The following is a 68,050-nucleotide window of genomic DNA, read 5'->3' as shown; positions in this document are numbered from 1 at the left end:
GCTACTCCGCGAGCAACCAGATCAGCCAGGGTAATATACTTTACTGTGATGGTATTGTATTTAATATTTACCTTTCTTTCCTCCTCTGTTTGCTAAAACACTGATCTATTTTTAATGATTACTGTTACTTTTATAGAAAAGGGTTCCATTTAGAAAGAGATTCGAAGACAACCAAATAAGTGCATTTGACCTTCTGGCCACTGTAGCTGGAAATTTGTTACTAGGTAAAGAAAGTACCCCTACTTCCAGTAATACATCAAGTGGTGAAGATCAGTCTGCAGTTGTGAAAAATGCTGTAAAGGAGGAAAGGCGGGATGGAGATCAGTCATTGAAGGTAGAAACTTGCAATCAAGACAGGACTGATAGGAAATTCTTTGTTTCTGAACTCGTTCCACAAACCAATGATCCAAACTATAGTTCTAAGGAATCACCAAGCCTTCTAAATGATGCCCATTTTGGATTTGCCTCTGTAATCACAACTTCTGATTGCTCAGAGAGATATGATGCTCAGAAGTTGATGAATGGCAAAACTGAGAGTGAAATGGGAAGTTTGCCTTGTAAGGTAGAGACAGGTCCCTTTGTGTGTGGGACAACTGGTGATTGTTTTAAACCAGAGTCTCAAAATAAAGGGCTAACGTATGAGGAGCTGGATAGAACTGATAAGATTTCGATTGGAGAAGTCGCTGATACATGCCCCTTAGAAGATCCAGTGCTCTTGGATGGTAAACCTCCTGCCCTAGTTAGTTCAGACAGTAGTGGTAAGGCACGTTCATGCAGGGACTGCAATCCTTGTAGTTCTTTTCCTGCAAAACAGGATGATGTAAATGTAGTTAGTAGAGATGATGACGAAAACTCTTCAGGGTGTACTCACCCTAGCCCCATAAAAAAGCCATTTAGGCCAACGCCTCGTATTGGAGACAGAAGAATAAGGAAGATACTGGCTTCTAAATACTGGAAAGTAGCTCCAAGATTGAAGGATGTGACATTTTCCAATTCTGGTATGTGGCTCTTTATAGTTCTAATCAGCTCAACTTTGAGTTAATTGTCTGTTATCGTTAAACAGGATATTGAGAACTGTGGAATTTTTTAATTAAATGGATATCTTGATCCTTCAGATGAGAATGTGAAGCCTGCTTGCTGCGGTAGGAATAGCGCTTACAAACGCATAAGATCTGAAAGGAATTACCCTTTCAAAAAAAGGAAGTTTTTGCATTGTAGCTCAGTTTCAAGTTCAGATGGAGGAATCAGCAATGAGGGTATTTCTGATTCATCTGAGAAGAGCATCAATGGAAATGCTTCTGGTGTATATTCAAAGATGCATGGAGGTGATTTGCATGCTTTTCATCTCTAATCATTATAGTCTTTTGTTTTGGTGTTTATAGCTAACAGCAGTATTTTGCTAACTGATTCTAAATCTTTATGCAGGCGCTGGAGAATCATCTTCACTAGCAGACCAACGCAAATCATTCCACTCTATGGATTCTCACGGTATGAGAGCCTTTGATGGAGTGATTCATATGCACTCTTTTCACTTGATTGGTGTCTCACATTCAAAGAGGTTCTTACATCAAGATGTCTTTCCTTTTACTCAGTGAAGCTTAGGATCAAGTCTTTCAGGGTGCCAGAATTGTTTATTGAAATTCCAGAATCTGCAACTGTTGGTTCATTGAAGGTATAATGATCTACGGTTCTGATCATTGTGGTAAAAGTGTTTGGCTGCTGTTCATTCTAGTTCAATTTTGGTATTAGACAGCAGAATGCTTAGAGATATGGGAGCACCATCTTGCCTTGCCCCACGATGGATGCTTGGATAGTTTTTCTTGTAAATTGTAATTCCAGTCACTGGTCTCATCTACTGGCTGCTTGCTCATTAGCATTCCTTCTAATGATGTGTAATTGATCTGTAGAGGACTGTTATGGAGGCAGTGACGGCGATACTTGGAGGTGGATTGCGTGTTGGTGTACTTCTTCAAGGAAAGAAGGTTAGAGATGACAATAAAACTCTTCTGCAGACGGGAATTTCTCGTGATAACCAGATGGATGCTCTGGGTTTTAGCCTGGAGCCTAACCCTTCACAAACTTCCCCATTGTTATGTCCTGGAGGTTCTCCCTTAACGCTTCCCTGTGACTCACCTCTACCTCTAGCGAGGTAATAAAAATAGTTTTATAAGTTTACAAGATATCTACATTTATGTGATGGTTTAAATATGGTTTCATTTTGTTGTTTTCTAGAGTTAAAACATGAAAAAAAGAAGAAGAATAATTTCTCACTAGGTAGTGTATCTGTTTTGGAAAAAAGGGAAAAAATGTTGGAATTGCTAGCAATTATCGGCACCATGCTCGTATAGGATCTACTTTGTTATCCTAAATGCAGCCTTGAAGAAGGGGCTGACTTTTTGTTTGGTTTAAGTATTCTCTTTCATGAGGCTGCATGAAGCTTGTGGAAAATTGTTGCATGATGATGTCATGGTCCATGTTATTAGCCTTTACCTTTGTTCTGCATTTTGGGATAGATATGTAGGTTTTACATGTTAGAATTCAAGATTCTTACTCGATATCTCTCAAACATTCTTGCCCGTCCGAACAAATAAGAGTTGTTTGGTTATTCTGCTGATTCAGTTTATGATTTAATACTGTTTGTTGTCAGGTATCCAACAACTCCTGGTTTAGCTAATCAGGTTGTTTGTGATCCCTCCCCTGAGCCTCACATGCCTAATTTGGGAAACTTTGTTGAAAGCGATCATGATTCTGCACCCTCACCAACTGACATGTCACTTGAAAAAAGCACAACTGATTCTAAAGCCCTGGTAGCTGTACCAGCAATCAGTGTGGAGGCACTAGCTGTGGTTCCTGCTCATAGGAAATCCAAGCGATCTGAAGTTGTGCAGCGTAGAATTCGTCGACCTTTCTCTGTCGCTGAAGTTGAAGCCCTGGTTCAGGCTGTTGAGAAACTTGGAACTGGAAGGTATCTCTGAACCTACTGAAGGAATTATAAGGAGCTGTTGAGACCGAGTCTTTGAAATTTGCTACTTTGCTAAGTATTGAATTGATTCAGCATGATACCCAATCAGAATTTTGCATGAATGCGTACCTCAGTAGCCACTCTAGGGAAATGTATGTGCTCAGAAGATATTTAGAACGCTGTTTTCTTCACCACTCACTCCTGTCTTTACATACGGGAGTGTAATTTCGAAACGGTTGGCCTAATTGTGTGGTTATACTAGACATCCCTTATGCTGTGATGGCGAGGATTTTAATAGCTTTATTAATTTGCAGGTGGCGCGATGTTAAATTAAGAGCTTTTGATAACGCAAAGCATCGCACCTATGTGGATTTGAAGGTTAGTAAAAGAATCTCCCGCTTTTATGTTTATTTATTTATTTTAACACCTCTCTCTCCCTCTCTATCATATTTTAGTTCTTAGGCTAATCTCTAAAAGTTCTACTTAACCTGCTGGTAAATCCGCCTCTCTCTTTTTCAAATCGAAGTCTTTTATATCATATTTTCGTTCCTTTTATAAGGTTATTGGATTGCTTTCTAACTGTTAAGTTTAAACCCCATGTCTTAAAATTCAAAAAGGTCCACTTTATGTCTTGGACGCACCAGGGATCATAGTTTAATCTGTTTCAGGCACTTAGTTGCTTGTACAACAGGTAAATGATTAGATAGTCTTTACAAGCTTTTATCAATTTTTTGTAGCTTTATCTGTAAAATAACAACAACCACACAAGGAATCTCTGGAATCCTTATCTCACACGGCTTCTCCCAATATATTTATGACACAATGTTCACCGTTTTGCCTTTAGGTTTTAGCTTAATACATTTGTTTTATTATTACGGCTAGTTGGATATTTCTGCTGCTTTTGGTATTTCCATTGGAAAAGGGAAACAAACGGCCTGAGGTGGTTTTTTTAAGTCTTGTTGATAGGTAGCTCAAAAGCATTATCACACGGTTGTGATGGTATGTACTTTGGGATTATGTAGGATAAGTGGAAAACATTAGTGCACACGGCAAGAATATCCCCACAGCAAAGGCGGGGAGAGCCGGTGCCCCAGGAGCTCTTGGACAGGGTCCTAACCGCGCATGCTTACTGGTCGCAGCAGCAAGCGAAGCAGCAACTAAAGCCGCAGCAGCCGGAGACCTGCCTTCTCCTTTATAACTCTACCATGAGAGGTAGTAGCACATGTGATGTTGTCGAAAAGACCTTAGGTTGAATGATGGGTTTAGGGAAGGATTGTCTAATTAATTTTTTTTCCTCATTTCTGTAATTGTTATTGTGATTATGTAAAAAGGTATGACAAGGAAGAAATAGAAGTACCCGAGAAATCTATGTAATATTTTATCCTGCTCTTTGCCTGGATTCTTCTCCTGCAATGGAGAGGTTTGGCCCCTTCTGTAAATGGTTGTTGTTGGAATAAGAGCTTGCTAACTGAATTCAATTCACATAAAATTTCTTTTTTCGATCTATTACTTATGAAGATTAATTAAATTGGGTTTAGCCAAATCACATGGCGTTAATTTCTGAAATATGTAGTAATGTTGCCTAACTGCTTTAATAAGACTTTCCCCTTTTAGCCCAATTTTGGAATCTGGATTCCTATCACATCAATGGTTTTTACATATTTATATATAAAGAAGGAATCATTTTTATATTTTTAAAATCATCTTAAAGCATGGGTACTTCTCTGATCAGGTAAAGGAAAAAAAAATACAAGAATTATTGATTCCTTGGCATCTAAGGAGATATACTATTTGTTAGGCATAGGTCATTAATGTTCCTTTCTGGCAATTCTCATGCATTTCTTTCCTTTGGGTGGCTTATACTAACGCTTACCATGTCGCTCTCAAGTCTCTTTCACAAAAAGTTGTCTATGCATTATTTAAGTATAAAAAAGAAGGAAAAAAAAATAAGAATTTTTGTGCAGCAGATAAATAAATAATGAGGATTCCTAGTCTTATGGCTGAAATAAAATGGGTTGTGTTTCTTTTCTTGACATTTTGTTTCTGATCATGAAAAAGAGAGGAATGTAAACCTAGAAAATATGTAAGGATTTGTTTTGGGCAACAAAATTTGTGGACTAGATGGATGGAAATAAGGACTAGTTCTCACTTCACTTCTGCTTTATAAAGAAAGAAAGAAAGAGAGGTGAGTTCTTAAATGGAAATTGCTTTTTATTGAATATATATGTGGTCTTGTTTAGAATTTTAACACTTTTAAATAATCATATTGTGTTCATATTTATCTATATAATTTATTTTTATATACTTATATAATATTATTTAAGACACGTAAATACGAAAAGTTAGATCTAATCTAGACTCTCTTGTAGGACAATGGAGGATCTCTCAACAGCCCGAGCCTAATCTTCCAGGTTGCCGAAGGGCTGGCTAGATGTTAGTCCAGTTACTTAAAGCCCATTATCATTATAAAAATGCCCCGTATTACAACCTTAGTGAAGCCCAAAATGGGTAAAACTCAAACAAAACTCTCATGGACATATGGGCCAATAAACCCATTCAACATGGTTTTCCAAAGCCCAAGAATCGACACTTCAGGCCCAAAACATTTCAGGACAGCGAGTGAATGAAGGTGCTTAACTGCAGTAGAACAGTACTACATATGGTTCTTCACTTCCTTTTATTCAATAAATAGAAAAATGTGAACAAGTGCTCTAACCCTTGACGCCTTGAAGAGCACTTGCTACATGGTTACATGCAGAAGCTTTTTTATATTTTTACTTTTAAAAGTTAGTGATTGTTTGTTAACATAATAAAATTTCTTATATTTTAATGCAATAATCATAAACAAATGCTCTTAATACCTTTATAAACAAAATCATATATAAAATATCTCACAAATAGATTGAATTTTAGAACAATTTATTGTAATTAAAATTTAGAATTATAATTTGAATCAAAACTAATTTTAATTACAATGTCAAATGAACTTTAAATGGCATATCTATGGATGGTAATGGGTGTTTAATTTTTGAGTACTTGAACCTAAATCATGGATTACCATATGTTCGAGTTTTGGACAGGTTCAAATAGAAAGTTTGCTAATCGTATCAGATTTAGGTAGAGTATAAGTGTCATTTTAAACACTCAATACTCGATTTATTAGTGAACTTGAATTATAATTTTAATATTTATTTGATTTTATATCTTTAATTATTAGTAAATTGCATTTATTAGATGTGAGATTTTTTTTTGTTTGGATTTGGTTTAGGATAAATTCATTGAATATTCATAAATTGAAGAGATTCGAAAAACCGGAGTTTAGATATTTAGCAAGTAATATTTATCTAATTCGATTAAAACACAGAATATTAATAAAATATTTATGGAATTTGAATATTTTAACAAATAATAATATAAAATCAAACAAATATTAAAATTGAAATTCAAGTTCACTTAAAATGGAATTCAGATATTCTGAATATAAAATATCCAAGTGTATGTATTCGGGTTGAATACGCTAGGGTTTTACCAACCATTGCCATTTCTAGACATAAATTCTGTGTGTGTTGTTGGCGCATGTTTGGCTTTGACAGCGTGTGTTCAGGAGGGGACTGGGGGCGGGTGTCGAAGGGTCTGCTCTGCTGTGTCTTTTTGTGTGGGAGAGAGAGAGCACCACACGTGTTCTGAAAATCAGGGCCGCGGTCCAAAAGAGAGAAATTGTCAAAAAGAGCAACCACCTCTTGTCTGTCAGCACCCTAAATTCTCTTGTTTGAAACGACTTGCCCCAGGAGAATACCTTCTTCAACTAATTTGAACATCAAAACTTCCTATGGTTTCATGCGTGCGGCAAAGAAACATAAATGATTGGAGAAAAGACATTAGAGAAATATATTAATATGCACAGAAATGTCAAATGGTTGCTGGTTTAGCTTCATTTTTCCAATGTCTTCAGCTTCAAAGCATTGAAACAAACATAAAACGCCTTTAATATTGCCATTGAGCAAAAGAGTCGAACTCTCTTCATTAAAAATAGTCAGCTTCTACCTGTAAATGTGAACACAAAGTGGATACCAGAAGAATTCAATTCAAACCAGCAGATTTGAAAGGAAGAAAAAGGGGCTGGCAATTTAATTTGGTGAGATACAGTTCCGAGGAATTAAGCAGACTGACTGTGACACCCCTTTACAAAGAAATGTGTGGTACTTTCATTGTATGTATATGTAAGAACCAGGGGAAATTGTTTTTTTCTTTTGTTTCTACCATCTTTCAACGGCTTGCAAGCTCTACTTGCAGAAAAATCAATGGTGAAGCAAAGAAAACAAAAGGGAAAGGTTTGACATGAGGGACTACCTTTTGAAGAGAGCGTGTGGAACAGAGAAGGGTCTAAGTTTCTCCTGGGTTCAATGAAGGCAGGTTTCAGTCTCAGTCAAGCACAAAAACAAAATAAAAAGGATGAATAGTTTGGAGTTGGAGGTTGAACCATGACCCAAACCAAGACATTGTAAGTTCCTGGAATATGTCAATACATCTCAATGTATCTGTATTTTGAAAACTCCATCTTTTGTGCTTGAATTCCCCTAATCTTTCTCTGACAAAGCATGTCTGGCCAACATATTAAACTGTCAGCTGATACAAATTTCTTGGTTTTATCATATAACTACATGCATGTATGAACTCTGGTCAATGAACAATTTTTTCTTCTGCTGGTGCTATCAAAACTGTGTTTTCCTTGGTCATTTTTTGTTTGTTTTTTTGTTTAAGAATGCTCTTGTTTCCTGTTCTGATAAGGCAAGAAAAGACCAACTCAATATTCAAATATGTCTGTTTTCAGGAGAGGCCTAAGAAAGGTAATAATTAAACACAAATTGATGGTTATGTTAATGCATATATATATATATATATATATATTACAATATTGGGTCAAAAGCAAAGCATGCCAAGGGAAAACTGGGTGTGCTTACATAGAGTAATGAGCTCACCAACATCAATCAAATTGGTCTATTGGATTTGTTTATCTGTTTATTTTATTCTTTTTTTCAAGTGATCATTTTCAGTTTGCAAGTTGGTCATGGATTATATTTATTAACTAATTTTCACCTGTTGACTTCTTGAGAAATGCTATGTATTTTAGATCTAAAAAGAGTTGGAAATTAAAAAGCAGTGAAAAGGAGCCCTGCTAGCTACCCCTACTATTTTCAAGGTACAAAGAAAGAAGCAACCCAAATCATGTGGACAATTACCTAAAGTCAAATAAACAAATGAAAAAAAAACAAAGAATTCTTTTTGGATAATTAATATAAAAAAGAATTGCATTTAGACTAAGATTATGATTATGATAATATGCTACAACATCACTACTTGCTCCCCAAGACAAAGAATTAGATTAAAGGGTTAATTATATCTCCTAATTACCATTTGCACACTTCTACCTCGTCAAAAACTTAAAAAGACTGAAAATTAAGAGAACTGTAATTGGCTTTCCTCTATATGAGATAATCCATACTTTGAAGGCAAACCAAGATAACTAAATTAAAAGTTTGATTTTTTGATAAAAATTTTGGTTGAAAGAAATTGTTTTTATATAATGAAACCCCTTATAATTATATAATCTTCAGTATTAATATGTTAGATGTGACAAAATACACTATGTATATAATTCTAGTTGCTATGCTTGCAAACATAATAAGTTGCTGCTTGCTGCCTCCAACCTCAAACATATTGACCAATGGATTTTATTATTGAATAAAATAGTGAATAGAGACCAGACTTTATTATCGAGTTGGATTAGGACATTTAAATCTTGAACTCGAGTGAAAACAATAGTTGAGGCTTATTAGTTAAGACATAACTCGAGACCGGATGGATGGAGTTGTGAGTGTTCTCCACGTCGAGTAACTTTAAGATTGGGTTAACTTTGTTTAACTCCACCTGCATGGAAGACTTTGACCCAGATCATCAGGTTCAGCCGTGTAAAACTATGTCCCACGATGTTGACTTTGGCGGAGAAGGAAACAGTGCTGATTGGTGGGTATGACATTCACGACACCCCTCCATCGGATAACACGAAATTACGGACAGACCAATCACAATCAGGGAAAGAGAAGGGCACCCAACGCCAAGGTTGTGGCCGGTGCGGTGACATTTCCACTTGCAGCCTTAGATTTGCGGACACACATAACTGATTTATTTAATATACAGGGAAAAAAAAAGCTTTGGTTTTTTATGCTGGGGAACTTTCAAGATGCTATGACCTGTACTGATAAAGACCCTTTCTTCACTTCATTACTTCTTTAAAGTTAAAAAAACGCGTTCGTTTTCTTCTTCTGCTTTATTCCACCGGCTCTAGATCCTAGGTTCTTCTTCTGTGTTGTCTCAGGTATGAATTAACTTGGTTTTCTGTTAGAATTTTAGCTGGTTTTTTTTTTTTGTTTTTTCTCTCTAATGGGTTCTTGCTATTAAGTTTCTTTGTATGGTTTTAGTTATGTTGGTTTGGGAAAAGTTTGATTCTTGACTGTCAGCCTCCAAATTTGACAGCTTTTCCTGTATGTGTTTTTCCATGTTAGTCAATTCTTTGAAGGGATTAGAGGAAAAACTGGTTTTTTTCTGTTGAATTATGGTCTGCAATTAGGTTGTAAGTTTATCCTGTAAAATAATTAAGTTAATTATGGGTTCACAGTTCAATGGATTCCCTAATTCAGTTAATGGTTCCAACTTTGATAATGGCTTTATTTTGCCTAATTCAAATGGATACCCAAAATTTGAAATTTCTAATGGGGTTAAACCAATTGACGTAGATTTCAGCTCTTTAGGTGCACCGTTTTTACCTTCTCTAGGATTGGGTAATTCTAGCGCTTCTACTTCATTGTTGACCATGGAGAAAGAGGGAGATTCTTCTTCTCCTTCTGATGACAGTGATTTCTCCGACACTGTTCTCAAGTACATAAGCCAGGTGCTTTTGGAAGAGGACATGGACGAGAAGCCCTGTATGTTTCATGATTCATTGGCTCTTCAAGCTGCGGAGAAATCTCTTTATGAAGTTCTTGGTGAGAGCTATCCTCGTTCCAATCAGGCCCCTCTTTGTAGTGACCTTAGTGTTGAGAGCCCAGATGACTGTTCTTTTGGTACTTACAGCGATCATAGCACTTTTAGTGGTTCTAGTTACTGTACTAGCAATTCCATTGATTCTCGGTGGAGTGGTGATTTTTGGGAAAAGAACAACAAACCATCTTTTTTACAAATAAGTATTCCTGAAAACTTTGTTTTTCAGTCTACTGTGAATTCTGGTTCACAGCCTTCAGGTCGATTGCAAAATGATAATGTTAAAAATGGGAATGCATTGGTGGGTTCTTCTGTGAGTGAGCTTGCAATTCCAAATTGTTTTGGTGAAAGTGAATTGGCATTGCACTTCAAGAGAGGGGTAGAGGAAGCTAGTAAGTTCCTACCCAAAGGTAATCAGCTGACTATTGATTTTGATAGCAATGCATGGACTTCAGAGTTGAAGCAGAAGGCTCCAAGGACAGTAGTCAAAGCGGAGAGGGATGAGGAGTACTCACCACCTAGGTTGACAGGAAAGAAGAATCATGAACGAGAAGATGAAGATTTAGAAGAGGGCAGGAATAACAAACAGTCGGCAGTTTTTGGTGATGAGAGTGAGCTATCGGACATGTTTGATAAGGTGTTGATTTGTGCTGGGAGAAGAGGGCAGTCTTCCACTTGCGATGCTGATAAGATTTTGCAGAATGCACCTCGCAAGATGTTGCAGCAGAATGATCAAACAAATGGATCTGGTAGTGGGAAGGCTCGCAGCAAGAAACAGGGTAAGAAGAAAGAAGTAGTGGATTTGAGGACTCTCTTGATTTTATGTGCACAAGCTATCTCGTCTGATGACAGTGGGACTGCTAAGGAACTGCTGAAGCAAATTAGGCAGCATGCTTCACCCTTTGGTGATGGATCTCAGAGATTAGCCCACTGCTTCGCTGATGCCCTTGATGCACGCTTGGCTGGCACTGGAACTCAGATTTATACCTCTCTGGCTGCTAATAGAATATCAGCTGCTGAAATGTTGAAAGCTTACCAAGTTTATATTTCAGCCTGTCCATTCATGAAGATGGCTATTATCTTTGCAAACATCAATATTTTGAAGGTAGCAGAGAAAGCAACAACTCTCCATATTATAGACTTTGGTATCTTTTATGGTTTTCAGTGGCCTGCTTTAATTCATCACCTTGCAAACAGACCTGGTGGTCCTCCAAAATTACGCATTACAGGAATAGAATTTCCTCGACGTGGCTTCCGGCCTGCTGAAGGAGTTCAGGAGACTGGGCATCGCTTGGCAAGGTATTGTGAGCGTTACCATGTTCCATTTGAGTACAATGCTATTGCACAGAAATGGGAGACTATCCGAACTGAGGACCTCAAGATTGATTCCAATGAAGTTATTGCTGTGAATTGTCTGATTCGGTTTAGGAACCTACTTGATGAGACAGTAGCGCTGAACAGTCCAAGGGATACTGTTCTAAACCTCATTCGGAAGATAAATCCAGATATTTTTGTTCATAGCATTGTTAATGGGTCCTACAATGCCCCCTTTTTTGTCACACGGTTCCGGGAGGCACTCTTCCATTTCTCTGCACTGTTTGACATGTGTGAGACGAATGTTCCTCGTGACAACCCTATGAGGTTGATGCTTGAGCAAAAGTTTTATGGGCGGGAAATTATGAATATTGTAGCATGCGAAGGCACAGAAAGAGTAGAGAGACCTGAGTCATACAAGCAGTGGCAGGTTCGTAACATGAGGGCTGGGTTTAGGCAGCTTCCTTTAGACCCTGAAATCATGAAGAAAGTGAGAGAGAAGCTGAAGGCGTGCTACCACAGTGATTTCATGGTGGATGTTGATGGCCGGTGGATGTTGCAGGGATGGAAGGGTCGAATCATCTATGCATCTTCTGCATGGATTTCTGCGTAGGACTCGGAACTGCTAGAAGAGGACAACTAATGGAAGTCTCTTAAGTTTAAGGCAAGCTTAGTGAGATCATTCTTCCAGGAATTGACATCAATCTTCTTGGATGGGTGTTCTGCAAAAGCCTGGCAGAATTTACTTCAATGAATGAAGGTTAAGGAGATGTGGTTGCATTGGTTACCACTTGTGACATGGATTAATTCATGACCTCAATTAGCTGGAGTTTCACGATGACCTGGTAGTGGCTTAAATTTGTTGCGTCTTTTTCGGTAGTCTTCTACGAACTGAGTTGAAGTAATACTGTGCACAATGATAATTCCTTCAATCACACCTTATGTAAGCGTAGATTTATGGAGTCATATGCCACATAGCTCGCAACATGGGCCTTTGGCATCTTTGACCTGCTCTTGTACCCTAATTTAGTTAGTGTGACTTCATAGATGATGTAGTCTCATTTATCCACAATCCATGGTTTTGGTTCTTACAACATAGAATCAGTGGCTGTGTCTGCTCTTGCTATCTTTTTTCTTTCTGTGCTGCCCATATTTTATACACTTTGCATTTCCGTATGTTGGAGACTTTATTTGTAGAACAGAGATAAAAGCCAGTTGGGGCCTTAATCTTAGTGACAAAAGTTTAAGGTTAAGATGTTTTGATGTCTCAAAATCAAATCTCCACACATTCATGATAATCCAAAATAAGAAAACCAAGGACCAATACAGCTTTGACAAACTGCATAGCTGGTGTTATCTTCTCAATCTATTTTCTGACAAAGGCCAATTTAAGTTATGGTTTAGCTGATGTTTTCCTCAAACAAAAGGCTTTCTGCCTAGCACTACCGTCCAAACTTTTCACTGCTGTGCAACCACCAGTCCCCCATAATGGAAAATCAGGTCACAGTTTCTGCTGGAGTCAGCTGTAACCAAAGAGATGGAGCTGACACTGAAACATTTACTTTCCTAGTGAGAGCACAAGTCAAGGCAATAAATGATGGATAACGTTCAATGTATCAGCGGAAATGTGGGGTAAATGGCACATATTTCAGTGCAATATTTTATTAACTAATCAATCAGAGCATCTTTTGAAACTTATTAGAAGCTAAAGGGAAACAGTTGAATATAAAATAATGTACATTGTTACTTGAGGAATCAGGATCTTGTGGTGGGCGGAGTTATCTAGAAGGACATGTATATTATATACTTGTTATTTTCTTTTTTGTTTTAAAGCTTGGCTGCTTTTTGTCTCTGTCATAGAATTATAAACGAGATGGAATATTAGACTTGGAAAAGGAGGTCGAATCAGGACCGAGCAAATTGGTTTTTCTTTTGTTCTTCAAACCCATTAAGCAGGATATTCCTCCATTGATTTAAATATTATTACAAAATAATATTTAGATTGGGAGATTGACCACACAAATTATTCCATGCCCAATAAGGACCAACCATATTCTCCAATGTCAATTGCCATAACTACTTTTTTGTTTTTGAAAATAATTGCCATGACTGCTCATGAGCCTTTAAACACACACACATAAAAAAAAGTCTGGACTTTAATTCAAGCAATATTTATGTCCTAGCTACAAAAAAAAAAAGTCTGAAAATCATGGAAACATGATCATGTGCTTTAAATGGGTTTAAACCATTATGGCATTAAGTTGATGACAAAAGGTGGACAGTATCAGATTCCATTTGTTGATGCATCAACAAGAAAGCTTTTAGGTTTAATTAATATTCCTGCATACTATATAGGATAATAATAGGCATTGATGCAGCCCCTCCAACTCTCCTAGTTTCAATGGGATTTTCCATTTTTATTCAGTCTTGTTTCTTAATTTATGACAACCCTTCTTTTAGCTTTTTGTTCACATATTTTTCTCATAAAAAGAAATTCATAACCTTTTATATAGCTTAATTGGTCACTTGTTACTTGCAAAGTATTCCTACTAACTATTTTATTTTGCCTTTGGGTACAAATATACTATTGGCATCGGAGCATAAGCATTGGGAATGATTAGATCTATTTATAGACATGCAAGCACGTGTAAATGATTAGATTTGTACAGTGGAAATCTTTCTTCAGATTTTATGGTCCCCTGTTGCACTTTTTTCATTATTAAAACTGCAAAATCAGGCACAAAGATAATACAAAACAAGGGAATAATGATAAAGTACAAGTAATATATTTGGTGCTTAGTCTAATTTATTTATTAAGAAGATGATAATATTTGATTCAGAATAATGTACATGGTACTACGTATATAAAGGTTTTAGCTTATACATGGCTGGCAATAGCTAGACAAAAAGCAATAATTTTATGATAAAAGGTAGAATATTTGTTTTGCTTCAGTCAATCTGGGTTTGGTAGATTTGTGACTTCCCAGAGGTTAAATACTTGGGAAAGTACTGTAATAGTACAACAAAAACTTTCGAGACCAATCCACAGGATTCACATGAAACCGCAGCAGCGTTCACACTTGAAAACACAATCTCTAACATTAATTATTTTGTCTTGTCCCTCCTCCAAGTTGGAGATTCTTGTTTCCCAAGTTTTACCAAGGCTTTGACTTCTGAAACAGAAGGAGAAAAACGAAAGAAAGCCTTGATCTCCAAGCTACCCATTGTGAAAACCAGTGGGCTTTCTGCTGTTAGACTATTCTGACTTGAGTTCTCTTTATTATAATTAAAACCTCACTTACTTCTCTAATATAATAAATCTCTTTCTAAGTTGAATGACTATTTTTCATTAATGTGATGGAATATGATAAAAATATTTTTGAACAAGCTTCAAGTCAACACGATTGACTTTCATGTAATTGCTTAAAGTATGAGTAGTTTGTTTACTACAAGCTAAAAAATAAGAGCATATTTGAGAGGAAAATCGCTGGTCATTTCATGTGTACAATGAACAATTTAATTTGGATTACAAACTTCACATCTGCTGAGCATGGTGGCAAAAAAAAGGGAAAAAGAAACCCAATTTGCATAGTTTTGGCCCTGATTGCAGCTTGACATCTGTTGGTTCTTGTTCAGATGTTGGTTCGAATTCAACGCCAGACATAAAGGGAGGGGGCCCAGATTATATATAGGCATCAAAGTAGAACTCGTATACCTAATACACTGCCAGTGCTTGTCAGTCAACTTCTGCATGAAAAAAGAAAACCCCAAAGAACACTAATTGTCTTGATATCATTATTTGTGGTGTTGGTGGTTAACGTAGAAAAATTTCTATGGTGAAGTTGGAAAGTAATCTTATTAATATCAATGAAAGCAAGAACTCTTTGATGATTGAAATTTGTTGTATTTCTTCTGAAGAAATTAGCATATTACAATTCTTTAAATTTTACTTTGAAATTTTCAATACCATAACCATGAAAAAGACAATTCTAGTCAAGTACGTTGAGGTTACATTGCTGAGTAAACATATCTTGGGAAGAAGTAAAATGGGTAGCATGAGCGTAGAGGGGGCTGGAAAGGTTTTAGTTGGCAATTTGGTAGCAAAACTTTCCAAAGAAACTTGTCTCAAATTTGAAAATCTTGAAATGGTTGATAGAGGATATGACATATACTGGTTTGTTTTGTAGGAAGAATAACTAGGATTTACACTGAAGAGGTATAGATACGATGTACCAAAACCAGAAAAGAGCAAAACAGACATGTTGACTAGCCAATAGCCGCTGCAATAACGGGCGAACACTTTTCCAAAGATATGTTGAAAGTCTTCATCACTCTCTGATACATGAGAGTTTCTCTCCCTTCCAAGAAAGTTCCTGTCTTTCTTCTCTTCAGTCTTCAAGGCTCTTACTATTCTCCTATTTAACAGACCAGCTCTGCATCTTTCTCAAAAGGCTTCCCTCCTCTGCCCTTCTTTCCTTTTATTTCCTCTTAAGGTCTATCTCTTTGAGTTACGTTAAGTCTTGTTTCCTGGTGCTTCTCTTCTTCATTTCGACTATTCTATCCCTCAAGTTTTCACTTTTGGTTGAATTGGTTCATTCTCTGGTATTTGCTTCTCTTTTGTTTCTTTAAACTTTCCTTTTGTAATCTGTGTGATGCGTTTGTTTATGTTTCTTTTTAATATGTTCCCTTTTCTATGGTGATTTTGTGATCTTATTTTAGATACCAGAAGTTTGAATCTTGAAAGGTCTAGTCTAGAGATCACCATAAGGTTGCTCCTTTGATGCATAGCTTATCTGTTATTTTATCAAATTCCAAGGCTTTCTAGTCTGTAGTGTATCTTTTCTTAGTGAGATAGATAAATTCACCTTCCTTTTATCTTGGAATAGATAAATTAGAGATAGGTGTTTTCAGGGTTTGACTTTTTTCCTGTTCTGGGTTGTAGGTTTGGGTTTTTTTGATGGTCATGGATCCAAAATTCACTGAATTCACTGATTATATAAACGGTTTTAGAGTTGAAGATGATACACATCTATTCACTTCTGGTCAGTACCCGAATTTCACAAATGGACTAGAATTTAATGTCCCTTCTCCAGATCTTGGCTTTATGAGTGTGAATGTTCCTGTTATACCTCCTACTCCTGACCCTGGTATTTCCGTTCCACCTATTTCTGTAAGTTCGGATGGGAGCTCGTTTTCTGCGTCCACGGGCTGGAGCCCAGATGGGGAGTCTTCCTCACCTTCTGATGACAGTGACTCCACGGATCCAGTTCTCAAGTACATAAGGCAGATGCTTATGGAAGAGAACATGGAGGATAAGCCTTACATGTTTAATGATTATTTGGCTCTTGAAGACACTGAGAAATCATTATATGAAGTCCTTGGCGAGCAATATCCTCCGACTAATCAACCCCAACCTTTTCTCAATGTGAATGTGGAGAGTCCCGATAGTAATCTTTCTGGTAATAGCCGTGATTATGGTAGTAACAGCAATTCTAGTACAAGTATTGGCACCAGTAATGGGACTAGTAATTATGTTGATCACTGGGGGGTTGGTGAAGCCGTAGAGCATGCTCCTTCGTTGTTACAAGCTCCTCTTTCTGGTGATTACCATTTCCAGTCCACTTTGCAACAGCCCAGTTCACAATTTTCTGTCAATTCAACTAATAGCTTGAGTAACATGGGTAATGGGTTGATGGAATCTTCTGTTAGTGAGCTTCTAGCTCAGAACATCTTCAGTGATAAGGAATCTGTCTTGCAGTTCCAGAGAGGGTTTGAAGAAGCCAGTAAATTCCTCCCTAGTAGTAATCAACTAATTATTGACCTAGAGAGCAACACATTCCCTATGGGGCAAAAGGGGAGGGTTCCAAACCTTGTAGTCAAGGTGGAGAAGGATGAGAGGGAGAACTCACCGGATGGATTGAGGGGTAGGAAGAATCATGAACGAGATGATGGAGATTTGGAAGAAGAGAGGAGTAACAAGCAATCAGCCGTTTATACAGAAGAGAGTGATTTGTCAGATATTTTTGATAAGGTGTTACTCTGTACTGATGGAAAAGCTATGTGTGGTTTCAATAAAACTGTGCAGCAGGGAGAAACCAAAACCTTGCTGCAAAAAGAACAATCAAATGGATCCAGTGTTGGGAAAACTCGTTCCAGAAAACAGGAGAAGAAGAAAGAAACAGTGGATTTGAGAACTCTTCTAATTCTCTGTGCGCAAGCTGTTTCTGCTGATGATCGTAGGACTGCTGGTGAACTGCTAAAGCAGATTAAAGAGCACTCGTCCCCTCTTGGTGATGGAACTCAGAGGTTGGCCCATTTCTTTGCAAATGGCCTTGAGGCACGCTTGGATGGCAGTGGTACTGCAATTCAAAATTTATATTCTTCCCTAGCTTCCAAGAAGACTACAGCTGCTGATATGTTGAAAGCTTACCAAGGGTATCTTTGTGCTTGTCCATTTAAGAAGCTACCAATTTTCTTTGCAAACAAAACGATTTGCCACATGGCTGAGAAAGCAAGCACCCTTCATATTGTAGACTTCGGTATCCTGTATGGTTTCCAATGGCCCATTCTTATCCAGCATCTCTCGAAGAGACCTGGTGGGCCTCCTAAGCTACGCATAACTGGAATAGAGATTCCTCAACGTGGTTTCCGCCCAGCAGAAAGAATTGAGGAGACAGGTCGTCGCTTGGAAAGGTATTGCAAGCGCTTTGATGTTCCATTTGAATACAATCCAATAGCAGCTCAAAACTGGGAAACCATCCAAGTAGAGGACATCAAGATTAATAGCAATGAGATGCTTGCTGTAAATTGTCTTTTTCGGTTTAAGAATCTACTGGATGAGACAGCTGGGGTGGACTGCCCAAGGAATGCTGTTCTAAAATTGATCAGGAAAATGAACCCTGATATTTTTGTTCACTCTATAAGCAATGGATCTTATAATGCTCCCTTTTTTCTTACAAGGTTCAGGGAGGCTCTATTCTCTCTCTCTGCAATATTTGATATGTTTGAAAATACATTACCTCGTGAAGAGCCAGCAAGGTTGTTATTTGAGAGGGAGTTTTATGGGCGGGAAGCCATGAATGTTGTAGCATGTGAGGGCTCGGCGAGGGTTGAGAGGCCAGAGACGTACAAGCAATGGCAGGTTCGGACAATAAGGGCAGGGTTCAAGCCACTTCCATTGAACCAGGAACTGATGGAGACAGTTAGAGCTAAGTTGAAGTCTTGGTACCACAAAGATTTTGTAATTGATGAAGACAACCACTGGATGCTGCAGGGATGGAAGGGGAGGATTCTTTATGCTTCTAGCTGTTGGATACCTGCACAGGAATCTTGACCCGAAAAACTGAGAACATGACTAAGATAATCTTTCAGAAAACGACCGGCGATGATAACTTCAACATATGGGCAAAGGTAACACTTCGTCACAGTTTATATTTCATCGCCCTTTTCTGTTTTTCTCTCGTTCTTAACATGTGCATGCACAGACACACTCGTGTGTACATGTGCATGGGTTCACAAGCATATCATTTAGATAAATACATTTTTGCCTGAGAAATTTAGAGTAGGGGTATTAATGCTGTGTGTTAGGCAGTCCTTTTTGTTAATTAGCCCAGCACATGAATTAAAGAGCTGATTTTGCTACATTCACTTGCTCAGATTACATAGCAGCATTTGCCTTCTTCCTGAAGAATCTTATGGAGTTAAGAGGTTTCTAGTTGTATGGTCTGAGGTTTACTAGATATTCTGTACATTAACTTCAGCTTGGCTCATCTAGTGATTGAGAGTTACTGATCCTGTTGTGAAGTGTCACCATCTTAGTGCTTTTCAAGGTGGAACAATGGGGCATATGATCTACTGAATAAAGCTTTGGAGAAATCTATGATCCTGTTGTTTTGTAGAGGCTGTACTAACTAAATGCCTATGAGCTTTCATACTGGGATGTTATATAATCAAATCATGTTCTTCCTTTCCTGGTCACTTCCCCCTGTCAGTGGTGGTGATCAGGGGAAGTTGCTTCTTAGCATGTTGTCTGTAAATATTTCCATGAGTTTGATGAACTGCATTTGTTCAATCTTAGTCTATGAAAGTCAAGTTTTGCAGAAACCTGTTTTGGTACTTTGTTTACATGTTCATTGATTGCTTAATTGTCTTGTGATTCTGTCGTTTCTACCATTATCGCCATGATCAGACACAAAGCATTGTTTTATGATTCAGCAGGAGATTGTTGTTTGTAGAACAGTACATAGTGATTCTGTTACTTTGTGATTCGATGGTCTGTGAGAAGATTGTGAAGGGGGAAGGCAGGGATCCAACTTCTTTTCTTTTCGGTGTACTATGAATGAAGCATTGAAGATTCATTGCCAAAGGACAAAAGCAGAGGATGGCCTCCAAATACAAACACATTGGGTTAGGAACTCGATTCCTTTGCATAACTCACATTTGTCATTGTTGGATGTCAATACGGTCGGTTTTTTTTTTTATATATGATTGAGGGAGGGAATCCAATCCTGCTCTTTTGGTACAAATGTTCGGATGCACCCATACGATCGATTTAGTCGGTTTAATGTTAAAAATTTGTAAATCAAAACAATCAAATTTATTCATTCGAAAAATTAAATTGAATCGAATATCTAAAAATGATCAAATCCATCGAGATATTTCAATTGAACTTCAATTCATATTAATTTTTTCTTTGGGAGAAAGATGAATATTTCATCACTTCATCAACATCAATATATTGTGAGAGCGACTTTACATAATATATTGCAACTATCACCCATAATATTACTTAAAGCATGAAAGATGAGTCTCATTAAAAACATTACCATGAAAAAATCCAGTGAGATAAAAATCCTGGTAAGGAAAAAAAAGTATCCAAGCTAATCATGTATTACAAATAACCAAATTTAAGCCCACACACCCTTTAACTAATTGATCAATAAGGCACCTTTAGTCACACAATCTTTAACTGAGTGTGGTATAAGAGAAGCATCCCTCCATATAGATTTGATTTGTTTGCATATCCTTAACAAACTTTGCTACCATATGAGCCACCACCTTGCTTTTCCTATGCACCTGCTTCACAATCTGTGTTGCTATGCATTCCAATAAAACAACACAATCCTTTACTAAAATACCCGAAGCCCGTACGAAATTTTTACTTGAAATCCATCCAGCCACCAAAAAGTTGTTGACTTCTATCTTATCAAGTATGATATTACTTTCGAAACACATCATCCTCACCCATGTAACAACTTTAAATTCTACATCATAAACACGAGTTGTGTAACATTCTTTTTGCACCCATGAGTACCACGCCACCAGTAGAGTTTCTAACCACAAAACCAGCAGCCACCGTGGCTTCACCATCCCTTACAAATAAACCAACATCTGAGTTCAACTTTAGACTTTTGGTCTACTCCAAGGTGTCCACAACTCAGCATTTATATGTTACGTATTATGGGCGGAACAATTGATACTGCCAGCACATAGTCAAGTCCATATTCATGACCTGGTTTGGTTCCATCTTTTTGTCCTTAAAGATCCGCAAGTTTCGAGCTTTTCATATTGTCTATAAAACACACAGAATTTCTCCAATATTCTCCTTATCGATTTAATCGCATAGAAAAAAAATTTATTAAAATAAATTCTAAAATTTAATTTTAATATTTCTAAATTTTCGTTTTGAAACGAATAACATTGTTCGAGCGTATTAACGATTGCATAGATGGTAAAAATTAATTTTTCAATCATCATCACAAAAATTACAAAGCATATCCACTTTCACATGCCGTTTACATAGAGCAACCCTAGTATGAAGAATTCCTCTCATAGCTCTCTCAGCAAACAAGAGTATTTTTCTAGAAATATTTAAATTCCAAAACTTTTTTCAAATTACTGAAAAATTGTTTTAGGAGTTTACCCCATCATTACTGCTTGTTATAGAATAAAGTAGTCTATAGCCAGATTTAATAGTATACTCACCTTGCTTATTATCAAACCATATTTGCTTATCATTTGGAAGCCTTTTACTAGTTGGAATGGATAGAACCAGATTGCATTCAAGCGATGGAAAATATTTACTAATTTTTTTTACCTATCACAATATTGTACGTGAATCAAACGAGTTGCGTACTCGTATTACCTCCATTATATCACCATGACACATTAATAATGATCTCAATATCTTATACAGAATCCAACTATCTTTCTCGACAAATATATTAGCTCCATCCCCAACTCTCCAAAACAACCCTTTCTTGATTACCATCTAATTTGCTTTAATACTTCGCCAATTCATATTAATAAAAAGTAATATCTCAAGATATTATATATATAAAAATATAAATTTTACACCTAACATATTGTATATAAATCTCAAAATAATTAATTATTTCAAACAATTAATGAAGATTTTTAAAAATAACATATATAATAATTTTAAAATATTTTATTTCAAATTCAACATTGGAATTGATTCAATTGAAAAATTTACTTATCGAAAATTGAATCAAATAAACAAATGAATTTAATTTTTGAAATTAAAATAATCATTAATTATTGTAATCGAATCAAATTAATCAAACTCAATTCCATTCTATCGGTTTTTCCGTTTTGAAATCTTTTTGGTACCACCCAGTGACACTGCTTGCTGAGCTGCCACTGCCAGCGAAAGGTAACTCCTTCATTTGCAGCAATTTTTTTAAAAATAGATAATAATATACGTAATCATATGAAAATGAGATTCCACATTACTTTTCTTCTTTACAGAACAAATGTGATAATCATTAATTAATGCTAGGTTTTTGTAAAAATAAATAAATAACTATTTCCTTATCAAGTTCATGTGTATGAAACCATCATTTGCACGTCTTGCCAAACAGCAATCTTCTTGAGAGGTCAAAATGAACTTGCTTGATTGGTTTGGAAAAAAAAAAAAACACATGAAAAACACAATATCCTTTGGCCAACAAAACAAAAAAAAAAACAATGCAGAATTAATGAGCTGTTTCTCTCTTTAGTCTCTTCTTCTCGTTTATATAATAAAATAAACGATACTAAATATGTAATTAATGAATACTAATTTAATTTAATTTATATAATTAGTATAATTATATGAAAAATAAAATCAGAATTAACTGATTTACTCCATCTCTTTTGTTTTCCTTTTCATCCATGCCTGGCTCTCTCCCTAAAATATCAACAAATCTCCGAACGACACTCCGGTTTCTTTCCTTTGGAAATTGTCGGCAATTTATGTACGGTATTGATGGTGTATTGGACCCAGTCATGGTGATGAGTAAGATTCTGGAAGTTGTTGAACCCAATTATTATTTTTTTCTCAGTTTCTCCAATTTCACACTCTCCCTAGAACCCATTTTTCTCTCACACGACAATCACCAAATCCTTCTAAATGTGTTCAATTTCATTCCTTTTTCTTTTGAAATATTGTGATAATTTATGCAAGTTGATGGCGTGCTGTATCCGGTGGTGCAGAGATCGTGAATCTTAATAAAATTGATTTTCGACTTTCGGTGTGAACAAATATTATAGATTTCACTTCAATAAAAAATGTGATAGATTTTAAGTGTATAAATAAGGGTCTTTCATATATTTTGTGTTGAAAACGTGAATTTATAATTTATAAATTTTTAAGGTCACATAAAATTAAACTTAACTCTTAATATAAATAGGTTAATTTTAAATTAAATTTTTTTAATAATTTTATTAGATAAAATTAACAACATAATTTCTAAAAGATTAAAATTTTCTACCGACAATTAATTGAGAAAAAAATGATAATCATAAAGCATATAAATGGAATTTATCCGAATTAATATTTTAACAGTAAAAATGTAGAGGCAATGAAAGTTTATTTTTAAAATATAAATTTATTTTGCTTGTAATCATAGAATGCATCTTTTTTTTTATAATTTATCCAAAAAAATAGTGTCTGTCTCTCTTTACATAAACTTTCCCATTCAACTGGTGACAAATAGATTTGGTTTCAGATTCCTGTTTACAATCTCAAAGAAATTCTATTAGTTGAGCTGCCTGAAATATTCTAATTTATTGTTCCAAGAACAAGAAAATTTCAAATAAAGAATCAACCAAGGAATTAATTAATGGGGTGGGAACATGTTTAAGATGAGGGATCATGATGAGAAGATCCCATAATTCAGTAAAATCAAATCATCATTAATCAATGCAAAGAAAAAGTCTTTGTTATCAGATTCTTAGTTCCTGTTATTTTAAGTACAATTCATTTAATACTTATTAATCTTAGGTCGTGATTTAAGACAAGACATCCTTTTGGTAGTGTTATAAAAACAAATGCCTTGACTAAGAGTTGCCCTGTTCTTTCTCCTGCTTGACTGAGTTGTTAAAACTCTTTGTGTTTCAACTTTTAGTCAGTGATGGCAGGCATGTTGGTAATCTGGCATTGGTTGTCCCTGTTAGAAAAAACATGGGAGGAATTCAGATTTTTGAACTGCAAATCATAATAACCATTTTAGACTAAGCAGGAATTAATTAACGGTATATGCTACTTTTAAAGGTAAGTTTTCCCTTTAAAGGAACTACCACTTGTGAATACTAATTACCCTATTCAAAAGAAGAAGAGTGAAAAAAAAAAAAAACTTCAATTTTTCTCTTATAAAAGGAAATAAGTACACCAAATTATTTACTAAGGAAGATGTATTTTATAATTTTTTTTATTTATATAAATTTTATCACATATAAGATGAAGGGAAATAAATTACGAATTTATATTTAAAAAATGAATGAAACTTTAATCAAATTTAAAATTATTATAATTTTTTCATCAAATTATTTACAGCGTGATACACAACTTAAGTGGTACAGATGATTCTAGTTTTATAACATGGTAATGAAATTAGTACCCAAAGGAATAGAGTCAAGTTCCGTACCACCTTAGCTTACAACATTTTCCAAAGGAGGAGCAAGACTCTCTTGCCTCCATTGTTGCCTTTTATTTTCTTTCTTTCAGACAAACCGAACCCAAAGTCCTTGATACTTTGGCTCATCATGACCACCCAAACCCTCTCAATAATTTCATTAACATCCTCAATTTTCTCTGTAGGTTTCATTGCTTGTCTTGTCGTTGCATTACTTGGAAGCAATTCTCAGATATCTAACCCTCTGCTCTGCTTTTTTGACTACTTGGTTAGACGAAGAAAAAGTTATAAGAACAAAAAAAGTATGCACATACGCGTAAAGATGGATGCTTTTCTGGGAACGTAATCATCCCATTATCTGTACTTTTCTATTGTTAGTCTTGCAAGCCTGTTGACAATAACACAGACGACTCTGATATCAGGATAATGACTGTTTTCCTATATTGTACGTTTAGATTGCTATATTAATCATTATATCTTATTTTAAATTTAGTCAAATAACGTATATTTTGAATTTAAAAATAACATATATTTTGTTAAAATATTTCTGAATGAAATATTTTAAATTATGTTTAATGAAATCTCGAATTCGACATGGAGCATGCTATTCCCCTTAAGATTTCGTGTTATGTACAAATGAGTGTTTAGGGCCATTTGAAGGCGAAAAAAGTAATTTCTCACGTCACAGGGGAAGTTCCACTACTGTTATATGTGATGATTTAATTGAGATACACACAAACACCGGTAAGCAAGATTAAGAGTTTATAAGACAGAGGCAGCACTCGGCCACCAAGGCTGTCAGTGATTTTTGTCCTTTGCCATATTTCTCCTTTGCCTGTTTGAATTTTCGGCCCTAATTATTAATTAGTGGAATCAATTATGGTTGAAAAAATAATTGTAAGCATTCACCAAAAATAATGAAATAAGTGACAGAGTTAAAAATTTATGTTCGAGAGGATAAAAATAAAAAATTTAATATTTGTAAGGATGAAATAATAAATTTTTTAAAAAAATGAAGTAAAATTATAAAATTTGAAAAAAAATTTATTAAATTTTAAAATTTGAGAGAGGTAGGCCCTTACTAGCCCCCCTATCTCCGGCTTTGAATGGAATGGTGCAAGCGAAAAAAGGACAAAAGAGCAGCTAAAAGAACAATTTTTTTCCTCTTTTTACTTAGTACAGAGGAAACACGTGGAAAAAATGGACTTTAGTAAGTATAATAAATAGTAATATGAGATTTTTTTAAACAATTTTCACCTCTTCTATCACTTATTTGAAAAAAAAAATTGAAGGCGTAGCTCATTTTTTGGAACTTATCTTAAAATTTAAGATCCTGCACTAGTAACCTCTTATGTATTATTGGAGTCTAACTCATTTTTTTAGATTATACTAAGAACAAAATTATCTTTTTATCAAAACTAAATTAATTTAATTAATCTTTGATAAAATATAAAAATAATTGACGTTGATTTTACAAAAAAAAAATCTAACATTAAATATTTTTCTGCTTTGAATAAAATACAAAACATGTACCGTTCAGAGATTACATATAATAAAATTAAAATTTCAAAACCATGAATACAGAAAACTCAAAATTTAAAATACTAAAAGTGTGAGATTATTGGCTAATAATCATAGAAAGTTTATGAAATGCTTCAACGGTGTTAGTAAAATATCAAGAACAGTCAATAAACGGTCGATGACATAAGATCAACCACATGATCTGACTCTTACACGTTCTAATGATTGTTTCCTTCCTCTACAGGGGTAGCAATGAAATACGGCCTGAAAACCACTGGAATTGGAAACCAAGGCATAACACACAAAAAGAGACAACAAAAAGGTGGGAAAAGTTTGAATTTTCATGGCTTCGCATGGCGAATCACAATGATTAATGAATCACGTTTTTTTTTTTTTGAATTGGGAAAGAAAATTGAATTTATTTTTTATAGAAAGAGAGATTATATATTGATTAATGAGTTAAATATTTATATATTAATTATGTTTAATTTTACTTGTAATAAGAAATTTGAGCAAAGAGCAGTGATGGCCTGATGAGGACATTGACTTGATGGTCAATCAGGACAAATTTAAAACTTTTTAAAAATAGTGTTATAATTAAAATAATAATAATAATAATAATTAAAAAAATATTAATATTTAAATTTTATAATTTTTTTTATAAACTTATTGTAAAATTAATATATAAATTATTTTTTAATAAATTCATTTTAATTTACAATTTTAACCCTACTCTTTATAGAATTAGAAAAAACTTAATGAGCTCATTAGCAATTTAGAGAGGAGGGAAAGGAGGGCGCCTAAATAAGGCCCCCAGTCCCAATTTTAAAATCTTTTAATTTTTTTTTTTTAAAAGAATTTTATAATTTCACTTTTATAAATATTAAACTTTTTGTTTCATCCCTAAAAATGAAATCTTAACTTACTCATCGAGTAATATCATTAATTATATAAAATTTTAATAAAAATAATATAATTAATAAAATTTTAAATATTTTAATAAATAAATAATGTCGTGTAACACTTCTTATCTTGATATAGCTCGACCTTGTGGTCAATACGATTAATTGAATCAGTACTAAGTTTTCTCCAATGTGTATCCTGTACGGTGTGACCGAAGGTGGAAACGCACATGCGACGCCCGAATAAAGTTACTTTCCGGTTTTCCGAGTCTTATCCCTGCTGTTCGGACCCTAACTAGAAAGTTTCAACCATCAGCCCGCCATCTACTGTAGTGTACTGCTGAAAATGACTGCTCACTGAAACATATGAAAATCAATTTATTTATAAATTACTTATTTTAGTATTGCGAAAATAAAATTGTAGACAGGTTAGAGAATATTTATGTTCTTATAAAGTCATTCATTAATCGTGGTTATATATGTTTTCTATTTGTAATAAAATTATTGTATTTGCAAATCCTATTTACAATAATAATATCAAGTCACTTATGATTTTGATTAAATTGGAATATTACATGTAAGTCACATTAAATACAGTTGGATTTTGATTGGTCAACCAATTTTTTAATTACAATTTATTCGTTCTTTTAATTTTGCACACGATTTAAATTACTTATATAGAAAGTCAAAGTTTCATTTTTGAGGGTAAAATATTTTGAAATAATTTTATTTTCAGAAGCCCAACAAAAAATAAAAATAAAAAATAAAAAGGTGGTAAGACTTAATATTGCTGTGAAGACATGAGGTTAATAGTATATAGTTTGATAAAATGTACTCTAGAAAGAAAAGCACAGTGGTACGGACGCCCCTGACAAAGATGGCTACTCACTATAAAACAAAGTTATGTTGCTCGCAAGGGTGCACTGTCAGCGACTATCACTTCTGAAATTCCTCCAAGCAGAGAAGCTCATCTCTCTTCACTAAACTTCACTGTAATTTAGAGCAAGTTTTTTTGATTTTTAACTTGAGTGTTCATCGTATAGGTTTGCTAACATATAGTTCTAAACTATATGTATTGCTTTGATCTCTCCGTTCTGTAATATTTCTTCTTCTTCTTCTTCTTCTTCTTCGGTTTTACTTTATTTTTGGAGCTGGTGACAAGGAGATGCAGGAAGAAGAATAAAACGCAAGCTGCTGCTCTATAAACTTGGATTAGTTCTTCAAGCTGTATCTTTCTTGTTTTTCTAATAAAGGTAATAATATTACACATATGATATATATTTTGTTTAGTTCTTTCATTTATTTGCTTGAATGAATCCTTGTAAACTAAAGGTTTGACTTAGATATATAGTCTAGCTGTGTGATATTTTTTCTTGCAAAGCTTTTAAGATTTGGGCTTGCTTCTTTTGACGCTATCAAGTTCCAGAAAAGTCAGTAGAAATGAAAAGTATTTCCCATTGTTTTTATCGTTTTGTTTTATGAGGTTATACATGAGAAAACCTGGATGTAGTGACCCTTTTTTTGATCTGATTTCCTCCAAGTTTGAGTGCAGGATTTGCACGAAGCTATCAGTTTTTCTGTTTTCGGGCAATCTGTGGGGGGGTCCTATTGTCTAGTCAAATTGGAGATTGTTTTTTGAACCATGAAAGTATTTTTATTTACTGATAATCTTTCCCTTCCTCTCAACTGATCCAGCCCGCCAGGTTCTACTCCAGTAAATGAATCCATCTTCATACTCAACTGTAGGAGATCCTGCAGACGAAAGTAACTTCCCCAATGCTTGTTACATCATGACTCCGATTTTTACAGAGGATGCAAATGTCAAAACGTTCGCGTTACAAGATTCCACATTTGGGGAGGCTGAAAGTTCTTTCGCTGATATTCTTGATGAAAAATATCCAGTTTCAACAACTCTTCCATTTCCTATCTGTTCCGATCTCGACTGCATCACTGCTGCTAACAACTTGGTCCAATCCGACTTTATTTGTGATCTTGCCAGGTTCGAATTTAGCAGCATGCTATCTCCACAAGTTGAACATGCCTTTCAGGACTACCCACAGCCTGTTTCACAATCATTCTTCCCTGATAGCAGCTTTGGTGAGGCGGTTGATGTGCCGGTAATTTATCCAGTAAATAAATCATTAGTTCCGGATTTGGTTAATCGGGATTTGTGTTGTGAGAGCCTATCTGATGCCCAATTCTTAGAGGGTGGGGTAAAGGAAACTCAGAAATTGATTGCATATGGTGATCATATGAGTGCTGAGGAAGAATCTCCGGTGGCAACTGAGAGGGAGACAAGTGAGGAGATGGATCACTTATTTTGTGAAACAAGGAAGGTTGAAACTCGTCTCCAAATTTGTGGTGCGGGAGAAATTGGTCGTGAACATGGGAGAGTTGTTTGTCCTGAACAGTTTGAGCAACCTGACATGTTTAAAAATGATGTTTCTGCTGCTGCAGCTGCTGATATAGCCTGGCGAAATGAAGCAAGAAGGATAATGAATGCCTGTGGAGAACCAAAAAGAAACAGTGCTGGAACAAAAAAAAGGAGAAGAAGTGTTAATAAAAGAAATCTGGTCGATTTGAGAACTCTATTGATTCAGTGTGCTGAAGCTGTAGGAAGCAATGATTTCAGGAATGCAAATGATTTCCTGATGCAGATTAGGAATCACTCTTCCCCTTTTGGCAATGCATCACAAAGAAAAGCTCATCACTTTGCCAAAGCCCTTGAAGCACGTTTGGCTGGCACCGGAAGTGAGGAATATGCAGCTCTTGTATCTAAACGAATTCCCAGTGCTAGTATTGAAGCCTGCAAATTGCTAATTTCAGCTTGTCCTTTCATGAAGGTATCGAATTTCTTCACAACCGAGATGATTATGAAATTAGCTAAAAAACCAACTAGGATCCACATCATTCATTTTGGCGTTCCCTACGGTTTGGAATGGTCATCCCTTATCCAGCGTCTGTCAACAAGGCCTGGTAACCCTCCTAGGCTTCGCATCACAGGGATAGACCTTCCTCAACCAGGAGTGGAGTCAGCAGGAAGAGTTGAGGAAATCGGACATTTCTTGGCAAATTGCTGTAAGCAATTCAATATCCCGTTTGAGTACAATGGCATAACACAGAAATGGGAGAGTATCCAATTGGAGGACTTAAAGATTGCCAAAGATGAGGTGGTTGTGGTTAACTGCTTATACAGGTTGAGGCATCTAGTGGATGAGATGGCCGATTTGAGCAGTCCAAGAGACACTGTTCTGAACTTGGTTAGGAAAATTAATCCTAACATTTTCATTCATGGGATTGTTAATGGGGCCTATAACGCCCCCTTCTTTGTTTCACGTTTCCGAGAGGCACTCTACTACTTCTCTACAATGTTTGACATGCTTGAAGAGATAGCACCCTCTGGAGATCAGGAGAGAATGGTTTTGGAGAAAAATATTTATGGAAAGGAAATCTTGAATGTGGTTGCATGCGAAGGTTCTGAAAGGATCGAGAGGCCGGAGACATACAAGCAGTGGCAGGTTCGTAATCTGAGAGCGGGGTTGAGGCAGCTTCCCTTGAAGCAGGAGATACTGAACAGTGCAAAGGCGCATGTGAAGTTGCACTACCACAAGGACTTTTTGGTGGATGAAGACAAGAATTGGATGCTACAGGGATGGAAGGGCCGAATTCTCTACGCTCTTTCCTTTTGGAGGCCCTCCAAGGAGCCTTAATTAAGGGGAAAACCTGTGTGCTCCTTATTTTCTATTTCCTGTTTAATTAGTTACTGCATAAAATTTTGGATGTCTGTAGCCTGACAAATCTATCAATAGCACCGTTGTGATAAATTCTTGCTCTTTCTGGTGGTTTACTCACTGGAAAAGTAAGAATAAACTGTGATAAACCTTGTAATTGTAAAGTTAATTAAAACGATAAATACAGTATTAATTTTCTCTTCTCTTTATTATCAGTAATTATCACAGAATCATATTCTGAAGAAATTTTTTCATGGCTCTGTACGTATATCTTCTTGATGAGTTATGATGAAGAGAAAAGAAACAAATTAACCCCGTTGAATTCTTGTTGGAAAATATAGAGCACGAAGAGAATCTCATATACCCGCATGTGTTTTCTTCACCTTCTTCTCTTCTTCTTCTACATGCATGTCCCATGGAAGCTGTCAGCATTTGCATAGATTTGATTCCTTGGTTCTTTTTTTTCTGGTCATTGCTGGCCGCTATGATCTGTCCCCCTCCCCTCAGACTCAGAATCCTGACATCAACCGCCCATGCGTTAAATTCCAATGGTTTCGGCTAAATCATCATGAATAAGTATAGTGTAACGTTTAATTTACCCTAACTATTGATCACCTGATGAAGAAGACAGAAGGTTGTTTGAACCAGTCATTACTTTGATACAATATAAATTTCCAAAGAAAATGAGTCATTGATTTGCACTTCCATTATAACATATCTGAATGATTTTCAAAAAAGAATTATAACATCTTAATGGTAATTATTATCTCATTGCATAGGACAGTGAATCTATACCTAAAACTCTTCTTCTGCCATATAGGTTGTGTGGAAACTTATATCTCGAAACAGAAGCAATAAGAATTCGAGCTAACCCAATTTGCCATAATTAAGTTAAAAGACTTCCATATTATTTTCAAAGAAAACAATAAACTTCCATATCATAGTTAAGGTGATCATAGGAGAGAGAGTTGAAGAGATAATTACACTTCATTCTTCATTGCCTGAGCATGGTTAGGTTCAACATCAAAACCCTTCTACCTTACTAGCAAGGAGAGAGTTTGGATTTGTACTGCTTAATTTCGTTTCCTCGTGCATGGAATCAGAAACAAGAATTTTTTTTGTTTGGGTAGACAGAAACATGTATAATTTTCTTGGAGTGTGTTCACATTTGATTAGACTAATTCAATTAATTTGTCATTTTTCTAGAACAAATTTTCATGTATTACTGACTTTCTATTTTATTGACATTGGCATGGTCGGTCCTTTTTGTTTTTCTCATGTGTACTGGAAGACTTGAAAGAACTGAACGTCAACGTGCAAACAGCATTTTTAAGGTCCAAATATGATGCAATGCAGAAGGATTAATGTCTAAGGTGGGATGAATCTGCTGGCTTTGCTGCATAATGATGACAGCAACACTCACGTTTCAACATATTTGCTAATACTAATAAAGCTTGATTTTCAATTATTTATGTGCTTTCAAATAGTGGAATGCCCTTTTGAATGATGAAAGCAGCAAACCCCACCTTTTTTCAAAACCATAATCTTGTTGGCACTAATTTTCCATTTTGGTGGCTATAAACAATAAACTTTGAGAAACTGATATGCCATCCACATCTTTTCTTCATTTAATCCATCTATTATTTACCAGCAAAAAAACAAAAGAAAACCATGTCCAATCAAGCAACAAAAACCACTATGATTAAATTATTAATTAAGAACACTGTTTTTGTTGAATTAAGGCTTGCATTGAAGACCCTGCAAAAAGCTATGTCATCTGTCAAATGCCCATGCTTCTTTGTTTTTGTATTGTGACAGTTGCTGACTGTCATGGTTAATGTCGGTCATGCACCTAATGCATGTTTTGAATTAATGTTTAAACTCTGATAGAGCATTGCAGTGTAGAAGCCCTTGCTTCAACTTTTGTTTAGAAGCTTTCCATTGAACATATACTTCTGTTCAGGTATATCAGGCTTGGTTGCCTTAGTTTTCTGCTCTTCCCTGTTTTCTGTTTTCCTTTCATTTATGGCTGCATGCTCTCATTAAGCTGCTATGGTTCTGTTTTCACCTAGGCTATAAATTCCAATGTACAAAAGGGGGAAAAGAAGAAGCTGAGCAGTGCTGTGGGTCCTCCTCAAGTTAGAAGCACAATAAAAAAGACTTTTGTCCTTTTTGGATGACCAGCGAATTTTTTTTTTTGAGGAAAAAGTGTTGACAAAGAAGAGTAGGAAAAAATATTTAGCACGCATCAATGGGAAAGGCTATTTGTGATCCTATTTTGATGAAATTTTATCATGTTGTTTTTGATATTGTGAGTTTCAATTTGAATAGTTAAATTAGCTTTTTTATTTGTTAGGTTGTGATATCTTTTATTTAATATTAATGTATTGTTATTTGATGATTTCTATTTTGTTAATTACTGAATGATTCTATATGTGGTATTTAATATCTTATATTTGATATGAATATGATTGTTAAAATTTATATAACATCACTACTAGCAACTTGAGTTTTAGTTTTTGAGAATCATGTGATTTAGGTTTAAAAAGCTACTAGGTTGGACTTGGATCAGTTGGATGTGGACATCTTAGACCTGTGAATATGATGTGTGACATTGATAAATACATCAAAGGATTGGAATATGTGACATTATGATACCTTACATCCCACATCAAATATGAATATAATTGTTAAAACCATTATAATAATTTAAGTCCACCATTACTAGTAATTTGAGTTTAAATTTTTAAAAGTCACATAGTTTATGCTCAAAAAGCTATTAAGTTAGTGGTTAAACTTGAGTAGTCACAAATGATATCAGAGTCTACTCTAATGAGATCTACAGCCCATGGATGTAATGTGTGGCAGACATCAAGTATTTGAATGGATATCACAATCCAAGTTTACCACTACTAACCACTTAAATTTAAACTTTGTCAGGTTTAAAAACTTTTGTGAGTCATATGGTTTCATGTGGTTTAAGCTTAAAAATTTATTAAGCTAGCGATTAGATTTGGATCGTTACATTATGTAAGCTCACAGCTCACATCGGACTGGTGTAGGTTTTGATACCATTTGTACCGATCTAAGTCCAACTACTGGCTCAACAACTTTTTAGGCCTAAACCACTTTACCCTCAAAAGCTTAATCTCAAGTTCTTAGTAGTAGTAGACTTGGATTGTTATATAGGTCTTAACAATCACATTCACATCAGACGTGAGATGCTGGATATAGACTTAAAAAGCTATTGGGCCAATGATTGGATTTGGAACGTTACATTATGCTATGCTCATTGATTTTTTTAATGAATTACTTTTTTAAATTATGTGATGTGGTTTTTTACCTCAATAAAAATCATATATTTTCTTATATTTTTTTTCTATTTATGATTGCATGCAGTGATTGGATTTGAATCGTTACATTATGTTATACACATTGATTTTTTTAATAATTTTTTTTTGAATTAGGTGATATGGTTTTTACCTCTCCTATTGGAGGGGTCTTTCAAGGTAAAAATCATATGTTTTCTTATATTTTTTTCCTGTTTTTTGTTTTCTTTTCATTTATGACTGCATGCTTACTGTCATTAAGCTGCTATAGTTATGTTTTCACTTAGACTATAAATTCCCCACGTACGAAAAGGGCAAAAACAGAAGCTGAGGAGTTTTGTGGGTCCTCCTCAAGTGAAAAAACCAAAACAAAGACTTTTGTCCTTATTGGATGACCACAGATTTTTGTTTTTTAAGTGAGGAAAAAGTGTTGATAACGAAGAATAGGGAAAAAGCTTTTAGCTTGGATCAATGGGAAAGGTGACTTGTGATTCGGTTATGATGAAATTTTAACATGTTGCTTTTGATATTGTGAGTTTTAATTTATATGGTCAGATTTTTTTTTATTTGTTGAATTGTAATATTTTTTATTTAATTTTAATATATTGTTATTTGGTGATTTTTATATTGTTGATAAGAAGTAGGACTTTTTTTGTGAAATCTAGAATTATTGAATAACTCTACGCTGTATTCATTGATTTTCTTAGTAGATTATTTTTTGAATTAGGTTTTGTGGTTATTTTTCCTCTCACATAGAAGGGTCTTTCACGATAAAAATCATATGTTTTCTTATGATTTTATTTCGTGCATTAACTATTTCTGTTGTTGGAGGTATTTTTATTGATTGGATATTTGTTCCTCATAAATTCTTTCAAATGGAAAAAGCTTTATTTTGTATGGTTGCTTCCATTATATAAATATCCTTTCCCACCAAAGAGAACTCTGCTCTACTCTTCCTGACCTCGGCCTGGTTACAAAAACTACCAGAAGCCATCAATCTGACACATCTAAATAGACACAAGATGTATCCAACATACACAATTATCTTGCAAATCAACCTAAGTCTATCCTGCCCAGAAAAGCCACATTCAGTCATCAGTAAGAGAGGGAAACAGGAACCTGTAGCTCTGTTTCCTGGTGTCACCAATGATAAAGACTATTTAATTCAACACCCAGCAACTCTTATGGACATGCAATTGGTGTGGTTTTATTATTATCATTCACTTCATTGATGCAAAAAATCAACCATGGAGTACAACTCTAGAATTACACTATCCTCAGTTATCGAGGAAATATTTCCACCATGAGATGAGTGACACATTTTTAACGAAATTGATAATTTAAGTAAAATCATTGGAGATGTTTCTATTGTTCATGCATACCGTGAAACAAACTTTTACTAAATTTGAAGTAGATAGAACCGAAATATTTTTTGCATGGTAGTATGGGTGGTGGTACTAGAAGCTCTTTGTTCTTTTCTAGTATTGAAATTGTTTTACTTGTTTAGTGCGGTCATGGGATGCTGTATTGGGTTGTTTCATATTTTCTGGAGCTGCCACAGTTCTGCTTGTGAGGTGTTTGGCTGTTTGGTTCCATCTGGTTTTCTGATATCATGTATCAGCTTTTAATTTCACACGTGTATAGTTTGAAGTAGCTAATTAGGAAGAAAGGTTTTAATCACATCACTTAATTCTGATTATGCATTTGCTTAGGTTATGGCAGCATCAACATATCCAAGTATCCTCAGGTCTAATATTAAATCCAATTTTATACTCAGTCAGTGGTAACCATGTGATGATGTCAAATCAATCAGATTTAAGAGATCTAACAACCCATATTGTATATACTAATTAAATGGATATCTAATTAAAGAAAGACTGAAAATTCAAAGAGTATTTCATACACTGTGTAAGAGACAACAGGGTGGTGATCAAACTTTTTAGCAGAGGATAGTGTAAACAATTTTTTGCTTCAACTAATCTTGTATTTGTGCAGCGTAATGATAAGAGCTTATACATCCAATAATGAACTGAATTTTACCTTCTATGTTTAGAAATTTGCTATCAAAAGATGCAAGACAATGAAATTAGATACTCTTGGGATTGTTACATTTTATTTTACTCGCAGTTAGTGTAGCTTGTCTTTGCCAGGCGGCTGCTGATTTGGTCTTACCTTGGACTTTTAAAGAAGGTTTCAACATTTTTTAATGCAAAAATCAGAGGCCTGACAGCTATCTACATTCATTTGATGCCTTTTCTTCCTCAACTATAGCTTTCTGTAAGGTAGCTTGAATTCATTGCCTCTCATCCTTTTGATCTACTGTCAAGTTTCTTCCGATGCATATGCCCGTATTCAGGAGTAAGTCTTTGCCAATTCTTTCTTTGTTTCATGAAACTTAGTACCATTCTGTAATAGAAACTTTTATGCTTCTTTGCTAGAAGTTACAAACTTCAATTGGGGTTTTTCAATATAGGTTTGCCTGTGGATAATGGATACCCTTCTCCAAAACAATGGCTCAGAAGTAGTCATTCTAAACCAGAATCCTGTTGATGGATCCAATCCTAGTAACATATTGGTGGATCCAGCCAAATCAAACCATCCTGGCCATGTAGCTTCATCTGTAGGTTCGAACTCATCAGATGGAGATTCTCCATACGGTGGTGACAACCTTGATTTTTCCGACGCTGTGTTAAAGTTCATAAATGATGTGCTTATGGAAGAAGACGTGGAGGGTAGACCCTGCATGTTGCAGGACTGTTTAGCTCTCCAAGCTGCGGAGAAATCTTTCTATGATGTTCTAGTTCAGAAATATCCCCCTTTACCTGATCATTTCCATCAAGATATTGATGTAGACAACGTGTGCCCATATGATCCCGTTATCTGCAGCAACAGAGCTGATGGCAATGATAGCCAGGCTGCTGCTAACAATATGGTGGAATCAAGCTGGAATTATCATCAACATGGCTTGGATTCCCCATTGATGCAAAGTTCTAGTAATTACACTACTGAACTTTCCTCATATTTACCACGTTTATGTGGTGAGATACTGCCTTCTGAGTCTGTGGAGAGTAACACATTTAAGCTACCAGAGCTACAGAAAGGGGTGGAAGACAGGGAAGCAGAGAAGGAAGTGTGGAAGCACATTTCACACGGATCAATGGGAAGGAAAAATCATCCACGGGAATTTGAGGATTCCTTGGAAGAAACGAGGAACAATAAGCAATTTGCGTTAATTACTGAAGAGGACTCGTCTGAGGAACACGTGTTCGATGAGGTTTTCCTTGTTAAGGGTGGGAATGTGTCATGTCCTCTTTATGAAGCCTCACAAAATAGAGCAAACAGGACGTTGCAAGATAGCGGACAGGTGAAAGGGGATAGCAGTAGAAAAAGCCGTGCAAAGAAACAAGGGAATGGAAAGGAAATGGTGGATTTGTGGAGTCTCCTATCTCAATGCGCACAAGATGTGGCCATCTATGACCAAAGAGCTGCAACTGAGCTACTCGGTAAGATTAGGCGACACTCTTCTCCTTTTGGAGATGGAACCGAAAGGTTGGCTCATTACTTTGCCAATGGTCTAGAGGTACGCTTGAAAGGCACCGGGGCACCGCTGTATACCCCAATTCCAAGTAATGGCACTTTGGCTTCTGATATCTTAAAAGCCTATATTTTATATGTTTCAGCTTGCCCTTTCAGGAGGATATCAAATTTATTTGCAAATCGAAACATTGCAAAGCTAGCAGAAAAGGCAACAACAGTCCACCTTATTGATTTCGGCATTTCCTATGGTTTTCAATGGCCCTGCCTTATTCAGCGTCTCTCAACAAGGCGTGGTGGGCCTCCTAAGCTTCGCATATCGGGAATTGACTTTCCCCAACCAGGGTTTAGGCCTGCAGAAAGAATTGAAGCAACAGGCCGTCGTTTAAGAAGATGTTGTGAGAATGTTGATGTCCCATTTGAGTACAACGCCATAGCGAAGAGATGGGAATTTGTCCGAGTTGAGGATCTAAAGATCGAAAGAGATGAGTTGATTGTTGTTAATTGTATGTACAGGCTAAGGAATCTGCCTGATGACTCAGTGGTATTAAACAGTCCAAGGAACATTGTTCTAAAGTTAATCAAGAGAATTAATCCAGATCTTTTCATCCATGGAGTTGTTAATGGTAGTTACAATGTCCCATTTTTTGTCACACGGTTTCGAGAGGCGTTCTTCCACTTCTCAGCAATATTTGACATGCTGGAGGCTAATGTACCTCGTGAAGATCCAGACAGATTGCTGCTTGAAAGAGAAATGTTTGGAAGGGATGTTATGAACGTTATTGCATATGAGGGGCTGGAGAGAATTGACAGACCAGAAACATACAAGCAGTGGCAGTTCAGGAACCAGAAAGCTGGGTTCAGGCAGCTTCGTTTAGACCAAAAGTTATTGAATAGGGCTCGGGCAGTGATGAAATCAAACTACCATGAGGATTTTGCTATTGAGGTGGACGGCCAGTGGATTCTTCAAGGATGGAAGGGGAGAGTAATCCATGCTCTTTCTTGCTGGAAACCTGTCCAGGAGTGACAGGGTCTCCTGTCTCTAATAAGTAACATGACAAATGAGCTAGGTCCAATTCTGTTCATAGTTTTTGCCAATCAAAAAGCAAAGCACTACTCTGCTTAGCTCTTAATATGTTAATTCATTCCTTCTAATATAAATGAAATTTTCTGTACCAAGGAAATCTATGCCGTGAAAGTAAAATAGCTTATCAGACAAAAAAAAAAACCCAAAAAAATTGCTTCCAGGCAAGAAAAGAACATGTAATACCTCATTCTTGATAGTAGGCCCTGACGCCCTGTTTCTGTTTCTCTAGGAATCCTGGAAACCAGGCCTAGCACCTACCCTTTATAGTTCACCTCTTCCAAAATAGCTCGGGACACTTCTCCAAGCCAAATCTGTTTGATTAATAAGCAGTTCGGGTTAATTAAATACAAATTAATCAGAACAAAATTTTTCTTTCACATTAATCGCCTACCTTTCTTGCGTAAGAACATTCAAAGAAGGGGAAGAAGAAAGGCGCTTCCCTGGCCCTTTTGCCTAGAAAGGAAATGAAAACTTCATTAAACTTCATTTTTAGTCTGTTTCATTGAACATTACCGTCTTATTAGTGCCAAATGAGCAATACAGCTTAGACCAAAATTCCTCTAGAGTCAAGAAAACCTGTTTCAATTTAGAACATGCTTCACAACAGACTCTAGAATCTTGCTAATTTTCCAAGCCAAATATAGACACTGTAGGCAATTTTTCTTATTAGTTAGGAAAATTGGAAAAGTTCAAGCCACAGACGCGATTCATGTCATGACTCCTGAGTTGCACCATTCTACAATCCACGTATCAGATAAGTAATCAAACCCATGTTCAGCAGCAGTTTTCTCTCTCTAAGACCCTGCAAGAAATTTGCAGTGAAGCTACTTAGCATCTCTGAAGAGCATCCAAGAGAAGTGGGGAAAAAGAAGACACTATGCACTTCCCCGTAGTAAATAGAATAACCCCCTTTCACACCCTCAACATCAATTCAAGTTACTCCTTAGGCTATGGTACATTATTGCAAAGAAACGCCTAGATTAAGTATTAGGAAGCTAAAAACAAAATGGAAAATCCAAAAGAAGTGATGAGGGAATCCAACTATTATTATAATTATAAGAAAAAGGTCTCAGCATCTCAGGAAATGCAAGAGATACTTCCTTTCGGGTGAAGATGGAATGAATCTGGTCTATCTAACAGATCTTTTTCATGGATTACTTTAAATAAATTTAAAAATTGGATTAATATTCTTGTTGGTCGTTTCTGTTTATTAAGCTTTGACCCAATCCCATCTGTCAAGGCCACAATTATTTGGGGTTACTTTTCCTTGCTCGGAGGCTATAAACAAACGTTAATGCCTTTCCCTGTCAGCTCTAGTCCGGTCGTCAAACGACAATCCAATGCAGAGTTGGTTGATGATTGGGTGCATAGAAAACAAGAAAGGGAATAAAAAACAAAGGTGAAACAAAGTTAATCAGATTCACTGAATCGGCCTTGGAATTGACTTGTCCTATTTTTTCGAATTTGATTGAAAACAAATTAAGCAGCAATTAGTCAGCCACATTGATTGAAGTGTAGAAGAGGTCAATGCCAATTTCCAACTTCATTGTTTACTTTTTAGCCCATTTTACTCCACTTATCGACTTTAAGCTTCGAGCGAAATTAGAATACAGCTAGCAACGAGATGGGACGATAAAAAGCTTAGAGATAGCATTGAATCTAAGCCTTTTTTTGGCAATAATTGAGCAACAAGAATCTATTCTTACTCATGAGCAAATTGAAATCCCTTGCTTCTCCCTTATGCACGCCTTGATGTAAAAGCAGCCAATATGCCTCCACTCTTTTCATTACATCTTGTTGTATGGAAATTGACAAGGAGCAACTACAATTTACTTATATTTTTCAAATGTTCGAAGTATTAAGATTATTATCTTCTCTTAAAAAGGTTAACTTAATAAGATATTCAATATTATATTTTATAAATTTTACAAAATTTGATGCGTGATGAAATATTCTACTTTTTTTTTTTTGAAATCCTTGATGTCACATTCTACACTTCTAATGACATTATTGATGCTTTCAACAACCCCACTTACCTCCTTTCTAGAGGTGATTGATATGGATTAAGTTTAAATTGAATCGACTCTCATAATATTTTGTCACAAATTCTTAATAATTTTTTAAAAGATTAACTTGATAAGGTATACCATACACACACTTATAAGTTTCTCAAGGCTCTTTCACTTACTTCATATAAAATTAAAATAATTTATTTATTTTTTCTAAAATACTTAAAATGATATTAAATGTTTTTAAATCATATTATATAAATTTAAAATCTTCTATGTGTCACACACATATACATACTTATATATATTCATAATAATATTACATTGTTTTAAGATCTTGATGAGCACGTTCCATGGGAATTATGGGGTTGGGACACCTATCAAAATACTAGTATCAGAGAGAAAATACCTGGTCACCATAGAAATGTAAAGGAGAACGCTACCCGAGGTTCCATACAGAGAAGAAAGACAGGGGAGAGGTGCCGATGGCTTCAGGTGATAGGTCCACAACGGTCTTACCTAACTGAAGAATAATAAAATAATTTATGAGAGGAAAATATCGAAAGGCAACCAGTTATATGTCAGTTTTTCTTATCTCGTCTCTAGCATCACGGGATATTTTCTTCAAAGTGACTTTAACTTTATCACGTTTCGAAGTGATTTCATTGATTTTATATTTAATAGGAAAAGAACAAAAAAATCTAAATCGGGTCATTGTCGTGGGACACAACGTGCCACCTCTGACCAACGTTCACGATGCCAAGGCAACTCTGCGTTCCCACCTGGTCAAATCTCTTGTGCACTAAGCAACTTTTGTTCCAGTAAGTCAATTTAACTATAAGTTTCCTCCTTGACTCCAGGGGCACTAAAATCTGTCTCGAAACGGTGAGTACAAGGTGGCGGCTGCTCTGTCGTGACTCTACTTTCCCAGAAGGTTCGTTCAGAATGCTCGACAGCTTGACCTTTATAAGGGAAGAGCATCTGCAGTTCTTGTTTCTTGAAACTATGGAATTATCCAGGTTCTCTGCTTAGCTCCTTTGACTACTCTTTCTTTTCGGTGTTGGTTGGTTCATTCAATTCTTTCATTTATATCTCTTCAATTACTGTTCAGCCAACTAACTTCTTCTTTCCGATCTTTGAAATATTCATTTTCTCTTCTAGTTTTCCTCAGGATTCTTGGCAATCAGCAGGAGGGTAGTCGGGTCTTGTTGTATCAGATAGGTTTCTAACTTTCTATGGATACCCTTTTCCAAGATTTTCCTAGTTCCATGTATGGGTTCAAATTTGATCATGGTTCAGTGCCGGTGTATTCAAATCACAACCTTGTTAATGGGTTTAAAGAGAGCCCTGAGCGAATCGTTCCAAATCCACCTTCCCTTCCGACTAGTCCAGACTCTCCTTTTGATTCAGCTTCATCATCAGGCGTGAGTTCAGACGGACATCCTCTCGACAATATTCCTTTTGCCAATGAAATGCTCAAGTACATCAATGAGATGCTAATGGAAGAAGACATAGATGAAAAGACCTGTATGTTGCAGGATTGCTTAGCTCTCCAAGCTGCTGAAAAATCCTTCTATGAAGTCCTTGGCCACGAGTATCCACTTTCAGCCGATCGTCTCTCTCCTTGTACCGGTCAAAATGGCTACTACCTAGATGATAATCTGACCGAGAGATCAAGTATTGGTAGCAGTAACAGCTATACTACTGCCACCACCTTGGTTGAATCGAGTGGGAAAAATAGGCCAGGTGAAGTCAAGTCCTCTTACATTCAAACTTCTCTTATTGATTCTCTTGAAAGAACCTTTTTAGTGCCAGATTTACAAAGAGAGACCACCTTAGAGTCTTTTAGGCACTTCAGAACAGGGATTGGAGAAGCAAGTAAGTCCTCTCTCAATGGTGATAAGGTGCTTTTGGCTCCAGAAAGCAACCTATCAAGGCCTTCAGTTTCTGATGGAAGGTATCAATCACCATCAGGGACAAGGGGAAGGAAAAATTATCAGCGTGAGGACGATGATTATTTGGAAGAAGGTAGGAGCAACAAGCAATCTGCAATTTCTCTTGAAGATTCAGATCAGTCAGATATGTTCGACGATGTACTGCTCTGCAAAGGTGAAAATGATGACTCTCCAAGAAGTTCTCTCAATGGGAACTTGCAGCTAAAATGGTCTAACGTTGGAACAACACGCAGAAAGAAAAACGATAAGAAAAGTGAAGTGGTGGATTTGTGGAGTCTCCTTACTCAATGTGCACAAGCTGTGACCATCAATGACCAAAGGACTGCCAACGAGCTGCTGAAACAGGTAAGACAGCACTCTTCTGCTTCTGGAGATGGAACCCAAAGATTGGCACATTACTTTGCTAATGCCCTTAAGACGCGTTTGGCTGGCAATGGGGCACCATCGTATTTACCTCTGCTGAGCAACAGGACCTCGGCTGCTGACGTCCTAAAAGCTTACGGAGTTTATGTTTTAGCTTGCCCCTTCAAGAAAATGTCAAATTTTTACGCAAATAAAAAGATAATGCAAGTGGCAGAAAAGGCAACGACGCTCCATATCGTTGATTTTGGTATTTGTTATGGGTTTCAATGGCCGTGCCTCATCCAGCGTCTCTCAGCAAGGGCTAATGGACCTCCCAAGCTTCGTATTACTGGTATCGAGTTTCCACAACCAGGTTTCCGACCTGCAGAAAGGGTGGAAGAGACTGGGCGTCGCTTGAAACGGTATTGTGAGAGATTCCAGGTCCCATTTGAGTACAACGTGATAGCAAAGAAATGGGAAACCATCCAACTTGAGGAACTAAGGATTGATAAAGATGAAGTGGTCGTCGTCAACTGCATGTATCGGCTAAAGAACCTCCCAGATGACACAGTGGCGCCAACCAGTGCGAGGGACACTGTTCTGAAATTGATCAGAAGCATCAATCCTCAATTATTCATCCATGGGGCCGCAAACGGAACATATAACGCTCCCTTCTTCGTCACAAGGTTCCGAGAGGCTCTCTTCCATTTCTCTGCTCAGTTCGATATATTTGAAGCCAATGTTTCTCGGGAAGATCCGCAGAGGATGATGTTTGAGAAAGAGGTGATTGGGAGGGACATTATGAATGTGATTGCATGCGAGGGCACTGAGAGGGTTGAAAGGCCAGAGACATACAAGCAATGGCAGGCTAGGACTATGAGGGCAGGGTTCAAGCAGGTTCCATTGGATCAGGAGCTGTTGAAGAAAGTGACGAATTTGGTGCGATCAAATTATCACAGGGATTTTGTTGTAGATGTGGATGGCCGCTGGATGCTGCAGGGATGGAAGGGCAGAGTTATTTATGGCCTTACATGTTGGAAACCTGTCCGGAATTAACTGTGATGAGGAGTAATGGTTCCACAGATTAGTTTCTCTAGCCATTTTGTTCCGAAGCCATATCACATTATTCAGTAGGCTTACCATTCTATTTGGTGTAGTTGTAAAATATCAACCCCTAGAAGTAAAGGTTGGATGTGTGTCTCATTAACTCTTAATTCTAATGTACTATTTTAAATGAATTCAATTGCATTCAAAACAAGTAGGAAGGTAACAAATCCTTTCCTTTTCTTTCTTTCCCTTTCCGGATGGTTGGGGGGAAGTGACTTTCCAGGGATCGACTAGAAGACTGTCTCGAAAGGCTGTGCTTTAAATAAGCATACACCAAAAGTTACCTGGAAATAAAATTCGCAATTTTGAGGAAACCCATTGCAATTCTCACTGCAACCTGCCGTGGCAGATCTTTTAGCTTTACCATTTCCCTGATTACATACATCATTATCAGATGCAGGTATGATGGAGATAAGATGACAATCCTTTTACGATCATCGAAACACACTCAGCGCCCGAAGGCAAGTGAAGCAGTTAGATTTAGGGAAAGATGACATGAGAGGGCTCACAGTATTTCAAATAATTGAAACTACTAAAAGATGGAAACCAAATAACTTTCATATAGCCATATGTGTTGGACGGAAGACATTGTAGTGGCACCACAAATACTTTACTTATTGTTTGTTGTTTCACAGCATGCAGGTATTCTCGAGAGCAAATTCAGCACAAGCAGACAAACAGCTCCAAGCTCATTCAATCTTTTTGAGCATTGTAAATCAAGTTCTTGGCTTCTTCTCGAGTAAATCAACTTAAACTGCTTCACAAGAGTCTCAAGCTTAGCAGACAGGGTGGGGGGAGAAAGAGAGTAAATTAACTTAAGCAATTTGAGAAGTTAAGAAAGCTGAGCTTCAATAATATGACAACAAGGTTACATATTTAATTATAGGAACCTGGAAATAAGTATTAATGTACTCACAGAACATAATTTTCCTAATTATAATCACCTCTTAGACTTTGGTGGCCTAAGAAGTTTCCAGTCCAGCTTCTCACGCTTTGACTGCTTTTGGGAGGAGGCTTTACTGCTGCTTGGTGACGATTGAACTCCATGACCATTTTTTGGTGATTTATTTGCATACTCAGGTTCAGAAACCATGTCAGACTGTTTTCTTTTAAGGTCTCCATTACCTTCGTATTTATATGTTCGGACCCTCGAGCAGTCAGCTCCTTCAGATTCAGATCTATGTTCACTGTCACAATCCAAGGGCAAAAAGTAAGATTAAATGTATGCATATTTTGCAGACATGTGCTCATTTCAACTTACCCTACCATCTGAAGTAAAGCTACATAAGACTAGCATTTCCAACTTAACATGCCTATATTTCTTCCATTGACTAAATGTTTCCTTTCAAGAGTTAATCATTTTGATTAAAATCTTTCATTTCTTAAGACAAGAATTTATGAATTCCAGCACAAAGTGCATAATAATCGTCAAAAACTTTCAGGAAATTACCTGGACATTAACACAAGACCTGTTAAAATTTAAAATAACATACCCACCTAGACAACGTTCTTCCACCAGAGGCATCCGGCTGACACACATTTGATGCATCCTCATTCAGTTTCTACCAAGACAAGGCTTTTACATGAGGGCACAAGCCATGAGAGAAGCACAGAAGGTGAATAGTCATTGGGAAAAATTCTTAGTTCACTTGACCTTTATACTCACATCAATAGAAGGATTGAAACTTTGAAATGACATCCGTCCTACAATAGCTCCTGGATGGGGATCCCCTTCCATAATGACCACACTGAATGTATGCAAATACAGAATTAGAATTAAACAAATTAAAATGAGGAAAAAACCAGAAACAAATGAGCAGATCTCACAAGTGGTTGCACCCTATAAAATCCATTTATCAGGGATCCCTTCTTTGTTTTCTATTTTAAATCTACACAAATAATTCTGCTTTCTGCAGATTGGGGGGGAACCAAGATTGACCACCAGATACTGGAGGCATTGCAATGATCAGCATCCCTACTAGATTGGCAATATGCTGCTAGCCCCCCATATTCCTATTTGAACACTAAAAAGGCCCCATCCCTATTTCAATGATCTGCATTGCAAGAATCTTCAATTCTGAGGAAACAAAAACACATTGGCCGTTCTTCCCTCTGACCTTAAAGCATAAGTTCATTTATGTATAAAGTATGACCTATTTGTATCTCTGTCCTCGCGTGTGTGTGTAATCATAGAATCATATTGGAAGCACACTAACGTCAAAGGCTCATTGCATATAGTAACTGAAGAAGAATACTTAATACTCTTAACAGATTTAAGATAATTAAAAAAAAAAAAAAAGGTGGGATTTTTGTACCATTTTCTAGTAATAGTATTACTCCCTTCAGGATTAACGTCTTCTTCTTTCTTAACTTTCTCCTCTCTCTGAGCTGCCCTTTGCATGAACTATTATTGCATTAAATAAATAAAGCCCATATAAGTTAAAGATTCAAAATTTTTCAACTTGAAAAGAAAAAAAATCAAGAAAATAAAGGAATCCCAGATGAATTAACACAAGGCCTAGTTCAAATCTCAAGTAGCTATATAAGAAACTCAAGGATCTCCATAATCACAAAAAAGAATTATCACTACAAATTCAAAGGAAAATCAACAAAACGATAAATACTCGGATAAGTTAAAGCGAAAAACAGCTCAAAGATCAAGTTGGTATAACAAAAATTCAAGCCAAAAACCCAAAAAAAAAGAAAGAAAAAAAAAACAAAAACAAAAACTTGAACGAAAGAATAAGCTTCGTTCTGTTGGTTTACCTTCAAGCCCCTCAAAGTACTGGAGAGCTCTCGCTTCGCCATTTTAGCCGCCGAATTTCCCTCCAAGATTAAATAAAGAGCTTTGAAGCTTTGAAGTAAAAATAATTAATTTTTTTTTTGTTAAATTTCTCTTTTTTCTGTCGCTGCAGTGTTGTAAGAGGGAAACAGAACAAGGGAAAACGAGGGTTAGGGGAGGACGATTTTGTTTTGTTTTGTTTTCCTAAAAGAGTTTGATTTAGGGCTGCCAATTGCTCGTTCCTAGGCTGACTTGAATTGAGACTTTTAGGGCCCAAAAGCTAGGCCCACTGAGCCCCGCCATTGCAATTGCAAATTGCATTCATATTTTTTTTTAACCATAAATTTTACCTACACTTTTTATATTATTAACTTTTTAAATAATGTATGTGAATAAATAAATTAATTTAAATTACAAATATTTTCATAATTTTATTAGGTAGATTAATAGTTTAATCTTTACCAAATTAAAAGTTATTCATAATGTACTAGGCAAAAAAAATTCTATAAAATTTAAAATTAATCAAGATCATTTATTAAGCTCAAATTTCATATGATACCAATACTTAGTTAGGTTTTAATTAAATGTTTTCTCGAGATTTAATCATTTTTTCTCTACTCAATAAAATTTTTTTATCTTCATTAACTTCTCTTAATATTATACTTTATGTAGTTTTTATCATGTAAATTAAGCAAATTAATAGACCTAGAAGTATAAGAAGTTTTATAAATGAAGGAAAAAAAAGAATCATATAAATTAGAAAAAACATAGAGTGATCTTGATGTTGGATACAAAAGAAAATAATTAAAAACTAATTTTCATTTTTTAAATAAGGATAGAAGAAGCATTCATTCATAAAAAATAGGATCAACCCCCGTTGCGTATTGATACTTATCGGGTATAGAATAGATCTGCTTCTCTTTTTTCTTCTGAGCTGAATTCTTCCCTTATTACTAATTATTACTAATGGAATAGAACAAATATTAATCCTTTCTCTGAAAGAATCCACCGAAAAATCATGGATCTCATATCAGTAAAAGATGAGATAGATTTTGGATATATAAATATTGGTCTTCTATCACTTATTAGGTATATATTTTAGGTTAAGAATATGAGTATGTAATTTATAAGTTTTTTCCCGCGATAAGTAATATTAGAGTAGATTCAAATTTTCACTAATATAGGACCTTATGAGAGATATAAGGGTCGAAGTAGAGTTGGATTAATGCAAAAATCTCTCTTTTTTACAAATAAAGAACCAGTGTAATAAGAGCATTGCATAATTAGGTAAGATAATATATCATATATTTTATATTAATAAAAGATGGGGTGAGTTTTAAATATATAAACATAAATGAGGTAGAATGTCATAAATCTCATGTTAGTAAGAAATAAGGTGATCTTATATATATATAAATATAGATGAAGTAGAATGTTATAAATTTTACGTCAATAAGATATCAGGATGAATCTTTAATATATAAACATGAATTTTTCATCACTTATCATACATGTCTTTTGAATTAAGAATATAAATTTGTACTTTATAGAATTATTTAAATTTTATTTTTAGAGCTTAATATAAACCAATGATTTATAGTAATTTATAAACTTATTTAAATGTTATTTTTAAACCTTAAAGCCGCCTGGATTGAAATTAAGTAATGATCCGTGACAAAAAACTCTCCTAATTTAATTTCAGTAGGACCTAAGGTAGTAGAAGAAGAAAAAGCCATCCATTATAAATCACCCTGAACGCCAAGAAAAGAGAAGCAAAGAGTTTTCAATATAAACGCGAAATTTGGCAATCGTCTTCTTCACCCATCAAAGACAACAAATCAAAGGTTTCAACTTTCAATCAAAAACCCAAAACCCATTTTTATTTTCACATGTTTGTCTTCATCTGATTCACAATGTTCCCTCTTTCTAGCTTTCTGTCTTATCTTTTCACCTTTCTCAAAACTGGGCCTTTTTTTGTTTATTTTTCAGAATCCTTGTTGCTTGATGGGATTGTTCTTGCATGTTAAAGTGTCGATCGTTTGTATTAAATCAGTTGTTTTGGTAGATCATGATGGGAACTCGGTTTTGTTCATTTTTTCATTAATGTATCACTTATCTGTTTGATTTATTGACTTTCTTCTTTTATGGCAGATTTTCTGGTGATCTTGTTGGAAGAAGTTATTGAACTCAAAACTTTGTGATCATGGTATGTTTAGTGATTTATATTTATTTTCTTTCTCGTTTGGTGTGTGTTTTTTATGGTCATCTGATATAATTTAGAAAGCCAATGGCAGTTTGGTTTGGATAGTATTGATTCATCACAACAATGTGATCGTTGATCATAATAATTTTAACAATTTGTTTCTATGACTAGGTTTTACTTTTTCATTAACTGATCATAACCGGTTGTAGCGGTATTTCCCGGAATAGATCAAAAGCTTGAAAGATATTCTGTTTAGCTTGACAAACTAGTAGGCTGCCCCTAGCGTAGGTTATGGTTGTCATATAATTGTGATTATTCTCAGTTAATTAATCTTTTTTCTTTTTCTTTTTTTTTTTATTGCAGGACCGTGGTAATTCAACATTTGAACAATGTTATCGATGTTACCCTGTCTCTTTCATTGACAAGGTTAGAGGATTACAACTTGAATACAGGACAGGGAGAAAAAGGGCTTTTGTTGGTTAAACTTTTATTACTGCATTCTGTAGATGATCTCATGCACTCTTTTATTGTCTTCTTTGGTTGATTGAGGTGTAGAATCATCCCAGTAAAGTGCTCTTGGTTGTTCCATGAGGTTTCATTCCACTTTGATTCTAATTTGTTTAAGTATTTGCAGGCACATCTGGAGAAGGGGGATAAAGGTATGTTGATCTTCTTCACCATGCCTCTCGCTCTATCTTTCCCTTCCTCACTCTGATTAGTCCAAATGTAATTTTCAAGGCAATTGACTAATTATCAGGATTGCTTGTTATTTCCAGCTATTATGCCTCCCTCAGCTCTTGATCGGCTTGGTAACTAGATGACTCAACTTCCTTCTTTTATCCCTGTTAATACATGCAAATGCTAGCCTTGTTTTATCCTGATATTAACGACAATCTTGCTATCCAGCATCACTGCATGTCGAATACCCAATGTTGTTTGAGTTGACTAATGCTCCTGTTGAGCGAGTTTCTCATTGTGGGGTTTTGGAGTTCGTTGCAGATGAAGGCATGATATACTTACCATACTGGGTATGGTTTTTACTTGTCCTTATTCTTTTAATATCGTGATTTAGAGATGGTGTTTGTTGATTTTGTTCTGCTTGCTTACCCTCCATTTTTGTTTTCAGATGATGGAGAACATGCTCCTCCAAGAGGGAGATATTGTGCAGGTGAAAAATGCTAGCTTAGCAAAGGGAACCTATGTGAAGCTGCAGCCCCACACTATGGACTTCTTAGACATCTCCAACCCGAAAGCAATGTTAGTTTATCTTCATGGCTATTTCTTATGAGTAGCAAATACAATGATCTGCATTCATTTCTTAAATTCCTTCTTTTCTGTGCTTGCTTGCAGCCTGGAAACTACACTGAGGAGTTACTCTTGCTTAACTACTGGTGACACTATCATGGTCCCTTATAACAATAAAAAGTATTATATTAATATAGTTGAAACAAAACCTTCCCCTGCAGTCAGTATTATTGAAACTGATTGTGAGGTGGACTTTGCCCCTCCTCTTGATTATAAAGAACCTGAAAAGCCAGTTCCCTCTCTAAGGTCAAAAAGGATGCCACCTGAAGGTTTGTTCCTCTTATTCTTTTCGGTTTTTAGTTTCTCGGAAAAAAAATTTCATGGTTGAAATTAACTATTAAATTTACTAATAATCCATTCAACAAATGACCTCGCTACCAATATTTCAGCTGAAGAAGAGCCACCTAAAAAAGTTACTAAGTTTAGCCCGTTCAGTGGTTCAGCAAGGCGCTTGGATGGCAAACCCTTGACACAACCAGCTGCACTGCCTGTCTCTTCCTTGCTTAAACAACATAATTCAAATGCTGGCAATGAAACTGTTGCTTCCAAGTCCTCAAGCTCTACTTCAAGTCAACACGCTGGAAAGCTTGTGTTTGGTTCGAATGGAGGTCAGCCCCCAAAGGAAACAACAAAAGTACGTTGCTCTATACTAGTTTAATGGTAGAAGTCTCTGAATTCATTCACTTACATATTTTAAGAATTCTTGTTTTACTTGCCAAAAAAGTCAATTTATATCTTTGGCTTTTTCTGTAGGTTGCCATGAAGAACGGTAGAGAGCCGCCTAAAGAGGAAGAACCAAAGTTTCAAGCCTTCACAGGGAAAAAGTATTCACTGAGAGGATGACCGCATTCAAACTTTTCTGTGGTCCATCCGTTGAGATTTCAAATAGACCATTTTTGTTCATTGAAGACCGATGCCCAAAAGGGCTCAGAAACTTCTTTAGGGTTTTTTGCCACTGAATAATTAACTAATTATGTTCAGTTGATTCAAAAAATTGGTATGGGCACAGGGCACTTGAATGGTTCAAATGTCAAGGGTACAACAGACTTGCAAGGGTATATAAACAAGTTATTTAAATTTAGGTATATATAAAGTTGAAAATCAGCAGTTTTTTGACATAGATGTGGATTATGTTTTTTCTCCTTTCGTTCTTCCCCCTCCCAGATGCAGTTGCCTTTTGCCCTGACATGATCTATGTGTTCTATCTCATTAGTTGCTTTGTTTTGTACGTACATAAGCTCCTTTGAATATGAAACATGAATTCTCCAAGATGCTATTAAATGTTAACCAGATTGACACACCAGAAACTTGATAAGGGTTCTTTTTATTTCCCTTGATTGAGGTGTATATGTCAAGAATACAACACAGCTTTGTCTCCCATATCCATATTAACCATAAATGAGATAATTTCCATATGAAAGATAATGGTTTAATTGTTCCTTTTGCTTAAACGAGTAGGGGGATGGAAGATAAGGACATTTATGTTGGCCATTTTCAAGGCTGTCCATAACAGGTCAAAATGCTAGCAGTCATACAACCATCCACTATCAAAGTTGGGAAAGTGACAAATTTTATTAAATAAGGCACTAAAATTTTATTTCAAAGATCCACTCTGTTTACATGTTACAAAGAGAATAACGAAGGCCCACCAAATACGTATGGTCTAAGAGCTAAGCTCTAACTGTTGTCTCAACAGAAACCTTCCCAGAATACCGGATGTTCTCAGCCTTCTCATCTGCTTCCCAGAGCTCCGGCAATGCTTCTCTGATATTGTGAATGCTCTCCAAGGCATAATCCACACCGTCCGTTCGGTGAGAAGTTCCCACCTATTGCATATCATGGGAAACTAGTGAGGAAAACCATTCTCAAACCAATTATGGAAAAAGGCAAAACCAAACGGAAGAATCACCAGGCAGCAAATTTGTTTGTTATTAGTTATTCAGTAGCTTACCCACACGGTGTGAAGGCCCATATTTTTACCAGACTGTAGATTGCGGATGCTGTCATCAAAGAACAACTGCAAAAGCAAGACATCATAACATCAGTAGAAGTAATTCAAAATCACTACAATAGTTTTTAGACTCAATTGGATAGTCTGAAAAGTAAAAAGTTCGATTAATTTACCGTTTTCTGGGGGTTGATGTTGGCAATCTCGAAAACTTGTTCAAATGCTTTTTCAAATGGTTTGCAGACAACTGGAGTACTTGGAAGGTCGAGGTGAGAATCAGGACGAGCACTGTAGCTACTGACGTCAAAAACTCCGGCTTTTGAGAAGAATCTTGCACCATCAGCAGAAGAGTTGACTTTGTTTGCGGGATTCAGAGTCTCAAAGCATATAATCCCTTCGAAGCAGCCCTCCAATCCCAACCTGTTAAGCACCCTGGCAGCATGGTTCTTATCTGCGTTCGTGAAAATCTGTAGACAAGACCAGAACATAGTCACAAGAGAGGCTCTAGATGATCACAAATGGTAATTCATGTGAAGGGCTAGGAGATCTTACAACTTTCCGAATAGGTAGGCTAAGCAATAGACTCCTTAAAACAGGGTCAGGTTTTAGCATCGTATAGGGCAATCTCCCATGAACAAAACTGTAAGACAGGAATAAGTAAGACCAATATCCCATTTATAAACTCATCGAAAGATAAAAGGATGAATGGTAGAAAACTCTGTACCCGTGAAAATCATCATAATCAAAGTCGTAGCCAATAGCCTGAAGAAGAAAAAAAATGTCATCTTTCTATAGTTCAAACATTCTCAAAAGAGCTTCATATTCCGAAGAATGTTATGATAACCTTTACCTTTAAACCAGCCATTGTTGTACCATAATACTTGTACAGTGAAACACATAATTCATGAACCTTTTCCTCCTCCATTCCAAGCGTCTTGAGCATATATTCTTGAAAAGGGTATCCAGAAAAAAAATTATAAAAAAAAAAGGCTATGAATTTCAATAGGAAGCTAACAAATTGTCAAAATAGTGAGACCCTTCAACAAAACAGTAACAATACCTTGAATGTTCCTGGTAACTTCCCTTGACAAACCAGAAGTCAGAGGATAAAGAGTGTCATCTAGATCTGTAAGTTTGTTTACAATGGTTCAAGGCAAAAAATGAAACAAATTATAATGATTAGCTTAGAAAAGTTTGGATTTTTACATATTAAGAGATGTATGTTAAAAAAGAAAGATAAGAAATTTACCAAATACAAGACATTCATATTTTGGGTCAATGGCCTGATTGATCTGATCTTCATAATCCATTTTTTATCTTCAAAAAGAGTTGTACCAAGAAAATAATTAAATTCTTCTACAAATTCAGGCATAACCCAAAACAAAGATTCAAAAATCTTCAAAAATTTAAAAAAAAAAATTCTTCCATTTCAGGTAGGGAAGAAAAACAAACATTTTTATCAGCAAAATAGTTTTTGCATTGATGCAACAAACCCCAAATTCAGACAGAGATTTCATCATTCTCTTAAATATCCAGATGACAGAAAACACATTGAAACATCAAATACGTAAACATTAACCAAAAGAAAACAACCTTAATCGACACGAAAGAAAAAATGTAGCATCAAACAAACTCAAAACTCAACTGAAAAGAGAAGATAATAACAAGAACAAAACATGTAAAGAATCGAACATTACCGCATCCGAAGTAATCGAGACTGTAAGAAAAACAGAACCTTTAAATCTTTTTAATTAATTAAAGCAAAAATAAATGAAGAAAAAAATGAGAGGAAAGGGAGAAGCAAGGGAGGAACAATGGCGTTCAAGAAGGCATTAAATGGTGGGGGAGTGGTGTTGAGGGGCTAGGGAGGTCGTTTAAGGAAGCGTTGGGAGAAAGAAAAGAAATGGAGAGAAATACAGAGAGAAGTCACGATCTAGAAGGAACCGCAAAAAAAACAAAAAAATTAAGCTGGAGCTGACGTGGTCCAACCAAAACGTGACATGTTGGGGAGTCGATGCGTCCGATTAAAGTCGAACTAATGATGGGTTCTTGTCGACACATGTCGCACCAAGCCCACATGGTTTGCCACATAATAAATCACCCATAACGTCGTTTGTTTTTTTTTTTGAAGGTTTGCTTACGTTATTTCTAAAGCCCCTCATTTTAGATTTATAGAATTAATATTTTTCTTTTGATAGGTATAGAATTAATATTTTCGATAATAAGTGTAATATTTTAAAAAAATTTTAAATAAATTCTTTTATTATATTTAATTAAATTTTTATATTTATGTAATATTAATCAGATATTAACATCAAAAATAAAAAATATTATATAACATAACATTAACATGAAAAAGAAAAAATATGATGTGTATTAATATGTCATGTTACTATTTAATACACATTAACACCACCGTTGTAACAGCTTAATTGACTACAAATGCGAAAAATAAAAATTTGATTGAAATAATAAAATTTTTTTAAAATAATTTAAAAATTGTTTTAAATATTATGCAAGAATAATACTTTGTTAAACACTTCACATATTTTATTCTTAACTTGAGGGCAGGAAAGGGAAATTAAAAAGTCTGCTTTTTCATAATGCAGTAAATTTGTTTAGTATATTTCAATTATTAACATTTCAGAGACAAGATAAAGTGGAGCAGATGGTCGGTGTAGCCCAGATTGCAAGACACGGAAATAAGAAAAGAAAAGTCCAAAAGTTGCAGCCACCTGAATCAAGAAAAGATACTCTTTATTGATGGTTAAAGTGAAAGATACAAATTCCACACTGAGGACAAAAAGTGGCTGTGGACACAAATCTACACCACAAAATGTTAGAGGGATTGTTGGAATTTTGTGAAATTTTGATCTTGACATTTTGCTGTTGATCAGGAAGCAGCTAGGCCATCACTGATGTCTGGATTGCAACCTCTCCAGAATACCTGACACCTTCTGATTTCTTGTTATCTGCTTCCCACAGCTCTGGGAGTGCTTCCCTGATGTTGTGTATGCTCTCTAATGCATAATCTGCTCCATTTGTTCTCTGGGAAGTGCCCACCTGCATTGGATGTGAGTAAAAATCAAACTATCAGTTCTGCAAGAATCTGAAAATACAAGTCTTCCTGGAGTTATCTCTACATTCTGTAACAACTTACCAACACAGTGTGGAGGCCTATTTGTTTTCCTGTTTGTATGTTGCGGACGCTATCGTCAAAGAAGAGCTGCAAAGAGGGAGAAAGGGTTGTTAGATCAAAGAATTCATCAGAGCCTCGTTTATAATCCTAAAGACCTTAAATGAAAGCTAAATATACAGCAGCTGATTATTTGTGCAGTAATTTTCCTGGAGAAGAATTGATTTATCTTACTGTTTTTTGAGGGTTGATGTTAGCTATATTGAAGGCTTGTTCAAATGCATTTTCAAATGGTTTGCAGATTATTGGGGTTTCTGGAAGTGCTGATTGGCAAGGGCAATTGGTGGCATCAAGAATTTCAGAACTTAAGCCTCTCAACTTCAAGCTGTCTTCTCCATCTGAAGTACTGCTTCCATTAGTGGGGTTAAGTGTCTCAAAGCTTATAACCCTTTCAAAGCAATCCTCCAAGCCAAGTTTCCTTAGAACTTTAGCCACATGGACCTTATCCCCGTTTGAGAATATCTGTTTCAGAAAGGAAGGGAAAAGAATTCAATGATGATGACAAACATGTTTCCAGATGAATGAATAATAAGTTGACCTTGTTTTGAGGCAATGAAACTTACAACTTTGCGAATTGGCAAGCTAAGCAAAAGACTCCTCATGACAGGATCAGGTTTCAGGTTCTCGTACGGTAATCTCCCATGAACAAAGCTATGGTAGTCATCATGGTCAAAGTTATAGCCAACAGCCTGCATATGAACAAACACAATAATACTCATATACCGTCATCATAGTTTTGGAACCATTATAATCAACCGAAAAAGAGTCAAGACTTTACCCTGAGACCAGCCATTGATGTCCCATAATTTTTGTATAGCACGCGATTAATCTCTGTGACTTTGTTTCCTTCTATTCCAAGCTTTTGAATCATGAATTCTGCACAATTGAAAGCAGAAAGAATATATAATGTGTATGAAAGAGAAAAGAGAAAAGAAAACCCAATTAGCAAACATATTGGGAACTAGAAAATCGGGTATGCAACACCTTCGATATTCTTGGTGCATGCCTTGGATAAACCAGAACTCAGAGGATAAAGGGTATCATCCACATCTGACAGAAAATATATTCAGAATTGTTAGTGACATATTGCAATGGTTTTCCAGTCTTGAGAATTACAAGGATCTGATACTGCAGAAAGACTTACCAAAGAGAAGACACTCGTATTTTGCCGCTGGAACATGCTGATACTTGTTTTCATACTCCATTTTGATCTGCAAAATGAAAAAAAAAAAAAAAAGAAATTGAAAAAGCTGCTAATATCACAACTGTTTTTTTTTTTAAATCTCACCGACTGAGTTAGCTCTATCAGCATCAAAAGCATAGTCTTATAGTTAAATAAGATGTTCTCCACAAAGCTTTGTTCAACAGGGAGAGCATGGGAGGCAGCAAGAGGTAGAGAAATTCTTTGGCTGTTCTGCCGGAAAAGGCAATTCCATTTGCAGCTTTATTAAATGTTTCTGCCCGGATATATTTCGCAATAGAGTTTGCTGCAGCACCTGGCTGCAATCACAACCTCTCACTGCCAAATGTTTCCATGGCAACAATCACAAAGATTCGCAACGACCAAAGTTACAGGTATGAAAAACCTGCACTTTTGATAGCCACTTGTTCATCAATCCAAATAGGTAGGCGCACACTGACAGATTGATCGGTGACCTCCAAACTTATCAGAAAATATCAGCAAAAAACACAACCATACCAACCTTAAGAACTAATAAGAACCTGAACTTGACACCTGAACGAAATGAAAGCCCAAGTAAACTTTGAACAAATTGGCAATGAGAATGAGAAGGATATATCAAAACTACAATACGAAGATACATCACAAGAGAGTGCAGATGGGGGTTTATATAGGGCATAAGAAAGCCATAGAAATCAAAACATCGTCAAGGAAAGAGACAGGAAACTCATATGAATCCTGCCGTTTGATTGGGTCCTAGAGTATGAAAAGGGTGTGCGAGACCACTGACTGGCAACATCTTTTTGACCTTCCAGGACAAAGTTGAGAACGACAGTTAAAACAAAGACCCCTTTAACAGTTCTTTGGTTTTTGCAAGGGTTAGGTACAACCGTTTCCCTGGTCACAATCCCCCAGCTTTGACAAGAAAAGTTGGGAGCTCATTTCCAGGCCTTTGGTACTCTCATTCATTTCATAAATGTTTCTGACAAATTGAAAACATTTTCCTTCCAAATGGAATTTGCCAACACTATTTAACCTCGAAGCCATTTTCACTGAATTTTGCCAATAAAATTTTCTTTTGCAAGCATAACGCTTGAATTACTTTTAACAAGTGTTTTTTGCTTTGAAGGATTAACTTACAATTTATGTGTATACATGTAACATGAATGTGCATTTCTTAAATGAATTATGAAGAAAAAAAAATGTGTCTTTCATCAAGCATGTTCATAATGACTTATTTCTTCAACCCCTAGAAATAATTATCATATTCCATAAGCTATAATTGAGGCATAAAAAAAATACTAGTGTGAAATGGTTATGACTTAAAAGAAAGTATAAAAGATTTTTGAGGCATGGAATTCAACTAATTTTTCGTGTAGTAGGAATTGTTCTAATTAAGAGCATATTAAATTTTCTTTTTAATTAGTTAAATTTTCCTTTCATCATTTTCTAGATATTGACACTTTTGTCAAGTTTCCACCTGAAATACAAAGGAATATGACTAGCTGGATAGGGGCTGCCTGTGATGCGTTTGCCTTTACATCATCTCATTAAGATAATAGAATCAAGGTTTAATCACGTGTCTGACTAATGAACTGAAATAGAATAATATAACACGTTTTGTTTATATTTACTTTTTTCTTTCTTTTTTATTATTAAAATTGCATTTGCAACACGTTTGATGCTGTACGGAAGGAAGAATAAAACAAATTACCTTCACGCATCATCTCCCCTTTTGGCCTCCAAACTTTACCGTTTGTTTGTTTGCACTATTGCTATATTAAGGCTTAGTTTTGGTTAAAGAGGAGTCTCGCCTAATAAGCTCACTAGGTATCCATGAAATGAAATGAGTAATGCCAACGTAAATGATATACAACTGAAGAAGATCATTAATGGCAATTGAACAAAGAAAAAAAAATTTGTGTTAAGGAAAAATCAGAAACAATTTATGAACTTAATGTACAATAACAAAAACCCCAATGATCAAGTGGGGACAACCTGAGGATCAAGGGGTGCTGATCCATCATTTTCCACACTTCCAACCTCAGGGGCTTGCATGCTCTTATTCGCTTCTTCTTCAAACCCTTGCTTAAATCTGTCATAGTTTGTAAGTTCACTTGATTTGAATGGTCTTTCACCCAAAACTCGAACCAAATCGTCTTGGTGAAGAACTTCCTTTTCAAGCAACAACTCAGCAATCTCAGCTACTTGCTCCTTATGTTCCTCTATAAGTTGGACAGTTTTCTCATATGCCTTGCCTACCCACTCTCGAACTTCACCATCTATGATAGCCCCTGTCTTATTGCTATAGGGCTTCGACATCTCAAATCCATCATCCCTTTGAGGGAAAGAGAGGAGACCTACCTTCTCGCTAAAACCATAAACTGCCACCTGGGCATAGGTCATCTTAGTCACCTTTTCCAAGTCATTTTGTGCTCCTGTTGATATCTTTCCCAGCAAAACCTGATCATGAATTAAAAGAAGAACAAAAAAACTCAATATATATACCCATCGTCATTGAAAGACTGGATGCAATTTTCACATTTCATATTTAATTTTCCCTTTCCAGTTTCATTCACAAGGATGGCGAGCAAAAATGCCCTAATGATAGAATATTGGCTGAGTGAATAAATAACAACCATTGGGGAGCACTGAAGTCAACTATTTTCAAGAATACTTTTTCTCCATTTGCACCCCACCCAGAGTCATATGGAATAGTAAATTTGAAATTTACCTGTTCAGCTGCTCGACCACCAAGGGTCATGCAAGTCATATCAAAAAGCTGCTCCTTTGTCATGAGAAGGTTTTCATTTGGAACATACTGGGCAAACCCAAGTGCTGCTGTTCCACGAGGAACAATTGTCACCTTCAAGAGGGGTTCAGCATGCTCCAGGAACCAGCCAGCAACAGCATGACCTGATTCATGATAAGCAACAGTCTTTCGTTCGAGTTTGCTTATTACCTGCATGAAACCCAGAAGAACAGGGTTATTAGGGTATAAGAAAATAAGAAGGCCATGCACAAAAAGCCGATATAAAGTTATTTATCTCTGAACATAAAATGCAATGCAAAGATCACCATTACATATTAATGACCAGGAAAAAGGCAATGTTTAACTGAAAGAAGTTGCAGTTTGTGTTTTCCCACCGACAACATACAAAAGTGAACATGAATAAGACTTCATTTCAATCTTCTCAAGGACAATAGATATACTGCCATCAATATAAAGACAACCACAGAAAAGTAAGTATTAGATTAATCACATAGACAAGAGATAATTACCCTGTTCTTCTTCTCCAGACCACCGATGATCCTGTCTATAGCAGCCTCAAAATGTTCCATCGTGACCTGTGTCCCTTCACTCCTTGCAGCAATTAGAGCAGCTTCATTACAAACATTTGCAATGTCTGCTCCAGCAAATCCAGGAGTGAGAGCAGCAAGTCTTTGAGAGTAAAATGATGGTTCATTATCAAGCCTTATTTTTTTCAAGTAGATCTGAAATATTTGTTCACGTCCTTTAATATCAGGTTTATCTATTGAAATCTGACGATCAAATCGCCCTGGCCTCAGTAGAGCTTTGTCTAAAATATCAGGCCTATTAGTACCAGCAATCACAACTACTCCCGAAGTGGTTCCAAAGCCATCCATTTCTACCAGCAATTGATTAAGCGTACTTTCACGCTCATCATTAGAGCCTGAGAAGCCTCCACGGCCTCTTGCTCGACCAATTGCATCAATCTCATCAATAAATATTATACTAGGAGCACATTGCCTTGCTTCTTGGAACAAGTTCCTCACCCTGGATGGTCCAACACCAACAAACATCTCCATGAAATCAGAACCTGATATAGATAGAAAAGGTACACCCGACTCACCAGCAGTTGCTTTTGCTAGGAGGGTCTTTCCTGTACCTGGAGGGCCAACCAAAAGAGCACCTTTTGGAATTTTTGCTCCTAGTTCCTCATATTTCTTCGGGTTCTTAAGGAAGTGCACAAACTCCATGATCTCTTGTTTGGCCTCATCACAGCCAGCTACATCTTTGAAATAGACCTGGAGTGCCAGAAACAGGAAAGAGAGGAATATAACACTTTAGTACCATTCCATTTCTAGCAACATAAAGCTAAAGCAGCTCCATAAGTTTAGGTAATAAAACATAAAAAAAAAAAAAACTGCGAAATTTTTTCAGATTCAGGTGTTTCTTTTTAAGCACTAGTATAAGGAACAGAAACTAACCTTATTCTTGGAATTTTTATCCACTTTGGTTACATGGGCTTTCCCTATGTTGAAAATTCCACGGGCACCCTTACCACCACCTCCTCCAACACCCAATCCCCCTTGCATTCTACGCCCCATAAATGCAAGGGTTCCAAGAACTAATAATGTTGGTGCAAACCTCATCAACTCCTGGTACCACATCAATTCAGAGACGTATGTCACAGGAACATAATCGTGTGGGTCAATCCGTAATGCTTCTTGGGCTTCTTCCAACTTCTCCTCAAAAGACTCAACACTTCCAATATTGAAGTAGTATTTATATTGACCTCCATGTCCTCTAGCAGAAGTACCATCGACAGGCCCTTGGACGACATCATCACTTGTTTGATTGTATGGCGTGCTTCTCACATACACTTTTGCAACTGACTTATTAGAAACAACTATATGGTCGACTAAACCTGGTTCTAAAAGCTTGTTTTTGAATTCTTGGAAACTAATCTGCAAGAAAAGAGTTCCACAGCATAGGAACAAAAGCTTAGAAAATAGATAAAACTGCTTATATTTCAATACCAAACTAATGTGGACAAATGAAAAAAAAAAAATTCCAAACTGGTCAGTGATAGTCTATACTATGTCACATGGTTGAGTCAGAATGGTGCACTTAAAAGATCCTCAAGACAATATCACCAAAAGGATATGTCAAGCAAGTATGAGAAGTCTAAAACTGATCCCAAATACGGATGAAACACAATCCACCATACAACTCAATTTTCAAGAAAGTTGGACAGAGCTCCAAGACAAGCATCATAAGCAGCTCAAGTAGTGCATATAGACTCTAGACAAGTAAGTAGCTTTACCACAAATAGGTTAGAAAAGGAGTTACCTTTGCTCATAAAGCCTCTCCATTGATTTAGAAATGCAATTAAAAAAAAATTCAGTCCCATAATGCAGCTTAGATGAGTTGAATGAGTTCAGTTCGGTTAAGTATCAAATGAAGCGCAACCACAAAACTTGAAAAGGTTCCCAATCCCAGCATTGAGTTAACTCATGTTGGTGACATTCAACTCAATCCTGAGAGGCTAATATTTTAATCCACATAATTCCCAATTCCAGAATCCAGAAACCAAAACCATATATATCACAGATGCAGATGCTTCAAAACATATTTTCCAATAAAATGATTTCATTAAAAATGCAGTAAACAATTACAAAGTCAATACAAAGAAAACAAACAGGCTTTTTACCATATGCTTATAACATTTGTAATTATGACTCAAAATTCTATTACAATCTAATTTCCTAACCTCAAAATATGAAGAGTCTTATAGCATTGGAAGGATAATTATCAAATCAAAGTCAAGGTTAACCCACATAACTATGCAGACAATCAAACAAGCTAAAATATTTGGGCACCACTTACTTGTTGCTGCTCACTGGCACTCAAAGGAGAGTAAGAAAGTAACAGTGCAATCACTAACAAAGGGCTGATTAAATTTTGGAAAAGCTTTAGGAACATTTCCTGGAAATTCCCTTGGTCACCTGTGTTGGAATTCTCTGAATTGGAAACAAAAACAAAGTAAGAAGAATTGTAAAAATTCGTTGTAAGATATCTTGCAGGCAACCTAGAGGTAGATTTATAGACAATACTCGTACAAAGGAAAATAGCAAAAAATTGGTAGTCTTAGTACCATACTTTAATAAGCCACTGCAAACATAGTAAAAACTTGCAGGGCTGAGACAAACATCCTAGAAGAGATCATTCCATCCAATCTTTAAGCTTCTCATGTCACATGATTGTAAAGGGAAAACTACATAGAACTACAGTCCTGAAAGATAATACTACTATTGTCTTTAGCTTTATAATAAATGGCACCACAATTCATTTTCCCCAATCCTAACTGTTCTAGGGACGGAATATAAACAGCATTTTTTCTATTAGAAAAGAATTTAAAACCGATATCTTGGGAACATCTTGACAAATTGATTTTTCCACTCCCACATTGAAAAACTGGCTCAAAAAACGCATTTATAAATTGAAAACAAAGAGGGAGGGAGGTATGTACTCACCTTTGGAGTCAGATTTTTGGTCATTTTGCTTTGGAGTTTCCTTCTTTTCCTTAGGGTAAAAGTTCTCATAATCTGCAAAAAAGAAAATCATCTTAAAAACAAGAAGAAACAGTAACAACTAAGTTCAAACCAATGCAAATATAAAAATGCTAAACCCTATATCTTCATTAACTCATCAAATGTAACTATGAAAACTCAATGTAAAATTCTCCAAAATGCTAATCTCTAAACTTGCTTAGCACTAAAGAACAAGCCATTTACCCTAAAACAATAAGAAGAAGAATTTATTACATCTCCCTCCAAATTATAAATTTTAAAAAGAAAATAATTCAATTTCGTTAGCAAAATCTAACAAAGGTAACATTCACTAACAATTAGTATTAAACAATTTATTACCTAGAATATTGAAAAACAAAAAAAAAAATACAAAAAGGAGATATTGGCTTACTCTTCTTCTTTGGGGCTTCACTTGAGAAAAAGCGACGGATTCTAGGGTTAGCAAGAACGAAATTTAAATCTGATAAATAAGACTTGGAACAAAACTCCTTTCGAGCTCCTATCGAAGTTAGATAACCTCTCAAAAACCCTAATTCCCTATTTAGTCCATCTACGTTTCCGCTCAACCTTGGCGACCTCCCTCCGGTACTGCCACCGCCTCCGCCACGATACAACAAATTCTATTCAACAAATAAATTTTGTAAAAAAAAAGGCTCAAAAAATTATAAAAAAATTGAACTAAGAAAATTTAATCGGAAAAAAATAAATGACTTACCCTTAGACGAGAAGATCGGGAATATGAACGGCCTAGCTTAGAAAAGATCATATTTTGATGATTTAAGGAATTAAAGTATTATTATGGTCGAAAAAAGAATCTGATGATTACCAATCAAAAATGGATTTAATCAAAGAAACAATCCAGTAAATAACGTTAGTGTTTTTCTTTTTTTTTTTTTTTGGTGTAGTAGGGTTTTGGGTTGGATTTAAGCTGGAGAAAAAAAAAATGGGTTTTGTTTGGGGAAGGAAGATGATATATACGGCTTGTTTGGGCGCGAGATATTTGATGCTTATGTTAACGAATTTTCGTGGTCTAGTTTGTGATTGTATTGAGGTCAGTAAATGAGCTAGGTTCTTATTCCTAGATTTCCTTGGCAAACAAGAGCCAGCCAGCCAGCCCATGGTTTCTGTATGAGACTTTGACAAAAGAATAAATAACTAATTAATTATTAAAAAATTTTTTAATTTGAATAAAAAAAGGAATTACAGTTACTTTTTACGTAAAACTCTTAAATCATTTAAAAATAAATAAATAAGATTTTGTTCTTTTTATTATATTTAATTAAAATTTTATATTTTTATTTTAACTCAAATAAATTATTACAATTAATAATTAATTATCAAATTAATTCTAATGTTCTTTTAAGTCTTGCCTTCATAGAATACTCCTTCCTTTGAGGTACAAGTCGAGCAATGTCAATTCCTTCTCAATAAGATACGACACAATTGACTTTTTGATAGCTTAAGATAGACATTTATCATAGAAGAAAATCCCCGTTTCATGTTTACTTATGACTAGGCGATGGAAAGGAGTGAACTAACCTTCTAAATGCCGTTTTTAGATATGTAACCCGATTGCTACATCATTGAATTTTGTCTTTTTATGACCAGTTACGAAACACTTTTCGACAATTTTATTTAATATAATAAAGCGGTTTTCGTCAATATAGTTTTTGTTATTTTTCATGTTATATGATATTGAAATAATATATCGATGTGATACAATAATATAATTATATAATATTTTTATTCGTTATATTAATATCACGTGAATATAAAATAATAAATAAATTTTAAATTTTTAATAAATAATAATTAATTAATTATTGATTAAAAATTATTTAATTTAAAATAAAAAATATAAAATTTAATTAAAATTAGTAACAAAATAAAGATTTATTTAATTTTTTTTTATAATTAAAAGACTTTTTAAAGTATTATATCTTTTATTTTTCTTGTCTAATTCAATTAAAAGTATTAATAATAAAGCTTTAATTGTTATTGTTTTCTCATTTGAATAGGCTGTTCTTTTTTCATTTTTGCCAAATTATTTTACTAGTATAGGATAAGTACTAATTAACGGTGATTAAGAACTAATTTTATTTTATTAAAATGATAATGTGACAACCTTTAGAATTTTTGAGTAGAGATCACTTGTATTTTAAGAACTTATTTTCATGCAAATTTGAAGCACTTTTATATATAAAAATCTTTTTTTTATTTAGATAAGTATCCATATTTGTTAAATTAATGTATAGTGTTAATTACACTTAAAAAGAGAAAATAATGTTTAATTCTAATGATCAAATATTAGCAAAATTTTATTGGATAAATATTAAATATTTAATTAAAGTAAAATTCTCTTACTTTCTAACTTTTAACTATAATTCTAAACGGGTTTATTAATTTTCGAATTGGACAGTCGATTTCAAAAAAATATTTTTTACTAGATACATAAGTTCAGATTTTTCAACCATTAATATTTTAATTTGATGATGTGGTAATATTAAAAAGATAAATTTACTCTTTATTAGTTTTAAAAATTATTTTTATATAAATTATAATTTTTCATTTTAACTTTTTTTCTCTTGTAAAAAAATCTTTCTCTAGGGTGCTCTATGTCATAAAAATGGGAGAAACAAAAGTATTTTAGTTATTTCATATTTTCTGTTAATAGTGTTTACATATTTGAATCTTATTGTTCGTTTTGAAAATTTTTGAATTTGTATGAAATTATAATTAAAAGTTAAAGGGTAAGAGAATTTTATCCATTTAATTATCAATAATGCAAAATTATTTGATAAAAATTTGGGCCGTTGGTTTACCCAAGAAAACAAATTGGGCCATTGTGCCCAAAACATATTGGGCCATTGCAATGAGATGTGCCCATTTTCCTAAATTAGGAATTGGGCGGAGGATCCATCTTACCTGCTACTAATCTGCGAATTGCCAATGGGTGCAGAAGCTTAAACTAAACTTGTGCTTTCTCCATTTTATCTTTGAAGAAAAAGAAGAGAGATATGTTTTACCTTAGATTTCCATAAAAGTTTTGAAGCTTTCTTGTTCAAAACAATCCATGGAAACTGCCTCAGTGCTACTGCACTCAAGAACAATTCCATTCAGCTTCAATTCGAAAGGCAACCGAATGGTTTCTGGCAGGCATTTCAACAAACATTGTCAAAGCAATGGTTTTTTTTCTCACCAGAGCCTCAAACCCATCCAAAACCCTTCAAGTTTCAATCTTGCATCATACCCATCACCATCACCACTTCGGAAAACAAGAACCCATTTTTTGGTTCCTCTCAGATGCACATTTTCCAACACCACTAGCTCAGATTCTCAAAACCCTTTGTTAAAACCCTTCAGAAACCTCTCCTTTGATTCTCTCAAAACAAGTCTTTCTCAGTTGACCCCTATAAAGATTATCAAATGGGCTGGTATAGTTTCCATAGCAATTGCAGCTACTAAATGGACTGTGAATTTGGTCTTCAACCCTTTCTTTTGGATGTATTTTAGCTGGAGTTGGGTTTTCTGGCCATGGTTTGTAGCTGTGGCCCTTGCTTTTTATGGTTTATATTGTTTTCGAAAGCATTCAATTGGCGAAGCAAGCATTATAGAGCAACTCGCTATTGTTACTTCAGTGTTCACTTGGCTAACTCTAGTACCCCCTGCATGTTTCAATGGCTATCTCGAAGGTTGGCCCTTTGTCTTCTTCTTTGTATACCATTATTTCTTTTTCTTCAATGTTAGTGTAAGAAAAAGATTGTATGGAGATTATTATGCTCGTCCACATGATCCTAAGTGGGATGTGAACCCGCCCAAATGGTATCGCCTTGTGTTCTGTGTTGGAGTCATGGTTGGGCACTGGCTTGCTGCATTTGAAGGGCCAGAACTGCATCGAATTCCAGGTGGTTGGAGCAATGTTGTAGTTTGGATATTGGTTGTGGCAACTTTATTGATGCAATATAATTCAACATTGTATCTTGCAAAGTATTCAGAGAAGGTAGTGGTACCAACTGCTGTCGTTCAATTTGGGCCATACAGATGGGTTCGGCATCCAATATATGCATCTACAATGCTTTTGTTCGCAACTTATTGTGTTGCACTTAGAGCACCTCTGAGCTCACTATTTGTTGTAGCAGTTTGTTTAATGTATTATGAGAAGAAAGCAAAATTGGAGGAGGTTTTAATGGTTGAGACTTTTGGAGAGAGTTATTCTGAGTATGCCAGTAAAGTTAGGTACAAGTTCATACCATTTGTGTTCTAGCCACAAACAGGTATGCAGATAATGAAATTGTTTAGATACTATTTTATTTTTGGACTTTGGGAAGTGTTAGACTACTTGCTTTTACTGATATTTTTGTCATTGATTTTCATATCGGTTGAATCTCTGTTGTTCATTGAATTATATGCTCTTTTACTTAAGTCTTGGATAAATTGATTGGCCATATTGATTATGATCATTGCCTGCAAAAGCTCACTCACTTTCTCCCCAAGGCTACCAGCTCTCTGATTCATGTTCGTTCTGGACAAATCAAATTGTGTCATGACCTTAATAGCTTATTTCTTTTTAAAAGTGTCAATGAGCTCTAGTAGTCTTTGTAAGTTCATTATATGGAGTTAAGTTGTGCACAATGAAGTGATCTCTAGACCAATGCTTAAGAAGGAAGGCATTATCACATAGGTTTATCCTAAACAAGGATTTGGACTATCATGGGATCCTCTGGATGTAGGAATTGGATTCATGCCCATGCCCATGTCTGATTGGGCTTATTCATATTTGGATGAAGGAAGAGCGGAGAATGATCATTGGAGGATATCCAAACTTACTGTCCATTTATGCGTAGAACTAGAGGAGATAAATTTTACAGCTTTAAAATTACAGGACATGATGTACTTTCCCAACAAGTAAGTTATAATTTTAAAATTAGCACTGAAGTATTGACAGATAAGATCTACTTTCTCTCAGCTACCAGCCTACCATAATTTTGATTGTGAAGAAGAAATAATTTTGAACAACGAACACAATTGAAATAAAGATTCAGGCATAGATAAGTGGCAACTGGAAACACAAGAAAAGATAAAATAACAATGATGACACTCTGGTGAGGTAAGGTACCAATACGTTCTTTTTAGGTCATTCTTTTGGATCAACCTTTTGTGTAACTTTAAATTAATTGTGGCTATTACTGCTAATTCATATCTGTTTCTAATTTTCTCTCTGCTTCTTATGGCCGTAAAGATCTTAAAAGTAATCATAATGAGATATGAAATCAAACTGTAATAACCAACTATACACATGTAACACTGGTTTCCGGAATGATTAGATGTGTACTTTTAATGCCTGCATCT

At 35.5% G+C, this 68,050-nt stretch overlaps 9 protein-coding genes and 3 pseudogenes across 19 annotated transcripts in view; 8 read left to right on the top strand and 4 right to left on the bottom strand.

Moving 5' to 3' along the window:
- Nucleotides 1-4,451, top strand: part of LOC110411989 (telomeric repeat binding protein 1) — a 6,252-nt gene extending 1,801 nt beyond the window's left edge. Inside the window, exons 2-10 of one of the 2 annotated variants that reach the window (XM_021422377.2) lie at nt 1-30; nt 137-998; nt 1,116-1,325; nt 1,426-1,488; nt 1,593-1,672; nt 1,908-2,149; nt 2,648-2,965; nt 3,277-3,340; nt 3,985-4,451. The exon at nt 1-30 is cut by the window's left edge and continues 155 nt beyond it. In XM_021422377.2, coding sequence (XP_021278052.1) covers nt 1-30; nt 137-998; nt 1,116-1,325; nt 1,426-1,488; nt 1,593-1,672; nt 1,908-2,149; nt 2,648-2,965; nt 3,277-3,340; nt 3,985-4,215 — 2,100 coding nt within the window. In that variant the 3' untranslated portion in view covers nt 4,216-4,451. Of the gene's footprint in view, nt 31-136; nt 999-1,115; nt 1,326-1,425; nt 1,489-1,592; nt 1,673-1,907; nt 2,150-2,647; nt 2,966-3,276; nt 3,341-3,928 lie in introns of both variants that reach the window. The other variant, XM_021422378.2, reaches the window with a different exon arrangement.
- A 4,347-nt stretch (nt 4,452-8,798) lies between these two features.
- SCL14 (SCARECROW-like 14) lies at nt 8,799-12,415 on the top strand. The gene has a single exon (XM_089782809.1). The coding sequence runs from the start codon at nt 9,627-9,629 to the stop codon at nt 11,925-11,927; it is 2,301 nt and encodes a 766-aa protein (XP_089638935.1). The 5' UTR covers nt 8,799-9,626; the 3' UTR covers nt 11,928-12,415.
- A 3,232-nt stretch (nt 12,416-15,647) lies between these two features.
- LOC110412031 (scarecrow-like protein 14 pseudogene) lies at nt 15,648-19,929 on the top strand (annotated as a pseudogene). 4 transcript variants are annotated; one of them, XR_016350988.1, is made up of 3 exons: nt 15,649-15,916; nt 16,257-18,724; nt 18,971-19,522. The product of XR_016350988.1 is annotated as a scarecrow-like protein 14 pseudogene, transcript variant X1 (transcript). The 4 variants fall into 4 exon arrangements; XR_016350989.1 differs by having other exon boundaries at nt 15,649-16,082; XR_016350990.1 differs by lacking the exon at nt 18,971-19,522 and adding an exon at nt 19,532-19,929 and having other exon boundaries at nt 15,648-18,724.
- An 8,443-nt stretch (nt 19,930-28,372) lies between these two features.
- On the top strand, nt 28,373-30,364 carry LOC110412784 (scarecrow-like protein 9 pseudogene; annotated as a pseudogene).
- A 5,492-nt stretch (nt 30,365-35,856) lies between these two features.
- Nucleotides 35,857-38,574, top strand: LOC110412371 (scarecrow-like protein 30 pseudogene; annotated as a pseudogene). The gene is made up of 2 exons (XR_016350987.1): nt 35,857-36,072; nt 36,188-38,574. The product of XR_016350987.1 is annotated as a scarecrow-like protein 30 pseudogene (transcript).
- Nucleotides 38,575-41,214: 2,640 nt separating this feature from the next.
- On the top strand, nt 41,215-43,741 carry LOC110411966 (scarecrow-like protein 30). Of its 2 annotated transcripts, none has more exons than XM_021422344.2 (2): nt 41,215-41,363; nt 41,506-43,741. In XM_021422344.2, exon 2 carries the CDS (start codon nt 41,580-41,582, stop codon nt 43,695-43,697), a length of 2,118 nt encoding a protein of 705 aa, XP_021278019.1. In that variant the 5' UTR covers nt 41,215-41,363; nt 41,506-41,579; the 3' UTR covers nt 43,698-43,741. The 2 variants fall into 2 exon arrangements, with proteins under 2 accessions (XP_021278019.1, XP_089638972.1); XM_089782846.1 differs by lacking the exon at nt 41,215-41,363 and adding an exon at nt 41,390-41,407.
- A 268-nt stretch (nt 43,742-44,009) lies between these two features.
- Nucleotides 44,010-46,741, bottom strand: LOC110411967 (scarecrow-like transcription factor 11 (SCL11)). Of its 2 annotated transcripts, XM_021422345.2 has the most exons (6): nt 46,515-46,741; nt 46,064-46,152; nt 45,415-45,496; nt 45,246-45,310; nt 44,693-44,935; nt 44,010-44,502 (listed from the first exon to the last, which is right to left on the bottom strand). In XM_021422345.2, the coding sequence occupies exons 1-6, from the start codon at nt 46,554-46,556 to the stop codon at nt 44,493-44,495; spliced, it is 531 nt and encodes a 176-aa protein (XP_021278020.1). In that variant the 5' UTR covers nt 46,557-46,741; the 3' UTR covers nt 44,010-44,492. The 2 variants fall into 2 exon arrangements, with proteins under 2 accessions (XP_021278020.1, XP_089638973.1); XM_089782847.1 differs by lacking the exon at nt 44,010-44,502 and having other exon boundaries at nt 44,514-44,935.
- Nucleotides 46,742-48,223: 1,482 nt separating this feature from the next.
- On the top strand, nt 48,224-51,221 carry LOC110412232 (Ubiquitin fusion degradation UFD1 family protein). Of its 2 annotated transcripts, XM_021422752.2 has the most exons (11): nt 48,225-48,374; nt 48,520-48,591; nt 48,682-48,736; nt 49,097-49,159; nt 49,368-49,392; nt 49,510-49,542; nt 49,640-49,761; nt 49,860-49,990; nt 50,084-50,307; nt 50,428-50,672; nt 50,792-51,221. In XM_021422752.2, exons 3-11 carry the CDS (start codon nt 48,734-48,736, stop codon nt 50,879-50,881), a joined length of 936 nt encoding a protein of 311 aa, XP_021278427.1. In that variant the 5' UTR covers nt 48,225-48,374; nt 48,520-48,591; nt 48,682-48,733; the 3' UTR covers nt 50,882-51,221. The 2 variants fall into 2 exon arrangements, with proteins under 2 accessions (XP_021278426.1, XP_021278427.1); XM_021422751.2 differs by lacking the exon at nt 48,520-48,591 and having other exon boundaries at nt 48,224-48,374.
- Nucleotides 51,222-51,607: 386 nt separating this feature from the next.
- Nucleotides 51,608-53,888, bottom strand: LOC110412496 (uncharacterized protein C24B11.05-like). The gene is made up of 9 exons (XM_021423033.2): nt 53,684-53,888; nt 53,236-53,303; nt 53,047-53,112; nt 52,837-52,934; nt 52,711-52,748; nt 52,539-52,626; nt 52,163-52,453; nt 51,990-52,055; nt 51,608-51,864 (listed from the first exon to the last, which is right to left on the bottom strand). The coding sequence occupies exons 2-9, from the start codon at nt 53,294-53,296 to the stop codon at nt 51,709-51,711; spliced, it is 864 nt and encodes a 287-aa protein (XP_021278708.1). The 5' UTR covers nt 53,297-53,303; nt 53,684-53,888; the 3' UTR covers nt 51,608-51,708.
- An 834-nt stretch (nt 53,889-54,722) lies between these two features.
- On the bottom strand, nt 54,723-57,113 carry LOC110412494 (uncharacterized protein C24B11.05-like). Its single transcript, XM_021423031.2, has 8 exons — nt 56,886-57,113; nt 56,327-56,393; nt 56,167-56,232; nt 55,961-56,058; nt 55,746-55,871; nt 55,357-55,644; nt 55,147-55,212; nt 54,723-55,049 (listed from the first exon to the last, which is right to left on the bottom strand). Exons 1-8 carry the CDS (start codon nt 57,039-57,041, stop codon nt 54,891-54,893), a joined length of 1,026 nt encoding a protein of 341 aa, XP_021278706.1. The 5' UTR covers nt 57,042-57,113; the 3' UTR covers nt 54,723-54,890.
- A 1,080-nt stretch (nt 57,114-58,193) lies between these two features.
- Nucleotides 58,194-63,770, bottom strand: LOC110412609 (ATP-dependent zinc metalloprotease FTSH 10, mitochondrial-like). The gene is made up of 8 exons (XM_021423191.2): nt 63,417-63,770; nt 63,093-63,321; nt 62,645-62,716; nt 61,998-62,131; nt 60,596-61,075; nt 59,645-60,412; nt 59,097-59,324; nt 58,194-58,825 (listed from the first exon to the last, which is right to left on the bottom strand). The coding sequence occupies exons 1-8, from the start codon at nt 63,465-63,467 to the stop codon at nt 58,346-58,348; spliced, it is 2,442 nt and encodes an 813-aa protein (XP_021278866.1). The 5' UTR covers nt 63,468-63,770; the 3' UTR covers nt 58,194-58,345.
- A 1,893-nt stretch (nt 63,771-65,663) lies between these two features.
- The window catches only part of LOC110411964 (protein C-terminal S-isoprenylcysteine carboxyl O-methyltransferase), a 3,816-nt gene continuing 1,429 nt past the window's right edge, over nt 65,664-68,050 (top strand). For both annotated transcript variants that reach the window (XM_021422342.2, XM_021422343.2), the window contains exon 1: nt 65,664-66,975. In XM_021422342.2, coding sequence (XP_021278017.1) covers nt 65,775-66,965 — 1,191 coding nt within the window. In that variant the 5' untranslated portion in view covers nt 65,664-65,774 and the 3' untranslated portion in view covers nt 66,966-66,975. The remainder of the gene's footprint in view (nt 66,976-68,050) is intronic.

This window comes from Theobroma umbraticum, unplaced genomic scaffold (genome assembly GCF_002168275.2).
Source record: "Theobroma umbraticum cultivar Fairchild unplaced genomic scaffold, ASM216827v3 scaffold_95.0, whole genome shotgun sequence".
NCBI classification, from domain to species: Eukaryota; Viridiplantae; Streptophyta; class Magnoliopsida; order Malvales; family Malvaceae; genus Theobroma; species Theobroma umbraticum.
Note: the sequence above shows the minus strand (reverse complement) of the source record. Positions and strands in the feature narration are given on the sequence as shown.

What these genes read in the sequence shown, in the direction of transcription:
- SCL14 (XM_089782809.1), top strand. Translation starts at nt 9,627, where the DNA reads ATGGGTTCACAGTTCAATGGATTCCCTAATTCAGTTAATGGTTCCAAC.
- LOC110411966 (XM_021422344.2), top strand. Translation starts at nt 41,580, where the DNA reads ATGGATACCCTTTTCCAAGATTTTCCTAGTTCCATGTATGGGTTCAAA.
- LOC110411967 (XM_021422345.2), bottom strand. Translation starts at nt 46,556, where the DNA reads ATGGCGAAGCGAGAGCTCTCCAGTACTTTGAGGGGCTTGAAG. An exon ending in GTTTCAATCCTTCTATTGAT is followed by an intron (nt 45,311 to 45,414) that starts GTGAGTATAAAG and finishes TTGTCTTGGTAG; the next exon opens with AAACTGAATGAGGATGCATC. An exon ending in GGTGGAAGAACGTTGTCTAG is followed by an intron (nt 44,936 to 45,245) that starts GTGGGTATGTTA and finishes GGATTGTGACAG; the next exon opens with TGAACATAGATCTGAATCTG.
- LOC110412232 (XM_021422751.2), top strand. An exon ending in CTGTCTCTTTCATTGACAAG is followed by an intron (nt 49,160 to 49,367) that starts GTTAGAGGATTA and finishes AAGTATTTGCAG; the next exon opens with GCACATCTGGAGAAGGGGGA. An exon ending in AAAAAGGATGCCACCTGAAG is followed by an intron (nt 50,308 to 50,427) that starts GTTTGTTCCTCT and finishes CCAATATTTCAG; the next exon opens with CTGAAGAAGAGCCACCTAAA.
- LOC110412496 (XM_021423033.2), bottom strand. Translation starts at nt 53,296, where the DNA reads ATGGATTATGAAGATCAGATCAATCAGGCCATTGACCCAAAATATGAA. An exon ending in ATATGAATGTCTTGTATTTG is followed by an intron (nt 53,113 to 53,235) that starts GTAAATTTCTTA and finishes ACAAACTTACAG; the next exon opens with ATCTAGATGACACTCTTTAT. An exon ending in AGTTACCAGGAACATTCAAG is followed by an intron (nt 52,935 to 53,046) that starts GTATTGTTACTG and finishes ACCCTTTTCAAG; the next exon opens with AATATATGCTCAAGACGCTT.
- LOC110412494 (XM_021423031.2), bottom strand. Translation starts at nt 57,041, where the DNA reads ATGCCCTATATAAACCCCCATCTGCACTCTCTTGTGATGTATCTTCGT. An exon ending in ATGCACCAAGAATATCGAAG is followed by an intron (nt 56,059 to 56,166) that starts GTGTTGCATACC and finishes TCAATTGTGCAG; the next exon opens with AATTCATGATTCAAAAGCTT. An exon ending in GCTTGCCAATTCGCAAAGTT is followed by an intron (nt 55,645 to 55,745) that starts GTAAGTTTCATT and finishes TTTCTGAAACAG; the next exon opens with ATATTCTCAAACGGGGATAA.
- LOC110412609 (XM_021423191.2), bottom strand. Translation starts at nt 63,467, where the DNA reads ATGATCTTTTCTAAGCTAGGCCGTTCATATTCCCGATCTTCTCGTCTA. An exon ending in CCCGATCTTCTCGTCTAAGG is followed by an intron (nt 63,322 to 63,416) that starts GTAAGTCATTTA and finishes TTTGTTGAATAG; the next exon opens with AATTTGTTGTATCGTGGCGG. An exon ending in GTCTGGAGAAGAAGAACAGG is followed by an intron (nt 59,325 to 59,644) that starts GTAATTATCTCT and finishes GGTTTCATGCAG; the next exon opens with GTAATAAGCAAACTCGAACG.